Source organism: Capra hircus, chromosome 16, assembly GCF_001704415.2.
Source record: "Capra hircus breed San Clemente chromosome 16, ASM170441v1, whole genome shotgun sequence".
Lineage (NCBI taxonomy): Eukaryota > Metazoa > Chordata > Mammalia > Artiodactyla > Bovidae > Capra > Capra hircus.
Window position 1 is genome coordinate 63,717,057 of NC_030823.1, and position 72,089 is coordinate 63,789,145.

A 72,089-nucleotide genomic window follows, 5' to 3' on the forward strand; every position below is an offset into this window, starting at 1 on the left:
TTCAGGCTGATGGAACTATAAAAGCAAAAGAATGAGAGAACACAGAGCATGAGGAATGGCAATGAGAAGAGCATGACTGGAGGGCAGGGTTGGAAGGGGGAAGAGAGAAAGCTGGATTATTTTATGACTTTCATATAGTTATATATATAACCTTTCACAGAAAAGCTAAAAACTTTGTTAAAATGGAAAAAATGAGCTAAATATCTCATGTATAGTTGGCTTACACAGTGCTTTCAAATGTCATATTGAATGGTTACAACCATATGGCAGAGTTGCAGGCTCCAGGTGATTAAAGTCTCAAAAGCAAAATTTTAGTTTAAATATACAGATTGTCAAGCTCAGTAATTTTTAATGTATATGGTTAAATATCTTATTTTAAACTGATAAAAACCATTCTACTTTATAAACATATAAAAACATATTAAGGGCATATAAAAGCATATATTTCTTCCCAGGTGGCGCTAGTGGTAAAGAACCCACTTGCCTATGCAGGAGACATAAGAGACGTGGGTTTGATCCCTGTGTCGGGAAGATCCCTGGAGGAGGAAATGGCACCCCACTCCAGTATCTGCTTGGAGAGCTCCATGGACAGAGGAGCCTGGTGGGCTACAGTCTGTGGGGTTGCAAAGAGTTGGACACGACTGAGTGACTAACACACACACACACACGTACAACTTAATATCAAAGAAAAAAAACCAACCTGGTTAAAAAATGGGCAGAAGACCTGAATGGACATTTTTCATAAAAAGACATACACATGGCCAACAGGCATAGCAAGGTACCCAACATTGCTAATTATCAGAGAAGTGCAAATCAAAATTGCAAAGAGATATCATCTCATACCTGTCAGCATGGCTATCAAAAAGTCTGCAAATTACAAACACTGGTGAGGATGTGGAGAAAAGGAAGCCCCAGTACATTGTTTGTGGGAATGTAAATTGGTGTAGCCATTGTGGAAAACAGTATGGAGGTTTCTCAAAAAACTAAGAACCACCAGATGATGAAGCAACCTGACTCCAGGGTATATATTTGAAGAAAATGAAAACACGAATTCAAAAACATACATTTACTCCAATGTTCACAGCAGCATTATTTACAATAGCCAAGATATGAAAGCAATATAAGCATGCATCCACAGATGAATGGATAAAGGAGATATGGTATGTATATATACAATGGAATATTACTCAGCCATAGAAGATATATAGAAGATAATAGTTTGCCATTTGCAACAACATGGATGGACCTGGAGAGTATTATGCTTAGTGAAATAAACCAGACAGAGAAAGACAAATATTGTATGTTATCACTTATATGTGGAATATAAATGAACATAACAAAATGGAAACAGACTCACAGATAAAGAAAACTAACTATAGATTACCAATGGGGAGAGGGAAGGGGGGAGTGCAAGATAGGGATATGAGATTAAGAGTTTCAAACTACTATGTATAAAATAAATAAGATACAAGTGTATATTGTACAGAACAAGGAATTATATCCATTATTTTATAATAATTTTAAATAGAGCATAATGTATAAAAATATTGAATCACTATATTGTACATCTGAAACTAATATAAAATTATAAATCAGCTATAATATAAAAAGGGACAAAGAGAAGAAATTAGACTTTATGGTGCAATTAGCGATCCAATTTCTCTTTATACCTACGTGTGTATATGTATACATACATATACATATACACATACTCATTGCCTTAACTCTGCATTACATCTGTAATGTCATCTCTGTCCATATGTGCGTGACTTGCTACTTGATTCCATTGGTTTATTTATCTACCCTTGTAGAAATATCACATACTCTTAATTATAGACATTTATAGTAAGTTCTCTCAGTTTATTCATCAGAAGGGTCTTGGTTATTTTTGGCCCTTTGGGCTGCCATCTTTGGGGTCCCACAGAGTCAGACACGACTGAAGTGACTTAGCAGCAGCAGCAGCAGCATGCTAACATTTCGGAATCAGTTTATCAAGTATTAGGCAAACCCCTATTGAGACTGTGATTGAAATAGCTAGAACTTACAGATCAGTATTGCAAAGTTGGCAATTTCCTCCAAACTGATCTATAAATGTTATCAAAGCTCATTAGAGAAGACCTAAATTAACGGATAGACATACTTCTCTAATGAGCTTCAGTAACATTTATTATGTTCTCCATAAAGGGTTTGGTCATCTTTATTTTAGGTACCTTATTTTTGTTGTTGTTTTGTTCCAAATGTAAGCAGTATTTTTTAAAATTAAATATACTATAGCCTGATTCTTAAAATGGGGAATTTAGATTGCATTCTTAAATTTATGAGAAATGGAGAGAAGATATTTTGATTATTCTAAATTCTTTTCTATATGTATGAGGTTCTTCAAACATATTCATGCATATGAGTAGTAAAATATTATAGCATCCTAAATATTTTACTAAAAGTATAAACATCTTACCTATTCTCTGTGAAACACAGAGAATGGGAAATTACATGCTTTGTGTACAAAAAAGGAACAAGATACATATGAACATTCTTACAAGCAATGAATTAAAGCTGATCCAGAATGCTAGCCTACATTTTTCAGCTTGAGATCACTGTTGTATATAACACTGTGTAAAAATATTTTCTTTTTAACACATTAAACATTCACATCACAATCCAAAGTTCATTTTTTCCTCTGGAGACTCTAACTGAATTAATGTCTTGGCCTGGACTTCATAGACTTTTTTTGTGGGAATAAAATGGTCTGCCTCAGCTATCAAGATGGGAAATCAGTAGAGCAAGTGCCAGATTACATGGAATTTGATATCACCCAGTATACTCAGGAAGAATTTTATTTGTTGTTACTTATCTAGCTTTTCTCCAAACCACTTTGGTTCTCTGATATATTAAACCATGGGAGCATTTATAAAAGGAGAAATTCTTCAGTCTATGAGAAGTTGAAACTCTAACCTGTTCTTGGGTGTATTTTACTCTGGATTACCACACTAGACATTGTTCACTTCAGTTCAGTTCAGTCACTCAGTCGTGTCTGACTCTTTGCAACCCCATCGACTGCAGCACACCAGGCTTCTCTGTCCATCACCAACTCCCAGAGCCTACTCAAACTCATGTCCATCGTGTTGATGATGCCATCCAACCATCTCATTCTCTAGCATCCCCTTCTCCTACCAGGCTGTTTAAGTAGTCCCAAATCTTTTGTTTTCTTTCTTAGCTACTCCAAATCACCAAGATTTACTTATAAATAAGTTTCCATTGCTTAGTATGGAAGCCAAGGGACAATCTATTTTCATTCTTCAACTTTCTGTAATAGACAATGACATTAAAAGTCAGAAACATTTAATATTCATGCTAAATAGATCACATTTTTTCTAGGCAATAGAACTTCACTTATTTGCCAAAGGCTAGCATTAACCTGTTGCTTTTTTTTTTCTTCTTTCAGTTGAAATATCTTTCTGTATACTTTTGGGATTCTCTAACCTCTCTGCCCCATACATCTTTTTTTTCTTCCCCTTAAGTTGGAAATCTTCCCCTGAAGATGTCTGGACCTGTTCACCTAGTACCTATTCCATTGAATCTCCTTATTTATAAAATTTCCCCTTTCCTCATATGAGCAACAGAATGCTCCTAAATGCTTCTAAATTCCATCACCTGAACTAATTGGGATCTTTAGATCTCTAATTACTTGAATTACTGTCAATGAACCTACTGCTGCTGCTGCTAAGTCACGTCAGTTGTGTCCGACTCTGCGCGACCGCATAGACGACAGCTCACCAGGCTCCCCCATCCCTGGGATTCTCCAGGCAAGAACACTGGAGTAGATTGCCATTTCCTTCTCCAATGCAGGAAAGTGAAAAGTGAAAGTGAAGTCGCTCAGTCACTTCGGACTCTTAATGACCCCATGGATTACAGCCTATCAGGCTCCTCTGTCCATGGGATTTTCCAGGCAAGAGTACTGGAGTGGGGTGCCATTGCCTTCTCCCAAGGAACCTACTAATTTCAGAGTTATTTGCTTCTTTAGGGCTTAGCAGCTGTTTGAAGCAGAGAAGGCACCCCACTCCAGTACTCTTGCCTGGAGAATCCCATGGACAGAGGAGCCTGGTAGGCTAGAGTCCATGGGGTTTCAAGAGTTGGACATGACTGAGCAACTTCACTTTCACTTTTCACTTTCCTGCATTGGAGAAGGAAATGGCAACCCACTCCAGTGTTCTTGCCTGGAGACTCTCAGGGATGGGGGAGCCTGGTGGGCTGCCGTCTATGGGGTCGCACAGAGTCAGACACGACTGACGCGACTTAGCAGCAGCAGCAGCAGCAGCAGCTGTTTGAAGAGGTAAAAGTTAATAAGTTCATTCAAATTTAATACATTCTAGGGCAATTTATGAATCTTCATGTGTGGTTTTTACATCACAGGATACATTTCTCTCTATACATAATGCATTTTTTAATTCATTCAAGCTTTTTATCTGGCTTTCAACACTTTGACTTCAGCATGGACTTCACTGTGTCTATTGTACCTGGTATTCATTTAGTATTTTATACCTGTAAATTTCTTTCATCAAACGTGGGGAATTATTAACTTTTTCATTTTTTTCTGTTCCATTCTCTTTCTTTTCTCCTTCTAGTATTTCATTTACATATATGTTGGATTGTCTGATATTATGTAGCAGTTCTCTGAGCTCTGTTTATTTTTTTCTTAAATCATCTTTTCTTTGTTGTTCACTTTGGATGATGTTTTGGATGACTGCTGTACCTTCAATTCATTTATTTTTTCCTCTGTAATTTCCATCTGGCTGTAAGTCCACCCAGTGAATTTTGTCTCTGAAATTTTAATTTTTAGCTTCAGAATTTCTATTTGATCCTTTTTTTCATTTTCTCTGATGAAGTTTGTTTGTTTGTCTCCTGAGAGTTTTATTCACTGAAAACATGTTGTGTTTTACTTCATTGAGGATAGTTATACTAGTTGCTTTAAAGTTTTCCTCTGTCAATCTCAACATCTGATTCATCTCAGGGTCAGATTCCAGAAAATGTGATCCACTTTCTGGATTTTCGTATGTCACTAGTTTTGAATTGTATCTTGGACTTTTATGAATGATGAACTGTGGATGTTCTGGATTGCATTATTTTGCTAAGATGAGTATTATTTTCTTTGCATTAGCAGGTGATTCTCTTGACTACGTTTAAACCATAAACTCTCTTTCTTGGGGGACAACTCTAGTCTCAGTTCAGATCTTTTGTTTTTAACCGAACTGCTGGGATTTTGTTTCAGGTGGTTCAGGAACTGTTCAGAGATGAAAGCAGAGTTTGGGGATCCTCTCTCTCTGGCTCCTACCCTTTGGGGATTTCTTGATCTCTTCAGCTTTCAATGTTTCCTGGCTTCACTTTTTGCTTCTACAGATAAGAAAAACAGAGTTTTCCCACATGTGCCCCTGCTGCTGAAGAGCCTGCCTCCCAGCCTGTGCTGTATTTTTGTTGTTCAGTTGCTAAGTCCTGTTGGACCCTTGGAACCCAGTGGACTGCAGCACACCTGATTTCTCTGTCCTCCACTATCTTCCAGAGTTTGCTCAAACTCATGTCCATTGTGTTGGTGATGCTGTCTAACCAACTCATCCTCTGCAGTCCTCTTCTCCTCTTGCCTTCAATCCTTCCCAGCATCTGGGTCTTTTCCAATAACTTGGCTCTTCTGCATTTAGCTCAAGCTAACTCCAAGAAAAGGGAAACCTTCCTTGTGGTGCTTCATTGCCCTACAAGCAAGCTTGCCCTCCTGACTAGGCTCAGGGTGCTTCTGTTCACATTCCAGGGTATTCTGGAATACCTATTTTTGTATTATGTTCTTTGAGGTATTTGTCCTAATATCTAGTTTCTATTTTTGTATTATGTCCAATTTTTATAGATGTTTTCTTCTGGGGTATAATCTCAGTCTGTCATATTTGGAAGCAGAAGTTCTATCCCTGTCTGGCACTTTGACTCTTGAGAGAGTCATTTCATGCCTTGGTTAACGCAATACCTCCTAAGCAGTCCTTGCTTCCACGCTTGACCCCTAAGATCTAGTCTCAGCATTTCAGGCAGAGGGACACAGAAAACATAACGGGAACTTCTAGCGTCCTCCTATTTCACTCACAGTAAATCCATAAATGCTTAAAATGTCCTACACTGCCTGTCTGAAACTGCTCAGCCTTCTTGACTTCCACGTCACATGCTTATGCTGGTTTCCTCCTACTTTTCTAACCACTCGTGTTTACATTCAACAACTCGTGTTTACTCTTGTTCCTCTAATCCTAAACGGTCGGTTCACCCTAAAAATACGGTTCTTGAAACTCCGGTCTCTCTCCTTTCCGCTTTCTTCTCTGGAGATCTCATCCACTTCCACACTTTAAGCTGACACGTCAGGGCAAAGAGGCCTTAAGGAGCCCCCATTTTCTCAATAGAGTTGTAAACGGCGCGGATGTAAGGAGAATTAAGAGCTTCTGATCCTTCTTCACGCTAGCACCCACCCACATCTGAATAAGCTCAGACGGAGACGGGAGGGCGTTCGCTCAGGTTAAAGTTCTGTTGGTCTGAGGGCGGATCCTCCCAGCACCTGAGCTCTCCCGCGCCGGCGCAACACACGACGCGGAGGCGGAACCCAGACGCGCGAGTCTCTGCTTCTGGCCGGGCGCGGAGAGCACGGCGCGGTGCACCACGGGCGCGCCGCACGGCCGGGCATGGAGGAGCGCGGCGAGTCCCAGCCGACCGCGGGCTGCGGCGATGAGCGCCCGGGCGACAATCGCGGCGGCGGCAGCGCCCACCCGTGGGCCCCCGAGGACGCCTGGATGGGCACGCACCCTAAGGTTAGCAGGCGCGAGAGGAGCAGGGCGCCCTGCCCAGGCCTGTACCCAAGGCGGGACCCCCGGGCCGTGCTCCCCCTTGGGCCCTTGACTCCCCACCCAATGGGATCGCAGTTTTCCCGCGAACCTCACGGAAAGGGGATTCTTTTTGCTCAAGGCCCGCTGCAGGCAACATTGTTTTTGTTTGTTTCAATGAGTTAAACTATTGTTCTGACACCGCCCCCTTTCACCTCGCCTCCCTCGGACCGTTCTTAACTGGAGGGAACATCGCCAGATTACAGCCACACCATTAATCTCAGTTTTGCTGTTTAGCGTCTTTCTTGGGGATGGTCTCATTTAATCCTCATAGTAACCAAGCGGAACCCACGAACTTTTCCCAGTTCGTGGGCCTCGAGTAAGCTGTAGTAGTCTACTATGGTCAAAGTTTTAGGCACAGTCCTCATTTGCCTCTGTTGGCAAATTGCTGCCTTTTACCAGCTATGGCCCAAGCAATGAATGAACAGTGAATGGATATGAGTTTTGCAGAAATCTCAGAGACTACGTACTTTGGTCTAGTTGTTTGAATAGAATTGCAGTCTTCTGCAGGAGAGCAGTATTTCATAGATAATGATCTACAAACATCCCAGAAAAGGAGAAAATGGAAGATCTTTTCATCTTCTCTTGCTTGATTTTATCCTTCTGCTCTGATCCCCTTACACCGTCTCAGGGTGAGAAAAACAAACGATAACATGGAGATATTATTCAGTGCCATCAAAGAACCAAAGTATGGAGAAGGAGCATGGTGGTCAGGAGCATACATTCAGACTGCCTGAGTTTGAATCCTGGTTCTGTCATCAGCTTTGTGATTTTTCTTTTTTTTGGGGGGGGGGTGTCGGAAAAAAAATGTTTTATCTCATTGTTCCTCAGTTTTCTCTTCTGTAAAATGGAGATAAGAATAGTACTAAGTTTATCGGGTTGTTAGAGGATTAAGTCAGTTAATATTAGTAAAGCACTTAACCTATGGTAGCCACTACCTAAATATTTAAAATAAAACACCAATAATAAGTTTTAAAAGCTATTTCTAGATATGATGTTACTATTTAATTTTCATACTTGGAGGTTTTTTTTTTTTTCCTTAAAGTCAAACGCTCTACAGGCTCGAACCATCAAATCTTTTCTTTCGTTTTTTTTTCTTGAAGGATCTAATTGAGCTTAAAAAAAAGAAAAGATATTAGTGGTTTGATTTTCAGTTCTGCATTTGCATTATTCAGTTTGAAAATTACTTCAGTTCAGTTGCTCGCTCGTGTCGGATTCTTTGTGACCCCATGAATCGTAGCTCGCCAGGCCTCCCTGTCCATCACCAACTCCCATAGTTTACCCAAACTCACGTGCATCGAGTCGGTGATGCCATCCAGCCTCATCCTCTGTCGTCCCCTTCTCCTCCTGCCCCCAATCCCTCCCAGCATCAGGCTCTTTTCCAATGAGTCAGCTCTTCGCATGAGGTGGCCAAAGTATTGGAGTTTCAGCTTTAGCATCAGTCCTTCCAATGAACACCTAGGACTGATCTCCTTTAGGATGGACTGGTTGGATCTCCTTGCAGTCCAAGGGACTTGCAAGAGTCTTCTCCAACACCACAGTTCAAAAGCATCAATTCTTCAACGCTCAGCTTTCTTCACAGTCCCAACTCTCACATCCATACATGACCACTGGAAAAAGCATAGCCTTGACTAGACGGACCTTAGTCGGCAAAGTAATGTCTCTGCTTTTGAATATGCTATCTAGGTTGGTCATAACTTTTCTTTCAAGGAGTAAGCGTCTTTTAATTTCATGGCTGCAGTCACCATCTGCAGTGATTTTGGAGCCCCCAAAAATAAAGTCTGACACTGTTTCCACTGTTTCCCCATCTATTTCCCATGAAGTGATGGGACCGGATGCCATGATCTTCGTTTTCTGAATGTTGAGCTTTAAGCCAACTTTTTCACTCTCCTCTTTCACTTTCATCAAGAGGCTTTGTAGTTCCTCTTCACTTTCTGCCATAAGGGTGGTGTCATCCGCATATCTGAGGTTGCTGATATTTCTCCTGGCAATCTTGATCCCAGCTTGTGCTTCTTCCAGCCCAGCATTTCTCATGATGTATTCTGCATATAAGTTAAATAAGCAGGGTGACAATATACAGCCTTGACATACTCCTTTTCCTATTTGGAACCAGTCTGTTGTTCCATGTCCAGTTCTAACTGTTGCTTCCTGACCTGCATATAGGTTTCTCAAGAGGCAGGTCAGGTGGTCTGGTATTCGCATCTCTTTCAGAATTTTCCACAGTTTGTTGTGATGCACACAGTCAAAGGCTTTGGCATAGTCAACTTCAGTTCAGTTCAGTTCAGTCGCTCAGTCATGTCTGACTCTTTGCGAACCCATGAATCGCAGCACGCCAGGCCTCCCTATCCATCACCAACTCCCGGAGTTCACTCAGATTAACGTCCATCGAGTCAGTGATGCCATCCAGCCATCTCATCCTCTGTCGTCCCCTGCTCCTCCTGCCCCCAGTCCCTCCCAGCATCAAAGTCTTTTCCAATGAGTCAACTCTTCGCATGAGGTGGCCAAAGTATTGGAGTTTCAGCTTTAGCATCATTCCTTCCAAAGAAATCCCAGGGCTGATCTCCTTCAGAATGGACTGGTTGGATCTCCTTGCAGTCCAAGGGACTCTCAAGAGTCTTCTCCAACACCACAGTTCCAAAGCATCAATTCTTCAGCGCTCAGCCTTCTTCGCAGTCCAACTCTCACATCCATACGTGACTACTGGAAAAACCATAGCCTTGACTAGACAGACCTTATTCGGCAAAGAAATGTCTCTGCTTTTGAATATGCTATCTAGGTTGGTCATAACTTTTCTTCCAAGGAGTAAGTGTCTTTTAATTTCATGGCTGCAATCACCATCTGCAGTGATTTTGGAGCCCCCAAAAACGTACTCTGACATTGTTTCCACTGTTTCCCCATCTATTTGCCATGAAGTGATGGGACCAGATGCCATGATCTTTGTTTTCTGATGTTGAGCTTTAAGCCAGTTTTTTCACTCTCTTCTTTCACTTTCATCAAGAGGCTTTGTAGTTCCTCTTCACTTTCTGCCATAAGGGTAGTGTCATCTGCATATTTGAGGTTATTGATATTTCTCCCGGCAATCTTGATTCCAGCTTGTGTTTCTTCCAGTCCAGCGTTTCTCATGATGTACTCTGCATATAAGTTAAATAAGCAGGGTGACAATATACAGCCTTGACATACTCCTTTTCCTATTTGGAACCAGTCTGTTTTTCCATGTCCAGTTCTAACTGTTGCTTCCTGACCTGCATATAGGTTTCTCAAGATGCAGGTCAGGTGGTCTGGTATTCCCATCTCTCTCAGAATTTTCCACAATTTATTGTGATCCACACAGTCAATGGCTTAGGTCAATTCAATAACATAGGATTAGATTTATCATCCTTAAGCAGCACTTTTGTTATGTAATTCTCATATTTAGAGAATTTCCTGAAGGGTAAAATTCATACTTTTACCCTGGCCATCAAGACCTCGCCCCCTGGTCTCCAGTTGCTTTTTCGGTGTCATTTCCAAACTCATGTGAGGTTGAGGAGGACAATTAGTAGCACTCCTCTTTTCCTGCGTCTGTACACACTTTGGTGGATGCTGATGGAAACTGTGACTTTAGTACACCCAGGTGGGTCTGCAGATGCCTCCCCTCTGCATTGACCCTGCTCCGCACCCACCTAGTCATTGACAGAGCTGCAATACCCCAGGACTCTCTTGCAGGGGCAGGCCCTGAGGAATGTTCACTCTGTGCTGACCAACGAGTCTGAAAGCCGCAGCAGCTTCCTTGATCCTTTCTTTGAAACTCAACAGTTAACGAATTCCCTACTCTTGAGTGAGCAGGGCTGGGGAGAGGGGCCAGGAATGCTCTTCTAGCACAGCTTCTCCACTAGCAAATGAGACCAGGGAATCAGAGGCTCCCGCTAACCTGCCCCGACAAAAGTCCTATTAAGATGTCTCTACTCCTGGCAGGTAGGTTTCTTTCTAGGCCCTTGAATCCATGTTACTTGTTTCCACTTTCATATGATTACTCACACTGTCACTCTTTCTCTGTTTGCTCAATTCATACATGTCCTTCTGGACCCAGTTTGCATCCCACTTCTGCCAGGAAACATTTACCAGCCAAGCCACCTGAGTGCAGCTCCTTTGACCTCTTGTGTCATTTTTTTTTTTTTCCATTCCCTTGGTTTTTAGCCACTTACTATAACATATTATTTATCTGCAATTGCAAGTGTGTATGTGTTTAACCCTAGCAATCCATAATTTTTTTTAAGAGATAGGGGTTAGGGCTTAATTGCCAAGTAACTCCCACTGTACCTTTAAGAGAGTCTTATACATTATGTATTGACTAGTTGTTAATTGAAAGAAAATGCTAAGAGATTCTTCCTTCTCTCTTTGACAATTGCATTTTGATTTTCAGTATTTAGAAATGATGGAATTAGATATAGGAGATGCCACCCAAGTTTATATAGCGTTCTTGGTTTACCTGGACCTCATGGAGAGTAAGTAATTTGTTTATTATTGTTTGTTATTGGGGCTGTCCTGGGGGAATGAATTGGGTCGGAATATAGCATTTATGCATTTGCTGTTAATTTTGTCAGTGTTGTGATTTCTTTATTCATTAACACTGGGAATTATGAGTAACAGAAAATACTAGAAAGATAAAGGGACATAGTATTATAAGTGATATTTGCTCAGCTGAGTATTAGGTAGATGTTTAGACCTTTTATTATTTTAATAAATATTGTTGTCCATTCGATGATACACTTCCAGGTAAAAGCTGGCATGAAGTAAACTGTGTGGGACTACCAGATCTCCAGCTCATCTGCCTTCTTGGTACTGAGATAGAAGGAGAAGGGTTACAGACTGTGGTACCTACACCCATCAGTGCTTCCCTCAGCCATAACAGGTGGGCAGCTGATTTTGATTTTTGTTTAGCAGGTTAGTTCCTTTCCTGCATAAAGCGCTGCTGCTGCTGCTGCTAAGTCACTTCAGTCGTGTCCAACTCTGTGCGACCCCATAGACGGCAGCCCACCAGGCTCCCCCGTCCCTGGGATTCTTCAGGCAAGAACACTGGAGTGGGTTGCCATTTCCTTCTCCAATGCGTGAAAGTGAAGTCGCTCAGTCGTGTCCGACTCTTCGCAACCCCATGGACTACAGCCTACCAGGCTCCTCTGTCCATAGGATTTTCCAGGCAAGAGTACTGGAGTGGGTTGCCATTGCCTTCTCCAGCATAAAGCACTGCTGCTGCTGCTGCTAAGTAGCTTCTGTCGTGTCCGACTCTTTGCGACCCCATGGGCGGCAGCTGACCAAGCTCCCCCATCTCTGGGATTCTCCAGGCAAGAACACAGGAGTGGGTTGCCATTTCCTTCTCCAGCATAAAACACTAGGAATCCTTAAATTAGAGTTAGTAATATATTTTAAAGGCTTCCCTGGTAGATCAGGGGTAAAGTATCTGCCTGTAGTACAGGAGACACGGGTTCCATCCCTGGGTCAGGAAGATCCTCTGGAGGAAATGGCAACCCCCTCCATTATTCTTGCCTAGAAAATCCCATGGCCAAAGAGAATCCTGGTAGGCTACAGTCCATGGGATCGCAAAGAGTCAGACATGACTTAGTGACTAAACAGCAGCAACAATATATTTTAAAAGGAATTTGGGGTATAGGAATCATGGCTTTATTCTTGGTAATTTGAGAACTAAGTTAAATATGAGTGTTGAACAAGTGTTTATTTACTGTAAAATGTTACTGAATTTTTCATGCTCTTTGGGAGTGGCTTCATTTTAGATATTTTTAACTTTATGAAAAGGCATGTAATCTTTTGAGGCTTGCTTTATATTGTTCAGGTTATATTATGGTGTCTTTTGGCCAGGAGGGTGGGCTGCTGTATAGCATTCCATCATGTGATTATACCATAGTTTTCACATCTCTCCTGAGGATGGAGTGTTGCTCATGTTTGACTTCAGGGGATAGTTTCAAACTATTTTCCAAAGTGGTTGCCTCAGTTTACTTTCCCCTGCACAGTAAATAAGATCTTTGGAAGCTGTATGGTCTCTGACATTTACTGTTCTCTGACTTTTCAGTTGTTGTCAGTTGAATGGCTCGTCTAATTGTGGTCTTAATTTGCAGGTCTCTGATATTGAACATTTATGTATATATGTATTTTTTCCTCTCTTGAAAAATGCATTTTCACATCCTTTACCTATTGGGTTATTTGTAGTTTCCTCATTGACTCCTAGGAGTTCTTTATATATTCTTGATAGTAATCCTTTTGGTTGTGCTTCCCAACTTTAAAAATCTGTCTTTCAGGTATCTTTTGATGAATAACAGTTTTTAATTTGAATATAATCATATTTATTAATTTTAATAATCAATATCTTTATATTTAATGTATAAAGATATCTAATATATAAAGATCTAATATATTCCCTGGTGGCTCAGAGGTTAAAGCATCTGCCTGCAATGCGGGAGACCTTGGTTCGATCCCTGGGTCAGGAAGCTTCCCCTGGAGAAGGAAATGGCAACCCACTCCAGTATTCTTGCCTGGAGAATCCCATGGACGGAGGAGCCTGGTGGGCTACGGGGTCGCAAAGAGTAGGACAAGACTGAGCGACTTCACTTTCACTTTCACTGTATATCTAATATAAGAGCTATTTCCTAAGTAAAGATTTAAAAGAAGTTCACCTGTATTTTCACTAAGAGTTTTGAAGTTGCTCATTTTAATGCTATGAGAGGGAGGCTAGGGACCTTGTTTTCAGTCGGATGACCATTTTTCTCTGCCTCCGGTTACTGAATAGTCCCTCCTTTCCTTATTATCTGACATGCCATCTTTGTGCAGCTATGCTTTGATTTGTTTCTGGCCTCTCTTTATATTCTGTTAGTCAATATATTTATTCTTATGCCAGTACCAGGTTTTCCCAATTGCTTGCTTCGTAAGAAGACCTGGTTTCCAGTTAAAAAGCCTCCTTTTCTGTTTTTCTTCTTTAGAAGCTGTGGCAGGCAGCTTCTAAGATGGCTTCTTGTAATCCAGCCTTCTGATGGTCACACTTGTGTTATTCCCTTCCCTGGAGTGTGGGCTGGAATTAGTGACTTGCCTTTTTGTTGGGGAGTGGGTGTTGTGCACTGAGCAGCTTGTGGGATCTTAGTTCCCCAACCAGTGATCAAACCTGGGTCCTCGGCAGTGAAAGCATAGCGTCCTAACCCTTGGAGCACCAGGGAGTCTCCATTCCATCGTGTGATTATACCATAGTTTTCACTATTTGACTTACTGTTAATACATAAAACTTGGCAAAAGTGATGAGATGTTACTTCTAAGATCAGATTATAGAAGATGTAAGGCTATTTGGGGTCTTTTGTGTTTCCATACAAATGAAAATTTTTTGTTCTAGTTCTGTGAAAAATTGTTGCTCAGTTCCTGAGTCATTATCCAATTTTTTGTGACCCCCGTGAACTACAGCTTGCCAGGCTCCCCTGTCCTTCACTATCCCCCAGAGTTTATTCAAACTCATTTCTCTTGAATTGGTGATGCTATCTAACCATCTCATCTTCTGCCGCCCCCTTCTTCTTTTGCTTTCACTCTTGGCCAGCGTCAGGGTCTTTTCCAATGTAAAAAATGCTCTTGATAATTTGATGGAGACTGCACTAAATCTATAAATTGCCTTGGATCATATGGTCATTTTAACAGTATTGATTTTTCCTGTCCAAGGACATGGTATATTTTTCTTTCTGTCTGTGTCATTTTCGATTTCTTTCATCAGTGTCCTATAGTTTTCAGAGTACAGGTCTTTTGCCTCCTTAGGTAGGTAGGTTTATCCCTTGGTATTCTATTCTTTTTGATGCAATGGTAATCTTGAGAAAGAAAAATGGAGCGATTCTTGAATAAATCTTGTGAAATGGAGTAAATCTTAAAAAAGAAGAATGGAGCTGGAGGAATCATGTTCCATGACTTCAGAATATACTACAAAGCTATAGAAATCAAAACAGTATGGTAGTGGCACAAAAGCAGACGTATAGATTGATGGAACAGAGTAGGGAGTGTAGAAATAAACCCACGCACTTATTAATCTGCCAAAAGAAGGCAAGAATATACAATGGAGGAAAGATAGTCTCTTTAATAAGTAATGTTGGGAAAACTGGACAGCTATATCTATTAATAAAAGAAAGAAATTAGAACATTCTCTAACACTGTATACAAAAATAAATTTAAAATGAATTAAAGACCTATGTGTGAGACAGGGTATTATAAAACTCCCAGAAGAAACTTAGGCAGGCCATAATAAATCACAGCACTATTTTTTGGATCTGTCTCATAGAGCAATGGAAACAAAGGCAAAAATAAGTAAATGGGACCTAATTAAACTTAACTTTTACATAGCAAAGGAAACCATAAACAAAATGAAAAGACAACCTATGGAATAAGAGAAAATATTTGTAAGCATTCAACTGACAAGAGCATATCTATCTATATGTGTGCGTGTGTGTATGTATATATACACACATATATACATGTGTCAGAGAAGGCAATAGCACCCCACTCCAGTACTCTTGCCTGGAAAATCCCATGGGCAGAGGAGCCTGGTGGGCTGTAGTCCATGGGGTTGCAAAGAGTCGGACATGACTGAGCGTCTTCACTTTCACTTTTCACTTTCCTGCATTGGAGAAAGAAATGGCAACCCGCTCCAGTGTTCTTGCCTGGAGAATCCCAGGGACGGCGGAGCCTGGTGGGCTGCTATCTATGGGGTCACACAGAGTCCGACACGACTGAAGGGACTTAGCATACATGTGTGCCCAGTCTCTTCAGTCATGTCTGACTCTTTGCAACCCAAAGACTGTAGCCCGCCAGGCTCATCTGTCCATGGGATTCTCCAGGCAAGAATACTGGAGTGAGTTGCCATGCCCTCGTCCAGGGGATCTTCCTGACCCAGGGACTCACACAAACACACACATACACACACACACACACACGCTGTATACCTGAAACATTGTAAATCAATGATACTTTGGGGAAAAAAAACAGTGGCTTCTGTTGGGCACTCTCTTTCTGACTTGTTTGTTCTGAGATAAGCCAGCTGTGCTGTGAACTGTCCTAGAGAAAGGCTGAACATTGAGGAGTGAAGGTAACGAGTAATGGAGCCAAGTTTCTTGCGAGATGGGGAGGGGAGGATTCAGGAGACTAGTTAAAGAGATTAATCCTGAGCTGGAAGAGGAGCACCTGAACCTCTGAGGCTATGGGGCAGGTAGAAAGGACAGATAAAGACCTAGGTGTATTTGGGTGGGTGTATAAGTAGGGAAGAGGGCTTGGAGCTATTGTTCAGTCACTAAGTCATGTCCGACTCTTTGTGACCCTATGAACTGCAGCATGCCAGGCTCCTCTGTCCTCTAGGATCTCCCAGAGTTTGCTCAGATACATGTCCATTGAGACAGTGATGCTGTCTAACCATCTCATCCTCTGCTGCCCTCTTCTCCTTTGCCTTCAGTTTTTCCCAGTGTCAGGGTCTTTTCTAGTAAGTCAGCTCTTTGCATCAAGTGGCCAAAGTACTGGCGCTTCAGTGTTAGCAGCAGTCCTTCCAATGAATATTCAGGGTTGATTTTCTTTAGGATTAATTGGTTTGATCTCCTTGCAGTCCAAGGGACTCTCAAGAGTCCAGAACCATAATTCAAAAGGGAAGAAGGCAGAGCACCTTAAATTCCAACATGAAGCATTTTGATGAATACCTGCTTTTTTCCTAATTCTCTATGAATGCATAGAGAATTAATACATATTGATTTAGGAGAAAGACCGTGGACTAAAGCCAGAAGGCCTGGATTCTGGTCTTGGTGCAGATTTTTGTTTTATGACTGGAGACACACAATTCTTGAGTTTCACTTTGTCTTTTATTGAAGGTTACAGGTTATCAGTAGATAATATGTGAGATCCCTTCCAAATCAAAGCTACCATAATTGGTTATTTTTTCATTGCGTGTATTCCTTAAAATTACATTAAGCTAATTTTTAGATTTCTATTAAATATTTTTGGTATGTGTGATTTGTTACGAGAATTATCTTTCGATATTTCAGGCTATTTATACTATTCTTTGAGAGGCTTCTTACTGTGAGATTTTTCTGTGTGTTTTGAGAATCAATACACAACAATTTAACTAGCTTTATTTCCAATAATGCTTCTATCTAAGAGACATAATAATTCACTCCTTCAGACTCTCCCTTTGTGTCTTTAAATTGCTGTAACAATGTCATCCTAGCTAGTATTATTGTTATTTATTTGGACAAGGAACTACCATTTAGAATTAACATATTTAATCCTAAAAAACAAAATGAATATAGTCTGTTTGAATCAAAATCATTTCATAAATCTAGAACTATAAATTTGCCCGATTAATTTCTAGTTTTTCCCTAATTGTGATTATTGCTTTTCTAGCTTTTTAAGCTTGTTTTCTTCTTTAAGTAGAATTAGTTGGAAGGTTAACTTAGTAATCCATTTTTGCACTCTTGTATTTAATAAAGCAGAGAGCTTAGTCTGTGTGTCTTATTTTTATATAAATATTCATGATTATATTAGGCAGTGGAATGATAATATAGAAAATAGCACAAATGGGACCCAGTACACATTAGATTTATTATGCTTTCTATGGCATAAAATGTTCTCAACTCAAAGAATGCAAATAACCTTTTAACAAATAAAGATTTGTGTGTTTGATTTCATTCCTCAGGTTCTAACAGGAGTGATATTTTTAGGTAATAGGCAAACTTTAATCTATTTTTACTCCCATGTGTACTCTCTATATAAAATGTTACATATATAACAGTAATGGTACAATTTCAGACATTTGTGTTTAATGTAGGAATTTTCCTTCATTAGTAACACAAAGAAAATTATTGACTTTGAATCTCTGGCCGTCTTGTATCAGGAGGAAGTGCATTAAGACAAGTCCTAAAAGTATTTGGGTAGGAATTTATGAAGGTAACTCACCTTAAAAAAATACATTTTTTTTAAATTTAAGAGAATAAACAGCTCTTTATTTGATAATAAACCATCTATAAACAGAAATCCCTGGGTTCACTTTAAAAATTATTATTGTCAGACAATATTGCTTGGATTTTTTAGTCTTTACCTAGCAAATATTTATTGACTTATGTCAGGAGGTGGTCTGTGTTAGAGATACTGTGCTGATCAAGACAGCCTATTTCTTTCCTGAGGCATAATTGTTATGCAACATTGTGTTAGGTTCAGGGGAACAACATAATGATTTGATATTTGTATATATTGCAAAATAATTACCACAGTAAATCTAGGTACCATTGGTCACTGTATATAATTACAGAGTTTTTTTTTCTTGTGATATGAACCCTTAAGATCTACTTTCTTAGCCACTTTCAAATAATGCAATATGGTATTCTTAACTATAGTCACCATGCTGTACACTATATACCCATGACTTATTTATTTTATAACTGGAAGTTTATACTTTTTAACTCTTTTCACCAGTTTTACCCACTGCCTCTGGCAACCTCCTATCTGTTTTCTGTGTCTATGAACTTTCGTATGGGTGTGCAGTTCCACGTATGCAGGTGACCATATGGTATTTAAGACTTTCTCTTGAAAGTAATGTTCTAGCTCTAATTATTGGCTTGGAAAATAAATTTTATTTCATTTTTTGATAATTGTTAGATGAGATCTAGGAAATAAAGTTGTCCTTTGTTCAGAAATTTAATTAACAGTAATTTGGGACCACCTCCACTTAGTTTACTATTAGGTAATTGAATAACAGGGCTTCCCTATTGGCTCAGTGTTAAAGAATCCACCTGCAATGCAAGAGACTTGGGTTTGATCCCTGGGTCAGCAAGGTTCCCTGGAGAAGGAACTAGCAACCCTCTCCAGTATTCTTGCCTGGGAAATCCCATCGACAGAGGAGCCTGGTGGCCTACAGTCCATGAGGTCATAAAAAAATTGGACACAACTTAGCGACTAAACAGCAACAACAAATTGAATAACAGGAGTAGTGGGGTATACTGACAAGCACTTTACTTAAGGTTGTATCAGGACCCAGAAGGCTGGGAAAAGCCTCCTGAAAGTGCTAAGAAACCATGTGTTAGCAAGACAAGTGGAAGTAGTGACTGCCTACCTATTATGGAATCTGGTTCAGAGTAGGTGCCTAATGGCATGGGCTAAGGCCATTAATGAACAAATGAATAGAACGCATGGGAAAAGAGGGATGGGTGGGAAATGAGGGAGGAAGTGTTACATACATCTTCAAGGACATCACTGTTTATACTTTTTTGCTGTTACAAATTATACTGTAATGAATATCCCATGTAAGTATATCCTTGTTCTCATATATGAGAGTCTCCCTAAGGGAGAAACCTGGAGGTGAAATGGCTGGGACATACAGCATTTACAGCTTCATCTTTACTGCTTATTAGTAATCTGCTCTCCAGAAGGTTATCAGTTCATAGTCCCATTGACAATATAGAAGTTTCCATAGACTAGGAGAAGAGATTTACTGATGTATAGCTGACAAAGATTCAATCAGAATATGTAAATAACTTCTGTGACTTGAGGGAAAAAGCAATCCAGATGAAAAATATGGGCAAAGAAAATGAACAGCAGTTCACAGAAGAAGAATTAACCAGGGAAATACAGACGTAAGATGTGCTTGTTCATGTTTTAGCTTAATGATGCAGAATCTTTTCAGACAGTTTCTGATGTTAAATTTGACAAAAGGTAGATCTGGGAGGATGTTTGAACAGGCCTACAACCAGTCCATTCTGAAGGAGATCAGCCCTGGGAAGGAAGGAAGGATGCTAAAGCTGAAACTCCAGTACTTTGGCCACCTCATGCGAAGAGTTGACTCATTGGAAAACACTCTGATGCTGGGAGGGATTGGGGGCAGGAGGAGAAGGGGATGACAGAGGATGAGACAGCTGGATGGCATCACTGACTCGATGGACGTGAGTCTGAGTGAACTCCGGGAGTTGGTGATGGACAGGGAGGCCTGGCGTGCTGCGATTCATGGGGTCGCAAAGAGTTGGACACGACTGAGCAACTGAACTGAAACTGAACTGAACTGAACAGCTAGTTCATGACTTGCTTTGGAGTGAATTAGAAAAAAGGGACTCCCTTGGACATACAGAAAAAGTCTTCACCAGGATTTAGGTTTGGCAAGCTCCATCAAACAGATTTCAGACACCCTTTTACCTAGCACCTTTGTGCAAGGTCCAATCTGTACAATATACATGATTCCCTACTCCTGAAGCATGTCTGCTGAGTCCTAGGTTTCTAGAAGTAGGTCTTAAAAAGTACTGCTGCGTGGATGGTGTTGTGGAAGGACTTTATGCAGGGGAATGACGCAGTAGCTTATTCCATGTGGTTATAAGAATATTTTGCATTGGTAGAGAATGTTACAGAATTTTAGAGTACCTTCACTTGTTTCATTAGATCTAGAACCCTTAGTGGTATACAGAGTTCTTGTTTTATCCAAATTTCATATATTAAAAAGCTGAGCTTAAAAAGGTGTTTTTATTTATGCTCTACTATTTCCAAAAGATAATAAAGGATTCAATGAATTGTACCAGAATCTCCTTGTAGATAACAAAGTCTCATAGCTATCATTCTTCTTACTTTGCTGGTGACTTTAAAATCTCTTATTGGAGAATAAAACCAGATACAGAAAGCAGCACAGTATAAATGCATAGGCTGCGTTACAAAGAGAACATTTTGAACACTTGTAACCACCACCTAGTCAAGAAATGAAACCTTTCCAGCCATCTCAGAACTCCTTCAGTGTGCCCTGTGCTAAGCATAACCTTTTCCTTTCCCATTATTCTTACTTTTATGATGATAACTTTTATTTTGTTATACTATTGGATGGTATACTCATGGTGCATTTTAATGTTTCCCTGTCCTCTGTATTTTCTGCAAATTGGCAGCTGGAATCAGGGCTTTGATTATTATCATATTAGTAAGACTATAGCTGGTGGTCTGTTCTTTTATCAGGGGACATGTAATGCCCTTTTATTTTTTTATGTACATTTAATAATCAATTTAATTTCTACAAATAAAGCAGTTTCTTATTTGTATCTCATAAATTTTTCCATTAAAAAATATTTGTGGTTATATCCTATAAAACTCTGTTAATCTGCCGTAGAGATCAACAAGCTATCCATAAAGCTCTAGATAGTAAATATTTTGAGATTTGCTGGCTGTTTGTTTGGTCTCTGTTGCAACTCCTTAGCTCTGTCATGTTAGGGGGAAAGCAGCCCTAGACAAATATATAAACAGATGGGTGTGGCTATGTCCCTATAACTTCATTTACAAGAACAGAGGGCATCCAGATTGATCCATAGACTAGTGGTTTACCCACTCCTGATGTGTGGATTCTGCCTCTATCCTTCTCTTTTCCTCACAATTTTTCTGTTAAAGAACCTAGGCCGTTTGACATATATACGCTCCCGTAGTATGGGTTTGTCGATTGCTCACTCATGGTGCATTTCAACATGTTTCCCTGTCCTCTGTATTTTCTGCAAATTGGCAGCTGAAACCAGCAGCTTGGTTAGATGCAATTGGATCACATTCTAGCTGGTAGTCCATTCTTTCATCAGGAGACGTGTAATGTCTGGTTTCCTCTCTGTGTGATCTTAGTAGCTACTGATGCTTAATGCCCAGCTCTGACTGGTGGTTTTAACCTTTATTTTAAGTTTTATTTCACCTTTATTGTTGTCTTGACCCATGATTCTAGTCCACTCTCTTTGAACTGCAATATAGATATACTAGAGCTTTAGTTTGTATATTGTTCCCAGGACCTGTTTGTATTGACTTTCCACTTTGACTCTCACCCAAGAAAGCATAGTAGAATGTGAGTAGGTGAGAATGGTAATATATTATGGGGAATATTAATTTTATGTTAAAATATAGCCTGCCAACTTTGAAGCTTTGTTGTTAGAAGTAAATTACCACACACTTGTACGATCAACCTGAGCACACCAGCTGTAAACCACTATCCTAGACTGTGTTGCTTAGCTGCTTGATTGTGGTGTTTTTCTTTATTGTAAATGTTTTGTGTTCTTCACAAACTTAAAATGACATTTTTATTACTAGGGAATTTGGGTAGTATACAAAGCCCAAGAGCCAGAGGAATTGGCAGTTGCAGTGGGTGCAACTGCATGTTATCCACAAAGGGTACAGTGTACCTAAGGCTTGTTAGTTGTTACCTTTACTGAAGGCCCAAGTTTTAGAATCTTTTGTTTGTAATACTGGACCACACTCTGTCATTTTCATGGTTAATTAAACTTAGTTATGAACTATTTCCCCAGTGATAATAATCTCACCGTAGTCCTTAAAACTATGGTAGTAACTGTCTTGCAGCTTGACTACTGAGTGAGAGAGTGGCATATATATTTGAAAAGCTTATTCTTTCCATTATTTATTTTATGGTGTATATGTTTTGGTTGGCCAAAAAGTTAATTCAGGTTTTTTTCAATAAAATTTAATGGAGAGCCTCCAATGAACTTTTTGGCCAACCCAATTATTTGGTGACTCCTTAAAAGGTAACAGTTCTAGGCAACATTTAATGTTATATCTATGTCAGTTTCTCAGAATGCCCAGACAGTTTTTGTATCCATTTCCTACTCATTTTCCCAGGGTTGGCCCCTGTTGGTTTTATGTATGTAGTTTCTGGCAAGAATACAGACAGATTCCATCACAGACCAAATGTGTGTTTGAATAGTGAAGTCGCTCACTCGTGTCCGACTCTTTGCGACCCCATGGACTGTAGCCTACCAGGCTCCTCTGTCCATGGGATTTTCCAAGCAATAGTACTGGAGTGGATTGCCCTTTCCTTCTCCAGGAGATCTTCCCAAACCAGGGATGGAGCCCGGGTCTCCCACACTGTAGACAGACACTTTACCGTCTGAGCCACCAGGGGAGTCCTGTGTGTTTGAATAGCAGTGAGTTAATGCAGTACTTTGAGCAAAAGTGCAGTCTGTGGTCATTGTTTTCTCTAAAGCACTTTATACATGAAATTAGTGTGTGTGTGTCCTCTGTTGCCTTCCAGGCTCCTCTGTCCATGGAATTTTCCAGGCAAGAATACTGGAGTGGGTTGCCATTTCCTACTCTAGGGGATCTTCCCAACCCAGGGATAGAACATGCTTTTCTCTTTTTTTTTTTTTCAAACTTTAAGCTTTTTATTTTGTATTGGAGTATAGCCGATTAACAATGCTGTGGTAGTTTCAGATGAACAGGTAAGGGACTCAACCATACATATACATGTATCCATCCTCCCCCAGTCATGACTCTCATCCAGGCTGGCACATAACATTAAGTAGAGTTCCATGTGCTGTACAATATTGCCCTTCCCTGGTGGCTCAGATGGTAGAGAATCCGCCTGCAGTGTGGAAGACCTGGGTTCCCTCCTGGGTCAGGAGATCCCCTGAAGGGGGGCATGGCAACCCTCTCCAGTATTCTTGCCATCCTAACATTGATATTTGTTGTCCCTAAATGGATGAAGTCTATTACAACAAAATTAAGGTAGTTTTATAGGCTTCTGTAATAGTACTAGTATTATGGGTAGTTGTATATGGGAAAATACCTTCCTTAAGAAACTTACACAAGGACCCATAGCAAATTGTGAGGGGAAAAAAAATATTTTTGTGTTTTTTAGCTGTCAGTTTTGTTTTATTTTTCCTGGTAGAACTGTGTCATCTTCCAATTTCCATATCAATTTAATTTCCTCAGTAAAACATGAGAGATGTGCTGAAAATTCAAACCCCATTTGCCATATTTTAAGCTTATCTGTTTTTTTATATAATTTTTTTTTAAAAGCCGAGCAGATAATTTTTTTTAAACAGCTGAGCAGAGTATTTTTTACAATTATGAGATCCAGGGACAGTTAAGATACTGTTTTTTTTTAATGCTCAATAAATCTCTTTTGTTACAAAGGGCTATAGTTCCTTGCTGAGTAATACTAATCCATCATTCATCCTTTTAAACCTGACTAAATTATAAATGACTCTCTTCTCTCAGTGCCAGAGAAGGATAGTGAACAGCTTATGTGAGGATGGAACCTCTCCGATGACCGTTTTATCCCTCCACTTCCACAAATTAGTGGCGTTTCTTTTGATGTATGGTGATAACCTCTCTAAAATGGGTACCTTCTACCAGTTTATCTGAAAGGCAGTTTTTCCAAATGTTCTCTTTCTTAGCATCTTCCTGTCTGAACATCACTCTGGAAATTAGGGGAAAAAAAGCCTTTACCATTTCAAATACCAGATTGGTTATCTGCTAGTTCGGCAGCCATAAGGCTAAAAGTCTAATAACTTTTGCCATTTGATTTGCTCAGAACTCTTTTGGTGAGATCTTTATATAATTTATGCTTTAAGAGAAGTGAAAAAATTCATTATACATAAAAATAGTGTCAGAGCCAAAGTTAGACTAGAAATCCTGTGAGTTTTTAATCTGATGCTTAGCTTATTAAACTGCATCAACCTGTTTCCTGCAATGTTGTTGTCAAGGTTTTTAGTGTTTCAAAAGAATGCATTCTTCCTGACTGCAGTTCTTTTTACTTTGTCGGAGTTAATGTAGCTTTTAAATATAGTTGTTAAGGCCCGTAAAGAGTAATTTTTCTTTTTTTAAAGGACATAATTATTTTAAAAATATTTTATTAGCTGTTTATGTGTTCTCATAGCAGTAACCCAAATAATAAAAATGGACCAGTTGTTTATTTTTAAATCCATTGTACCCAGTGGTTTTTTTTTTTTTTGAGGAAAGAGGAAAAAACCCATATTTTAAAACACAGATGTGTAGGAAAAATAAAAATTTTATTTATTCTTCTTATACTAAAATAGTATAACTTTCAGTAAAAAATTTTCTGAATATCCATAATTATACTTTCTCTTGGAGCATTAAATATGAATATAAATGAATATTAATAGAATTATAGACCATCTAGAGTCAAAGAAGCATTTTTTTGTTTGAGGGGAAAGATAAAAAAGTAAATTGCATATTGCTGCCTCATATTTTAGGTTGCTTATTCATTTATTAGGCGTCTGTTGTGTGCCGGGTTGCCTTTTTGGTTTGTTTATGATTTCCTTTGCTATGCAAAAACTTTAGAGAATTAACCTATGGTTACCAGAGGGGAAGTGTTGTGAGGCAGGATGGTCAGGGAGTTTGGGATTGACATGTACATACTGCTATGTACTTAGAATATAGCAATTGGATAACCAACAAGGACCTACTGTAAGCATGGGAAACTCTGCTCAATATTATGTAACAACCTAAATGGAAAAAGAATTTGAAAAAGAATAGATGCATGTTAAAAAAAAAAAAAAAGCTCTTTATTTGCCTTCTTTCATAGATGGCAACACTATGCATTCTGAAGCTCAGGTCAGAAACCTTGCAGATAGTTATCACTTTGTATCTATCTATACTTTATCTTTTAGAACAACTTTAAATTTACAGAAAACTTGAGTGGATAGTACAGAGGCTTCCCACTTAAGTTTCAGTCCAGCACAGTGTTTATTAGTTATTATTGTCTTGCTTTAGTATGGTACATTTGTTGTAATTAATGAACCAATATTGATATAGTATTATTAAGTAAGGTCCATAGTTTTACGTTAAGGTTCACTGTTTTTATTGTACAGGTCTACTGGTTTTAACACATGCATAATGTCACATATCCACCGTTATACACAATGGTTTTATTGTCCTAAAAATCCCGTGTGCTGCATAGAGTCATCCCTTTGCCCCCGCTCTGAACTGCTGGCTGCCACGGAACTTTTACCTCTCTCAGTAGCTTTGCCTTTTTTAGAATGGTGTATAGTTGAGAGTTTTGATTAGGATTGTGCTTAATTTATAGATCACAATGGGAAGAATTGGCGTCTTAATAACATTGAGTCTTCCTATGCAAGGATATGGACTGTTTCTCCATTTATTTAGATCTCCTGTGATTTCTTTCATCAGAGTTTTATAGTCTTCTTTAAACAGATCCTGTGTATATTTTTCTTAGTTTATACCTAAAGTATTTAACTTTTTGGATGCTAACGTAAATGGTGTTGTGTTTTTCATTTGAAATTCCAGTTGTTCATTGCTGGTGTATAGGAAAGCGACTGACTTTCATGTATTAACCTTGCTAGATAATCTCTGATTAGTTTTAATCCACCTGTTCTCAGACCTCCAAATTAATTTGTTAACAAATTCTGTCACTTCTGCCTTAAAAGTATACCTAAAATCTGACCATCTCTCACCTCTTTTGCTATACCATATCATGCTGGTATAAGCTACTATCGTCTCACCCTCTGTACTATTGCAACCTACAAAGTGGCCCTCTTTTATTACCACATTTATTGCTACCCAGTGTATTATATATTATTTACTTTCTTCTTCCTCCCACTTCCTTGATGGAAACAGGAACTCTGTTCTGTTCATTGCTATTAATACTTCCCCTGTGCCTAGCCTAGTACCTGATATCTGGTGTCAAATAGGTATTTGTTGGATGAGTGAGGGAGATGACTCAATTTCTGCAAAAGAAAGTTGCTGAATAATATCTTAAAGAACAGACGGTTGCTCCAAGCAACCTTACAAGAGTTTCTAAAAAACTAGAGTGTCTACAAAATTCATCTGTTTGCAAGATTTTCCCACACTTTACATAGTAACTGAAACTGTCTATATCTGAGGAGAGAACAGTCACAGATCTGGAGAGTCCCTCTGCTGATGCTATGAATAGACTCCTTACCTTTTAGTTAAATTGTTTTTCATCCATATCTTCACCTCTCAACACGCCCTTCTTTTGCCTAAGTGCTTGGAAGAAGGACTTACAGTAATGGTGGAGTAAAGGGTTACTAGAACTGACAGATCCTCCTTTAGAACATTTTTAAAGGTGTTCTTAGTTATAAGATTTAATTCTGAAGTGCTACATATTTTTTGAAGGATACTCCATTATTATTTCCCGGTAAAAAATATTCCTTCTCTCCAAAAGTATATATTCTTTATTACAAATTGATTAAGTGATCATTATTTTATATGAGGCCTGAAGTCTAATAACTCGTGAAGTGACTTCTGGCGTTTGTCTGCCCTGCATATCAGGATGCGTGTCCTCATTCGACCTCTGCTGGAAATCTGCCTCTGGTGAAACCACCCATTCTGGCAGCTTCTTTCAACTAGCATAGCATTTTTTTTTTTTGCTTACCCTCAAGAAAAAAACAAAAAACAAACTTGCAGTGTATTTTAGCAGAATGACTTCCCACTGGGACAAATAGCCACACAGGCACTTAATTGTTGAGTAAACCCCCCTGAGACTGTAGCCGCCTTGATTTTTTATGAGGAAGGCATTGGCATGATCCCTTAGTGGGTGGTCTGTTATTCTTAAAACTTTGAGGGTTGAGCCTGTGGATGAGTAAGGCCCCGTGGGCACCAATTTAATCTTGCATTGTGTTTCAGAGTTGCATTATGGTGTGTCCTTTCAATATATCATAATGAGGCAGATCAGGGAGTTAATGTCTTTTATCAATACTAAAGCATGTATCAATTTGGCCACACTGAAGAGGACAGAAGAACTTATTGCCTTCTGTGGGGTGAAATTAATAATAATTTTAACCCATGATGCATTAAGATTGAAGTTAAAATTAATGTTGTCTTCAACTTTTTTGCCCTTTGTGCAAATTTCCAGAGATTACTTAGTCTCTATTGTAGGGTTCTTACCAAAAAAAATTATATATATATATATATATGCTAAGATTTATCGAAAGAATTTAAATAGCTTGGAGAAATGGCAGTAGCCAAATAATGTTCTCTGTGTGTTTGCCTCAGATACGTTCTCAAGTTAGCTTTGTTAAACTTCAGAATTACTTTTTTCAGTATGCTGAGCTCCTCTCTAAACAGTTATAAGAAAGAAAAACCTGTTATAAACATCAAATTCTGTTACTGTTGATCAACAACTATGATACTGATTTATCTCTTTCTTAGGTGGGATTTTTCCCTTAAAATGTAATGAACTCAAAAATCTGAAGATCTTATTGTTAATACATAGGTTATGTTTTACATATGTGAATTTCTATCAGATATGAACTATAAAGAGTTTTATTATTTAAATTATTATTTTAGATCTGTCTGATGTAACATCTCTACAATATCTTTCCAAAGAACTGAGCTTTTAAAAAATATGCATATAAGGAAACTTCGTTCTGTGGTTTCTAAATTAAGATTTCAAACTATGAGCTTGTTAGAGGTTAAATGAGACTATAGTATCTTAGTGATGCTTCATTATCCTCAGCATCTCTACAATCATGTGTGATTTTAAAAACAGAACTTTGAAACCTGTTGTTGTTGTTATATTGAGAAAGCACAGTCTATTGACTCAAATGCAAAGTAAACATCTTTAGGAGTTTATTAGTACCCCATAAGGGAACAAATAAAACAATTCTCAAATAGACAAAGATGATGGCATTACCTTAAACATGTGTTACAAATTGCCATTGACTATAAGAGATCCTGAACAAGAATCTTTGTGAGACTTCCCAAGAGTGCTTTGAATAACAGAGGCAGAGAAATGATTTAATTCTGTTATTACTGAGAAAATTCATTGGTAATTTCCCACCCCCCCACACACTTCCACGGAGGATAAACAGAGCTGTGAGATGGGAACTTCCATTTCATTTTTGACAGTGATTTCCCTCAACTCTGAAGACAATACCCCCTTTACAACTCTGAGCTAATTTTCAAATGTGAGGGTTTCCCACATGGGTGTTTTGAGTAAGTCTGAAAATGTTTTGCTATTTATATCAAAGAACTCTGGAAACAAATATGAATGAGATGGAAATTTCTATCCTAAATTTCAGTATTTGAGCTAGAATTCCCACGCAGTTTACATTAGGGGAAAAAACCACATTCATGCACACACACATACACATATACATTTCTGATTTAAATCATGTTATATTGGGAGAAAAAGAAAATAGGTAAAAGTTGTCTTGTTTTTTTTCCCCTTCCATCTGTGTCCCACCTTCGTCATACCCTGCCAGTTAGGGATATTTAAAGAAATTTACTTGTAAGTTATGTACATTGCAGTAGCTTCAGAATGTCACTTTCCATTAGTGCTGTGTAATAACACTTCTGATTAATATTTATGGTTGCTTCATCCAAATATCTCTTTATAAAGTAAACCTCTGATATGAGCAGTAAGCTAGCTAATTATCATACCATTCAATATAGGTGGATATTGTTTTTTAAGAGCAAGGTAAGGTAAGGTAAGGTAAGGTGAAGTCGCTCAGTCGTGTCCGACTCTTTGCGACCCTATGGACTGTAACCTACTAGGCTTCTCCGTCCATGGGATTTTCCAGGCAAGAATACTGGAGTGGATTGCCATTTCCTTCTCCAGGGGATCTTCCTGACCCAGGGATCGAATCCCGGTCTCCCGCATTGGAGGCAGACGCTTTAACCTCTGAGCCGTCCCAGTTTTCAAAGAAGGAAATCTGGTTTAGATAGTTGATAAAAATGCTGTATTCAGTGACTGCCAGTCAGTTTGTAAAGCCTTTTCATGTATGCCACCCCACTGATTATTATAGTAATCCTATTTGTACACATCGAAGTATACTATCTTCAGATTATAGCATCATTTGTTAAAAAGACTTTCTTCATTGAATTGCCTTTGTACCTTTGTCAAAAATCAACAGATCAGATTTAGAGCGTATTAAGAAGTAATACAGATGATAATATTAACACAAAGGATGGGGCTGTAAAGAAGCAAGAAATGACAGAGAGTAACTTGAAGAAATATTAATACCAGAAATATTTAATATGTAGGTTAATATATTTTGTATCCTTTTTCCTCTTAACTTTTTAAAAGATACAAGATTATATAAAGTAATAATGTAACACTGTACTGAATTTATAGTATATAGTCATAATATACATGACAATAATAGCACAAAGGAGGGAGAAAGGAATGAAATTATATTGGAGTTTCTCTATTTGTTTTAAAATTGGATTAGAATTATTCTGAGTAAATTGTGATAAATTAAGGTACATATGGTGTGATCTCTAGAACCACCACTAAGAAACTCAAAAAAGTACAGCTGACCCTTGAACAATGCAGGGGTTAGGGATGCCAGTCCTCTACATAGTTGAAAATCTGAGTATGACTTTATAGATGACCCTCTGTGTCTGCACTTCTGTATCCACAGATTCAATAAACCAGGGATCATAGTACTATAGTATTGAATACATATTTATTGAAAAAAAGTCTATAGATAAATAGACCTGCACAGTTCAAATCTGTGTTGTTCAGAGATCAACTGTATAGTTAAAAAAAGCATAAAGTAATCAAAATGGTATTCTAGAAAATATCAATACAAAAGAAGGAGGTAAAGGAGGAACAGAGGGAGAAAAAAAGACATGTGATATACAGAAAGTGGAAGTGAAAATCACTCAGTCGTGTCCAACTCTTTGCGACCCCACAAACTATACAGTCTGTGGAATTCTCCAGGCCAGAATACTGGAGTGGCTAGTTGTTCCTTTCTCCAGGGGATCTTCCCAACCCAGGGATCGAACCCAGGTCTTCGTCACTGCAGGCGGATTCTTTACCAGCTGAGCCACCCAAAACAAATAGCAAAATGGCATACGTAAATCCAACAATATTAATACTATTTTAAATGTGAATGTATTAAACTTTCCAATCAAAGGACAAATTATAAGACTAAATAGAAGAACAAGATCCAACTACATGCTCTCTGTAAGAGAGACACTTTACATTCAGAGACAACAATTTTGGGAAAGTCTGAACTATTTCTTCCACACTGCTGTAGTCTAAATGTGTCCCCTATGTTTCATATGGTGAAATCTTAAGCTCAGAAGATGATGGTAGTAGGAGGTGAGATCTTTGGAGGTGCTTAAGCAATCAATGATGGTAGAACCCTCATAAATGGAATTAGTGCCTTTAAAGAAGACCTCACAGAGGTCTCTTACCCCTTTCACCATGTGAAGATGCAGTAAGAGGGTTCTGGCTGTGAACCAGGAAGAGGACCTCCACTGGAAAGAGACCATGCTGGTGCCTTGATCTTGGACTTTTCAGCTTTCAGAACCCTGAGAAATAGACTTCTGATGTTTATAAGCTGTGGTATTTTGTTATAGCCGCCTGAACAGACTAAGATACACACTATTCTCTCCTCATTTTCTTTCTGTAATTTACATGTATGTTAGACTGATATTGCACTAAAGGCCTCTGATGTTTTATTTAAAGAAAAAAAAAATGTTCTCCTTGTATTATACTTCAATTAAGTTTTTTGTGACCTGTTTTTAGGTTCACTGAATTCTTTCTTCTGTTGTGTCTAATCTGTCATTGAGCCTAGTCAGTAATTTTGAAAATATATTTTTAGATTCTAGAATGTTCATTTTCTTTAGAATTTTCATTCTTTTGCTTACATTTTTCATCTTATCACTCATTTTGTCTGTGTTTTTTATCAATACCATAGTATTTATTGTAGTTATTGTAGAATCTTAACTCCAGCATCTAAGTCTTTCAACAGCCTTAGTTTTCTGATGGTCTTCTTGTACTGATTTTTTGCTGTTGATTAGTAGATATATTTTCCACCTTCTTCACATAGCTTTGAGTTTTTCATGGGATGCTGGCCATTGTGTATGCAGAAGAGACTGAGGTTCATAGACTGATGTGGATGCTACCTATCTGCCCCCGACTCTGCCCCCCAAAGAGCTCATCCTTTCCTCTATTTGGCAGGTAGAGGCAGGGTCTTATTTAGTCATTCAGATCAGAAGTCAAGAGGAATCACGGCTGAGTTGCAGCTTTATAGTGATCAGTTCTGTTCTGGTTTCAAATGTCTTGAGAATGGAATGAGGCCTCTCTCTTCAGCAGGGCCTAGTGATTAGGGCTTGCCTGCCATTTTCTAGTCCCTTCCCCAGCTTTTCATGCTGCTGCTTAAACACAGCAGAAGTCCCATGAGTAAGAATTGGTGAACTGGAGGGACTGATGTCCCTCAAGATTCCAGTCCCCCACACCAGTTCAAGTGTGGCTGTTTTCTCCTGGTCCCAGGGAAGTCACTTTCCTATGACTGGCTCACTCCTCCAGCCACAGTGACCAGACTTAGCAGTTGCCCTTGAGGGTTAGAAGTGGCTGTGTCTTGGTCTCTAGTTTACCCAGGAAGGGCTTATTTCTCATTGGAATTTAGCTGCTTTATACCTCTTTGTGTTTACCTCTCTTTTATGGCATTAAAGAAAAATGGTATATTTTTAAGCAAATGAGGTATTTTCTTTTTATTATCGTAGGAATGGTGGTCTTTTGAGATCTTCTCTATCCTACTTAGAAGTGAAATCTCTGGCTCTGACTTTTGAATATGTAATACTGAAAAAGAGGAACACTGACTTGGTGATCATATCTTACAATTTTTATTCTTAACTTTTTTCATAGTGTAGAGTAGGGGTCAACAAACTTTTCTTAAAGGACCAGGTAGTATGTTGGGCTTCATGGGCAGGGTGGCAAAATCAAGGCTATTTTGTAGGTACTTATATGACCATTCAGAATGTACCATTTGAAGATATAAAGATCATTCTTAGCTCATGGGCTATAGAAAAACAGGTGTGCAGAGTTTGGCAGGTGTAGAGACAAATGATAGAGCAATTTGAATGTTGTGATGACATGTAAGAGATGCAGGTTTGAACCCTGGGTTGGAAAGATCCCCTGGAGGTGGGCATGGCAACCCACTCCAGTATTCTTGCCTGGAGAATCCCATGGACAGAGGAGCTTGACAGGCTACAGTCCATAGGGTCGCAGAGTCAGACACAACTGAAGCAACTTAGCATGCATGCCGGTTAAAGAAAAAGCAAGCAACTGTCAGCTATTTTGAAGAAATTGCTACAGATACTTGGAAGCATTCTACTACATATTATTAACAATTTTTTTTCTTAGAAAGCTTTGACACTCAAAATTAGTACAAGCCAGTGGAAGCAGACACCTAGGTGTGTAAATACAAGGTAGTGATTACAATAATGTAGGTTTGCACAAGGTGTCTCTGTAGGATTGGGGAAAGAAGATGATGCTTTGCTGACTCTTGAAAAGGAATTAAGATTTTTTTTCAGGCAAAAATTTTATTTATCCAATATTCCCATGCTGTTGAATTGACTCTCTCAAGGTCATCTTAGAAATGGTTTGACTATGAGGTTTGACAAACTTAGAAACTCATTCTCTCCTTATGTGATTATATACTTGTGAATATTAAATGACAGGTAGTAGGTAAGCAGCCTTTTGTGACTGTTTTAAGAAACCAGTTATCACTCTGTAACATATTATGCAGTGACTAAATGGTAGTTTAGCAAGAACAATTCAGTTTCAGCTTTCCCAGAGGTTTATTGCTGTTTTAAATCACTTTTTTTTTTTTAGTTTTTTATTTTTTTAATTTTAAAATCTTTAATTCTTACATGTGTTCCCAAACATAAAATCTTGTCTTCTCCACAGGTTTTTAAAAAGGTATTATAATTACTGTAGGAAGACTATTTCAAAGCAGAGACTTCTTTTTAGGTGCTTTATAAATTAAAGAGCTAGTAGGATGGGTGAAGAGTCACCACAAGAATTTTTACTTAGAGTTGGGAGTAGAATTTAAGGGGACAAATCAGGCTTTTGCTAAAGAGAGTATAGTGTTATTGATGTATTCAGTTGTAGCATGTTAATATGCTAGTAAATCTTTTTCCAATTCCAGAAAATTGGTTAGCATAATGAAAAAAGCAGCTGATCATTTTTTATTTCCCTTTTAAGAAGGCTCCCCTGGAGTTTACATTTTCCTCAATTACTGAACACAGGTTTTGTTAGGTAGGTAATAAGGATTTTTAGTTCATGGTAAGCAAAAGCTAACAGTGCTTTGAAGATCTTGATATTGGATTTACTAGATTATTTTCCACAGCAAGCAAACCAAAATCCTTCATAACGTTGATACTTGACATTTAATTTTATAAAAATTTTTTTTCTCTGTATTTTTCTTTTTGCTTTTATTAAGTATCAGAATACATGAGAGCCACAGAAATATCTGTATTCATATCCAATAATTCTGATACTTGGAAAGATCCAGCAGAATTATTTAAAAAGAAACTACTACCTGCAGAAAGATGATTATCACAGTTTATCTTTCTTAGCACCATCCTCCTCACAAAAAAGAAACCCTGAAAGAACATTACAGCAATAGGGGAATGATTGGATAAATTGTGAATCAATAGAATATTATATAACCTTATAAAGACTGTAATTTTGAGCACCATGTAGAAATAAGGGGAAATATTTATTATAGTCTATTGAAAAAAAAAACAAAACCCTGAATACCAATTGTTTTGCTGTAAGATACCAAATTGGAAACTTGGAAGATGAGTAACGGAAATTTTTAGCTAATTTAGATGCACTAAAAACTGTTAGTATTAGTAAATACTATTAGGGAAATAGATGGAGAAACAGTGGAGACAGTGTCAGACTTTATTTTGGGGGGCTCCAAAATCACTGCAGATGGTGACTGCAGCCATGAAATTAAAAGACACTTACTCCTTGGAAGAAAAGTTATGACCAACCTAGATAGCATATTCAAAAGCAGAGACATTACTTTGCTGACTAAGGTCCATCTAGTCAAGGCTATGGTTTTTCCAGTGGTCATGTATGGATGTGAGAGTTGGACTGTGAAGAAAGCTGAGTGCCAAAGAATTGATGCTTTTGAACTGTGGTGTTGGAGAAGACTCTTGAGAGTCCCTTGGACTGCAAGGAGATCCAGCCTGTCCATTCTGAAGGAGATCAACCCTGGGATTTCTTTGGAAGGAATGATGCTAAAGCTGAAACTCCAGTACTTTGGCCACCTCAAGCAAAGAGTTGACTCATTGGAAAAGACTTTGATGCTGGAAGGGACTGGGGGCAGGAGGAGAAGGGGACGACCGAGGATGAGATGTCTGGATGGCATCACTGACTCAATGGACGTGAGTCTGGGTGAACTCCGGGAGATGGTGATGGACAGGGAGGCCTGGCGTGCTGCAATTCATGGCATCGCAAAGAGTCGGACACGGCTGAGCGACTGGACTGAACTGAACTGAAATACTGTTAGTGTCCCTTTCTGAAGGTTCCCTAGATACAGTTTGATTCTCTTAGGTATGATGATCGGGAGAGATGAGTGAATACAAAAAAGGAGGACTGAAAGACAGTAGATAATGCTTATTTGTGGGATTTTCTGTATAAAAAGGTAACTTAAATGTTTATATTTGAGCCTTCAGACATTTCCTGAGCCAGCATTATGGATATAATGTTATTGTGTACCTTGACTCCAAGATTTTACAGTATTTCACCTTGTTATTAACTGAGTGACTGTGAACCCTAAATGTGTTATGACTCTGTTTTCAGGATAAGGGAAATCTTGAAGGCATCGCGAAAATTGCAAGGTGATCCCGACTTGCCCATGTCGTTTACTTTGGCTATAGTGGAGTCTGACTCTACAATAGTCTACTACAAACTCACTGACGGATTTATGCTGCCGGATCCTCAGGTCAGTTTGGAGGTGACTATCGGTAAAACAGTGAAAAAAGAAGAAAATTATGACATGATTTTAAGTGTGAATCAATGCATTCACAGAACCATTGCTTCTTTTGCAATATGAAAATTCAAGGGGAAAAGGAATTGATGTCTCATACCTCAGAAAACTAGCTATGTTCTGTTCAAAGTAACATGTTCCTAGTTGTTTTCACAAAAAATTATTTGACTTCCTCACTCTACAGAAAATTTTGTAGTTTCCAAGAGTCCTTCACCAAGTCATGACGCATTTAATTATTTGATGAGTAACTGGGGTGGAATATAAAGGCTTATAATAGTTTTAACCAAAAGAACATTTAAGGAAATGTTAAATTGGTTGGCATTTTGACAGGAACAATTTAATACATAAATGTGTTTCATATGATTTCTTTACATACATTGTTAGCATAATTGAGATAATCACAATAAATATCTTTCGAGTTTTGCTTTAAATTACATTATCTTTTGGGGAAAAGGTCCATCCTGATCTTTTTCTTTTTTTTCTGTTGCAGAATATTTCGCTTAGAAGATGACACCTATCCTTCCAGATGCTTACTTTGTTCACACAAGACTGGATTAAGAACCATCAGCCTGGTTCATCTTTTATCTCAGAGATAGTCAGGGCTGACTTAGCTGGTCCCATTCCAAAAGTTTTCTTTTTTGAAGAATAAAACTTTCCCATATAGAAGAATTTATTTTGTTAAAAAAAAAATAGTAAGATAGTTGCTCTAGAACTCTCTCACCTGGAGACAGTTTGATTATAGTCATATGCAAGTTTATGCCTATGGTATGTTCAGAAGGATAGGACATTCTTGAGACCACCATCTCTTTCCCTTACTGAACTCTCTCTGTGCCTTTTGGTCACTACAGCTAGTCTGCAGAAATGGAGAATTTACTTTAGTCTGCTTTTTCATCCCCAGTAGAAAGTGTTCTTTTGATTGGTTTTCATGGTACAATTAATGTTACTTCCTTCTTTGGTTAACTTTAAATCAAAATTAAAAATATGCTCATCCAGAGTATAAAATTGCATATCTAGATTAATAGGGACCAGAGAAGTGTTAACCTACAAGAGCACTGGGCCTTTTTTTCCCCCATTCTTACTACTACCACCATACTGTATCATAGTTAGACTATTGTAGGAGAGATATTAATGGTAGCGGACAGTGTGAACCTTAAAAACATCTTTCTTCAGTAGACCTAGTTTTTCTACTTTTTCTTAATTAATTGTTGCAAATAAACGTATTTTAAAAGTTAAAGCAAGAGTCAGAAAAGTTTTTCTGGAAAGTGCCAGAAAGGAACTATTTTAGGTTTTTCAGGCCATATAGATTTTCTCACAACTTCTCAGCTATGCTGTTTGTAGAATAAAGATAATTGTAGACAGTATGTAAATGAATGGATATGCCTGTATTCTAATAAAACTTTATTTACAAACACATGACCATAGTTTGCCAACACCTGGTCTGGGGAAATTGTCAATAAACATACAAAGGTAATGAATGGTGTGTTATGTACCCATTAAAAGTTAGAAATGAGTATACTGTAGAACATGAGAAAATGCTTAGTAAAAAGAAAAAAGCAAGATACAAAAGTGTATGAATGGGTATGATTATGGCTGTAAATAACACACCAAGTGTATAATAAAAAAGAGGACAAAATAAATTCCTAACTGTGGTTATAATAGGAGGGTAGGGCAGTAAATGGACGGCTTTGTCTTTCTTTAAGATTTTAGTTTTTCTTTGTTGCTATTACGTTTATAATAAAAATGTTTTAAAGTAAAAAAATGTATCCTGAGATCTATATTTGTGATTTATTTTTGTATATTAATATTACCAAAAACTTTGCAGCTTAAAAATACAACACGTTTAATATCTCAGCATTGGGTCCTTTGTAAGGCTGTCACGGCTGTAGTCTCATCTGAGGCTGTATTGGGGAAAGGTCTCCTTCCTCACTCCTGTGGTTGGGAGCAGCTTTCTGTTCTCTGCGGGCCCTTGTACTGAGGACCTCGGTTTAGTGGGCTGTCAGCAAGAGGCCGCCCTCTTGGTCGCATAAGCCTTGCCAGAGTAACTGGTGGTTTGCTCAAAGCCAGTGACAGAGAGTCCGCAAGGTGGACCTTGTAATCTTACATAATGTAGTCATGGATCCTGTCACCTTTGCCATTTTCTGTTGGTTAGAAGCAAACCAGGGCTCATTACACTTGAAAACAGCAGTAACAAGAATGGGAACTTGGCCAAAAGAAGGAAAATTGTTTAAAGCATCATTCTTGAGCCACAGTAGTTCCTGACTCCTTTCCTTTGGTGTTATTTGAATTCGACTTTTCTTTTTGATGGAAGGTCTTGGTCTTTCCTTCAGGCTCCTCTGCTTCCCCAGAAGGCCTGAAGATCCGCCAGTTCAGAACAAAGTGTGTTTCTGTGACCCCAGGTAGAAATGTGCAGACTTATCAGTTCGTAGGGTCTTTGCCATTTGACTCCTTTTGAGGCTTTTCATTGCAGTGTTAGAAAACAGTCTGTATTTTCAGAAAGATATGTAAGACTAAATGAACATTAAATTTATGTGTCAGGCCTGGTGACCGGTGGGCCCCTAGGTAACTACAAGATCAGAAGTGCCTTGGGGTTGACTGTGAAAGGAGCTTTCTGTGAGAAAGCTCCAAAACTAGGTTTCAACCTCCCTGTATGTTCTGGAACGTTTGCTCTGTTTTTGCAATGTTCCCTATGTACTTGACAGAAGTCGCCCTGTCCCAGGACAGCCAGATACCTGCTCGAGTGAAGAATGGTTCAGAACAGGTTGAAAATGGAGACAACTCAGCTCTGTTGGTCTCATTTTAGTGATAAATAGGTAAACTGATTTCTATAGTATGATCAAGTAATTAACCTTTTATTAGATAATTGCATTTACATCTACTTCTCTTGTTAGACAATGGGCTCTTTAAGAACAGAACAAAGAACTGTGTCCTTAAAATTTTTTAAATTAAATTGTAGTTGATTTGCAATATTAGTTTCAGATATATAGCATAATGATTCAATACTTTTATAGATTCTACCCCGTTTAAAGTTACTGCAGCATAATGGTGTATTTCCCTTGCTGGGCAGTGTATCCTTGTTGCTTTTTATTTTGCACATAGTAGTTTGTGTCTCTTAATCCCCTACCCCGGTTTTGCCCCTCCCTCCTCCCTCCTCCCTCCTCCCTACTGGTAACCTCTAATTTGTTCTCTGTATTTCTGAGTCTGTTTCTATTTTGTTAATATTCACTAGTTTGTTTTATTTTTAGATTCCACATATAAGTGATAACAAACCATGTCTTTTAAAATACATCTGTGTAGCTCATCACCTTTCACAAACTGGCATATACTGAGCACTCAATAAATATTTCGTGAAGAAATGAATGCTAATTGTAGACTTGTTTAGTTGTATAATGGTTTGCTTTTTGCCCGAAGGCAAACTAAAATGATCAATTTGGACACCAGAGGGCACTGCTAAATAAGCACAAAATTTTCAGACTTTAGAAATGAATTAACTTGAGAAGTGGTACTCCTGAAAATTTATTTTCAATCGATGAAAATAAATAAAAATATAAATAAGTTTTATGTGCTTACCTTCCCCCTCCTTTTTCTTTCTGGCATGACTCCAAAATTACACTCTCTGCTGACATTAAATATGTGACTTGATTCATGCATTACTGGAAATATAAATCTATATTTAAAAATAAAAGCTTGTTTGGGGCAAGAGTGGGTGGGTGACTTTTTTTTTTTCCTCGAATATGGTTTTGTTCATATTCATCTGCCATGATGCATTTCATTTTTTCCATGCAGAAGCCTAATACATTAAATAAAATTTTCAAGAGCAGATCAGGTAGCAAGAGACACCAGCTCTAAAACACTCACTGAAATGGCTAATTCCTGGTGGTGAGAGATGTAAATTGCTACTGTAACACCTATAAACTTGTCCACTAAAGGGACGCCCTCTCTAGATGGGAGCAGGATGGAGGAAAGGGTGTGCGGTGGTTTCCCTCTAGTACTGTCTTTATCTTTGTATTTTGGGGTTCCTCCTCAGTGCTCCTTCTGTGCTGGGACGGCTCAGAACACTGAGTGATCTAGGTCCTGTGACTCCAGACTGAACTTACTTTGCTTCCTTACCTGGGCTGTCTAGGAGAATGCGGTCTTAAACACTGCATATCTCTCATGAAGAACAGAGGGTGGAGGCACTTAGGAATTCTAAGCTACAACTAGAATAGAATAGTCATCCACAAAGTTCATGGAATCTGCAGTTTGAAAAAAAGCTGAAACAGCTTTACACTTTTATATGCCTGGAACCAAGTGGCTTAATCAAAACTTCATGGTGTTTCATCTTCTCTCTCCAAGCGTTTCAGTTCTGAATTCCTCACTGAGGTCACTTTTTCCATTGCAGCCCCAGCAGGAGGGCTTTCACTGCAGCAGCACTGTGGTTCCTGCCAAAGTTTATAGTTCTTCTAGACAGAAGCTCTTTATCCATCTGCAGTATGTTACCTTGACTGTTTACATGTGCGGAATAATGTCGTATTCTCTGAACAATTAGTACAATTTTCCCTCCTTCCAGACCAAGAGCTGTCCGTTCCTTACCACCCCCATTCCTGCAGCTAATCCCCTTAATGATCTTTGAATAAGAGCTTACTCAGGTTCACAAAGGAAAAAGATGGGAAAATCACATGACTTATTGGATGGGTCTACTTTTAAAATGTTTAGATGATTCTGGAAGATAAACCATTTTAACTAAAATCAAACAAAGACTGGCTTTTTAGATTTCAGGATACTAATTGGAGGTAGTATTAGGTATTTAATTAAAGTTTATTAATTTATTAACATTTAATTTATCTTCAGACATTAACTGGACTTCTCTGTGCTTAGATGACTATGGTAGGTGCTGAGGTAACAAAGATTAGTGAGATATGACCTGTGCTCTTAAGGAGCGCAGATAGCATATTACGACTCTCCTGGCCAAAACTCTAAAGAGTGTTGCCGGTATGAGTGAGGAATACCTATCACGCAGCATATGAAGTATGAAGTTTATGCTGTTTACTTAATGGTGAAGGGATTCCACAACTGAACAGTTTTCAGAAAATCATTGCATATTTATTATTTGTCCCAAACGACTGAACGTTGGACAAGATACAGAGAAATATTGCCTAGGGCACCTCTCAAAGACTTTTGTCTGACTTACAAGGAGAAAAATCTCTGTGTACAGGTAATTTGAGAATGTTACAAGCCAGTATTACATATAAATGCTAAACAATAATTGTAGTCTTTTATTCGCTACCAAGAGCTTCAGTACTGTTTATTTTGATTCTCACAGCAGAGCTGATGTTATTTACGTGCTGTGCTGTGCTAAGTCGCTTCAGTCGTGTCTGACTCTTTGAGACCTGACAGACTGTAGCGCTCCAGACTCCGCTGTCCATGAGATTCTCCAGGCAAGAATACTGGAGTGGGTTGCCGTGCCCTCCTCCAGGGGATCTTCCCGACCCAGGGATCGAACCCATGTCTCTTATGTCTCCTGCTTTGGCAGGTGGGTTCTTTACCACTAGTGCCACCTGGGAAGCCCCATTTACTTGCTTTTATTACTTTATGTGTAAAAGTATATGCATGTATATGTATAAAGTGATACATATAAAGCTTTCATTGTTGGATGGTATCACTGACTTGATAAACATGAGTTTGAGCAAGCTCCTGGAGTTGGTGATGGACAGGGAGGCCTGGCATGCTGCAGTCCATGGGGTTGCAAAGAGTTGGACACAACTGAGCCACTGAACTAAACAGATGCATTGGCAATGTATTGATAAAAGTTTTATCCCAAAGAATAAATACATCTATGTCCATGCTTTTATGTAAGCAAACCTAAAACAATATTTAAGGTTAAATGAGAAAGAAATCAGAAAGGTTCTTTGCTTATTGGAGCTAAATTTTGTGCTGGGACAAAGAGTAGACTCAGGGAACTTCTAAATGATGTTTTCACCCTCAATGAGGAAGGGTCTGGCACCCTAGATATCCCCCAGATATGCTTGCTACTGCTTGAAATCCTACCTTAATTCTATTCTTGATCATGAAGCTTTGATCCAATTTGACAAGCATTTTTGCAGGACCCCATGGCAAGGCCCAATGCTAAGATTCTGGGGAACTATAAGCCCAATTATTTTATTATTAGAATCAACAGATAAAGTTAATCAATTGAACTGTTGTATGAATTTCTAAATGTTTAATTTCTATACTTACCTCAATACAGACCAGAGATATTTAGTGGATAGATTCCTGTATTTGGAACACACTTTGAGTAGCATGTGTTAGAGCTCCTGGTGATTCAGCTGGCAAAGAATCTGCCTGCAATGCAGGAGATCCTGGTTTGATTTCTGGGTTGGGAAGAGACCTTGGTGAAGGGGTAGGCTACCCACTCCAGTATTCTTGTCTGGAGAATCCCCATGGCCAGAGGAGTCTGGCAGGCTACAGTCCATCAGGTCACAATGAGTTGAACACGACTGAACGACTAATACTCATTGTAGACCAGAGCTGTTTCGTGAATTGATTTCTGTTTATGGACCACACTTGAGTAGCATGTGTTAGAACTCAGATGAGAAGTGATGAGAGCCAGAAAACCAACAGTAGCCCAGGTATGTCCGGATGGACAAGATTCTGATGCTGCTGATTCACAACCTTGGAAATTTCCCAGGTGAAATATGAAGCTAACTCTTGTAGCGAGGGCAAGGAAAGACTGAGGAAACAAGCAAGCTACTCAGATGGGTAGGTGGCAGTTTCAATAAGCAAGGAAACTGACATACAAGGCTGATCTTGGGCAGCTAGAAGAGAGGCAGATCTCTGCACCCACCCTCCAGAATGTTAAAAGTTTATATTCCAGTCCTTAACTGGATTCAGCCATGTATTCAGTGCAAATGGTCTCAACAACACATTACTATCTCAAGGCTGCATCCTTGAAACTGCCACACTGTGGGAATGGTGGGCAGAACATGCCTTTGAAGGACAGGGAAGGGGTCAGGAGCCTTCAATTGCTCTGGTCCAGCTTGTGGGTCAGCTGGGGGTCACGTGCTCTTGATAACCACTTCCAACAGATTCAGTTACAACCAGTGAGTTAGTTAAACCAATGTTTATTTCTTGCTCACATTACAAGTCTCCTGTATGTAGATGCGGCATCCTCACTCTGGGAATCAGGTCCACAGGGTCTCCCACAGCTGAAATGTTGGTTTCAATGACAGGAAGAAGGAAGCACTATAGTGTCTCGTGTTGCAATGAATACTTCCAGGAGACCTTCCCTGATGGTCCAGCGGTTAAGAATCCTCTTTTCAATGCAAGGGACGCAGGTTCAATCCCTGGTCCAGCAAGATTCCACATGCCAAGGAACTATTTAGCCCATGTGCCCTAGAGCCTGTGCTCCCCAACAAGAGAAGCCAGCGCAGCGAGAAACCAGTGAACCACAACTGGAGAAACCCCGAGTGCAACAACGAAGACAGCGCAGCCAAAAATAAATAAATAAAAATTAAAAAGCAAAAACAAAACTTCCAGGAGTAAACATGTGTCATCCCTGCCCACATTTTATTGGCCAAAGCAAGTCACGTGGTTGACCATGATCAAGCTCAAGAAGGAGAAGGAAGTGCATGTCCACCGTGTTCCTGTGCTGAGGACAGGGGATAATCAGAGAAGAGCACTCCCAGGTGATGAAAAGGAGAGGTGAGATAGCAAGGAGACAAACTTAACAACGGGTTAGCTGTCAGAGCGGAGAAGGAAAAGAAGTTGAGCCTCAAGCTATTCTGAGTCACTTTCCTTGAATGTGACTATTTCAGATTGCAATGGAGAGACAGTGAGAGGACTTTACAAGAGGGACACAGAGGTGGGAAAAGGGCTGATCTACAGGCTTTGGGGGAGAGGAGAGTTTGGAAGACAAATTTTCCCCTACTTTTGTACTCAGGTTCTGGATTTAACATCTGAGCTCAGAAAGGAGATCTTTTATGTAGCAGGAACCCAGGATCGCTGTAGACCTTACTCTTCCGTCATCTGGTGTACTGTGGGCTATTACACAGACTATGTTGTCTGGTCTTTACTTCCTAATGGTGCGGGGGTGAGGGGAAGTGTTTGTGCCTGCAGTTTAGGGGAATGAGTTGAAACCTGCAAGAGGATTTCTGAAGGACACTGGTTAAATATGGATGCCTGGGTAAGGCTGGGTTTGTGAGGAAACTGAGGGCTTTCTTTTGGGGGGTGGATCATTATCTAGTGGGATCACAAACCTAGAGTATTCACGTAGGTCTAGGAAGCTTTCCGAGGGTAGTATTAGCTTGGGCTAGGGAGAGAAAGTTGGGGGTAGACACCAGTCCTCAGGAAGTCCCATCAGTTCCCGCTGGATTGGCTGAGCTGAGCATCACCCTGCAGCGCCCCTGTTCCACCTCAGTCTGTGTCCACCTAACCCCTGGACACGAGATATCTCAGTACTCTCTCAGAACTCTTGGGCACTTGGAAAAATATGTGGTTCTGACCCTGGACTCCATGGCGTGTGGGGACATGTGCAGGCCATGTTGGGTCCCCTCCATCTAGATACACTTTCCTGCTGGACTTTCTTCTCTGCTGCTCAGTAAAATTCTGGAAAATTAGAATACAAAAGTTCTTCAGATTTGTGGTTGCCAAGGGAGACGTGGGGGGTGGGGAATGGATTGGGAGTTTGGGATTAGCAGATGCAAACTACTATACAGAGCATGGATAAATGACTAGGCTGTGCTGTGTAGCACAAGGAGCTCTATCCAATATCCTGTGATAAGCCACAATGGAACAGCATGTGTATGTAGAATGGAATCACATTGCTGTACAGTAGAAATGAACACATTGTAAATCAACTGTATTTCAACAAAATCTTTTGAAAAAAGATAATAAATAAAATGCTGGGTGCATGACCATAAGGGTCTGGGGTCTGTGAGGTTTCACCTGAGCCTGGAGGCAGCAGCAGGTGGTTGGCGGAGGGTTGAGGGGATGCAGCGCTGCTGTCCGCAGATTCTCATTGTGGAGAGAGGACTCCCCCTCGGGTGCCTGTTGTCTCTCCTCTGCAGCAGAATTGTAGCCAGAGGAGCTCAGGGCAGGGGGGCCCATTCAAGCGTCTACCTCTTCTGCTTTGCTCTCACCTCTCCCCATCACCAGTTGTGTTTCCCCTAGTTTTATCTTACTTTAGGCATACTGCTGCTGCTAAGTCACTTCAGTCATGTCCGACTCTGTGCCACCCCAGAGACGGCAGCCCACCAGGCTCCCCCGTCCCTGGGATTCTCCTGGCAAGAACACTGGAGTGGGTTGCCATTTCCTTCTCCAATGCATGCAAGTGAAAAGGGAAAGTGAAGTCGCTCAGTTGTGTCCGACGCCTAGCAACCCCATGGACTGCAGCTTATCAGGCTCCTTTGTCCATGGGATTTTCCAGGCAAGAACACTGGAGTGGGTTGCCATTTCCTTCTCCAATGCATGAAAGTGAAAAGTGAAAGGGAAGTCGCTCAGTCATGTCCGACTCTTCGCGACCCCATGGACTGCAGCCCACCAGGCTCCTTTGTCCATGGGATTTTCCAGGCAAGAGTACTGGAGTGGGGTGCCATCGCCTTCTCCAACTTTAGGCATAGGAAAATACTATCTATTTTTCTTCCAAATATATTGTTTTTGCCAAGATTTCAGGTTTTGAAAAACTCAAAAGGCAAGAAGTTGCCTCCTTTGTTTTGTAGTATAATCCCATCCCCAAGACACTGCGCCAAGAAAGCCTGTTTGGGGAAAGGTTCACAGGTAACAGGAACTACAGAGAAGGGAAGACATTTCACTTAATACATCAAAATATTCTCCTGCTACAAACGTAAACAGAAAGTGTTAATTATCATTAACATGCATATTTATGCTCACAAGAACTATTTGATTTCTTAGTGTATATCATATCTTACCAATCAGACTCTACCCTACCTATTGGTAAAACAGTACTTGACACAGAATAAGAGCTCAGTAAATGCTTTATTTGATTACCTTCAAACGTTCATAAATGGACTACTCCTTACTCAGTCCTGTCCCTGCCGCTCTAAGGGACAAAGCTGCCTCTCTACCCTGTCAGCCCTGTGTGGAAAGGGGAGCCCTATGATCCTTGGGCCACATGAGAGATGCCACATGCTCTTCTAAATGTGCTCATGCTATAACATCCATTACATTTTGATCTTTTGCCTCAGTGGTTTTAAGGAATCAAGACAGAGGTTTCTAAACAAAATTTATCCACTTAATATTTTATTACACATTCTTTTCTATGCTAAACCTGTACATTTTTATTTATCCAACAGTTTTGTGGGGGGATGTAGACATGTAAATATTGCTAAATTTGGAAACTCTACTTAGAAATGGTAATTCCCTACTCAAAATTATTAAATTATGGTGATTATACTTCTGTTGATGATCACAGATGGGACAGTGTGGTTTTATAAATGGGAGAAAAATTGTTCGCCTCTTCTTCCATCTCAAGTAAGACCATTAGAAAACTCGGTTGCTGTAAATGTAACCACATAGGAGTGAGCACTTTTCCTGAACTGTAGGTTCTCACCCCAGTCCTTTAGGTTTAAATGAATGTAATTCACCCACGTTGGTAATTACTGTTCCACTTCTATAAAGTGAAGGAGTTGGTGCAGACAATCTGAGCTCCATTATATCTTAAATGTTGGTCCATCTGTAACTGAGAGATCTTGCTGGGACTTCCCTTGGCAGTCCAGTGGTTAGCACTCTGAGCTTCCACTGCAGGGGGCACAGGTTTGATCCCTGGTCAGGGAACTAAGATCCCACAAGCTGTGTGGTGCAGGAAAAAAGATCTTGCTGTATAGATCTTCCTTCTCAACAAAACTTTCATTTCTTTCTTCCCATGTTCATCGTCATATGAAAGAAAACATTCTTCCAGTCGTGAGTTTTGATAATCAATCTTTTGAAATGCACTCATGTACTCTCTTGAATTTTTGAAGCTCAGGAGGCCTGAAAGACAGAGTTTTGACTTCTGAAGTGACATGGGAGAGGCAGGTAATCTCTTGGAGCCTCAGTTTCACATCTGTAAAATGATGGACTAAATATGTTCTTCTAGGTTGTATTTTCCTTGCAAGATGAAATGATTGTGTGGGGAAAAGCAAAGCCTGGCACATGATAAGCTACCAGTGTCTCCTTCTTTTGCAGCCTGTAAGCCCTTCTCATTGATGTGCAAGTTGCCACCTTGAGAGGGAATACATTATAATAAGCTGAGAGCCAGGCCTCCAAGTGGGCCCTAGATGCACACTCAGGTAGGAAGAGGACACAGGAGGACACTAAAGATAAACTTGGCCCCTTGGCAATTTTATCAGGCCCAACCCTGAGGCTGCTGTTGCTGCTGCTACTGCTGGTGGTGTTGATGATGATAATGATAAAATGTTTTGGTCCCATTTGGAGGAACCCTTTGAACTCAGATAAATTGCACAGGAATGAGACAACTACCAGCCATGTAGTTGGCAGCTCACATGAAGTAAGGGAAATTTCCACTGCAGAGAAGCTGTACTGGGATAATTCACTGGGATTGAAAACAACCCGGTTAAACTTAGCTCAGCACAGCATAAAAGCACATTGAAAAATTCCCTCTAAATAGAAGCTGGAATGTTCAGGGTGGGTTTAAGTCATGGGACCTGGCATGCAGCCTTCTGTTGATGGTAGGGATTGGGCCTCTTCTTGAAAAAATGAATAAGTAAAGAAACATGATATAATGACTAACAAATTGTATTTGCAGAGCCTGCTTGTGGGGGACGTAGGGGACTTTATTTTGTTTTTCTTTGTGTCCCCAGAGCTTAGAACAGTGCCCGAAACATAGTGCGTGTTGCCTAAATATTTGTGAAAGGAGGTAAACAAATGAATACATATAATGTTGAGTGGTGATAAATGTTCTGAAGAAAGTAAAGCAGGGTGCGAGGACAGAGTGCCATAGGGATACAACTCTAGTAAGATAGGTCAGGAATGCTTTTCTCTGCAGATAACATTGGAGCGGAGACCAGAAGACAGTGAGGGAATGAGTCTTGCAAGGATTAGTCATACAAGGATTAGCCTTGTGAACAAAGGAAGCTGCAAGTGCAAATGTCATGAGAACATTATGGGATCTTAGATTCTACATTTTCAACAAGGTTTCAAGCAGTGCTGATGCAACTGGTCCACAGACCACACTTTGAGTAGCAAAGGTTTGGTCTAGAACCTAAACATGGAGTCTGTAGTTGATACGAGGAGGTCAAGGAGCTGAGAGGCAAGATCAATGCATGAGAAAAAGATGAAAAGCTGCCTATGCAAAATAATATTATTATGTAAAGTGGATATTAAAAATATCAGTAGTGTTTTCCTCAGTGACATCCCATTTCAGCTAATTTAAATCCCTTTCTTTTTATTTAGATTGTTCCAAAATTTCCATTGTGTGTATCAGAAAAAAACTTTATTTTAAAAAGTTAATTTTAAAACAGAATATGTTTTTACTTAAGACACTGAGTTCAAAATGTATGAAAACATTTCTAATTAAAAATTTTTTACAGACATATGGAAATCGACTGGGGTTTGTTAGAAAAAGCTTCATAGAGGGGATGGTTTTGAAGTGAATCTTGATGTCTAAGTAGGTGAAATCAAGTTGGAGCTCTTAGCAACTTCTTTTTTATGTTCCTGTCCTCAGGTGGCAGTGGGGAGGCACGGAGGGCATGAGTGGAGTGCTAGTTATCTATTGCTATATAACAGATTATCCCAAAACTCAGTTGCTGAAAACAACAAACATTGTCTCACAGTTTCTGTGGTTCAGAAACTTGGGAGCAGCTCAGCTGGGTGACTCTGACTCATCTTTCTGCTGTATTCTATTTATTTAGTCTCTAAGTGCAGTCCATACTCCAGGAGAGGGGAATTAGAGTCTACCTTTTAAAAGGAGGAGTGTCAATGGATTTGTTCATATATTTTAAAGCTATCATAGGAGGAATGGTGTGTGATAGTTCATGGACATTCTAATTTTCACTTAAAGTGGGCTGTTACCATTATAAAATAAACACAGCTTGCTCTTTAGACACTGAGCATACCTGATGTTTAGCAGAGTGTGAGAGGGAAAAGATGAAGGGTAAGAAGATGTGATAAGTAAAATAGGGACCTTGGGTGGAATCTACAGTGCAAACAGTAAGTCCCATAAAGGATTGAAGCTGAAGGATCATGCCTCTGTTTAAGAAATCACTCTGACTGCCAGTGGTTAGAATCTAGAGGGATAGAGTGGGTAAGACTGCACTTAGAGGGACATCTGGAATAGTCTGTGTAAGAGATTGAACTAGGTTGGTTACACAAATGATGTAGAAGAAGGAATGTGAGGAAGATAACGTTGGGGTATGCTGCACAGGCCTAGACTGTGCAGGCCTGCAAACCTGACGCTTGCCCAGCCTTATGACCAAAGAGAGAACCCAGAGTCAATGACAGAGCCCTCAATGGTGTCATGGATGGGGAGCTTATCTATCTGAAGCCAGGTCCTGGAGCAGCCCCCTCCCCCAGCTCCACAGCAGAGGGTAGGCAGACCATGACACCAGTCTTCACTGATGGTGGGGGAGGGGAGATTACCAGTTAAAGGGGAACTGAGTTCGGTTCTTCATTGTCAGAGAAACCAGAAGAGGGGTGTCCTCCTGACTGCTCCTTCGATAAACTATCAGAGTGGAGATAGCTCTGATCTAAAGATTTGAACAGCTGGGGCCAGGGGCAAGTACTCAGGCATTTACTGATTAGGCTCTGTGATGTAGAGGGAAGGTCAGTCAGGTGAGTATGGTGTAGGGGAGGCAGGGACTGGTTGGGCAGGGGATGTACAAAGAGCAGCCATCTTGGAAACAGCCATTGAGCCGCTTCATCTTACACACGGTGAGGAGGTGGTTTGTTCTTGGTTCAGTAATTGCTTGGATGTGGAAAAGCAGTCAGAAGAGATGAGATCAGAAGAGAGGGAAGCTAGAATGAGTTCAGGGTTTCTGGCTTAGGTGATTGAAAGGATATAGAAAGGAAATACTGGACACAGAACATATTTTATCCCGGGAGGATGGTAAGGGAAGATTACAGGTGTAGATTTGGAGAAGCTTTGACTGAGGTGATTGTGGAGACAGAGGTGCAGAGAGCTGTGGACGGGTGGATGGGTGGATCTGGAGCTTAGCAGAGAAAACCAACAGCAAGCAGAATCGTCACAGAGCTTCTTCCATGTAACACCACTGGGAAACACTGTGGAAAGTTCCAGGCTTCTCGGTTGCTTACTCTGGAAGCATAATAAGCTGAAGAGGAAGGAGCAGAGAGCCTCTTCAGAAACATGCCTGGGGGTGCCTGCCTTCCTGGCTCAATGACCCGGTCACTTGAGAACAAGAGAGATGCTACAGGAGCCACACCGAGTGGGCATCTTAGAGGGGCAGGAACCCCTCAGCCTGAATATTGTACTGTCTCTTTGAGGGGGAGGAGGAGAAGGAAAGTGTTGGATAAGATATCAAGGTAACAGTCCCTGTCTGGAGTGTGGCGGCTATCTCGGACATCGTCTCCACCTCTGACGGCACGTATTCTGACAGTGCACTGTGTCCAGCCGCTTCTTTCCATCACTAGATGTGATGCCTTGATGCCAGGGTTGAAACACGAAACACTTACAAGGTAGCCAATGAGCGGGAGCCAAGCCAGTGCAGAGAGTGATACATTTGGCCAAAGGAAGCGGTTGCCTCTCAGCTCCCGGACTTTTTTGTGAGGTGGCAATGTGGGCCTGGTTGCCAGATATTCTTATTTTGTGTGTGTGTGTGTGTGTGTGTGTGTGTGTGTGTGTGTGAATTTTTTGGTGAGGTTTTCACACTTTTAAATGTTGGGTAAATTATATTTAAAAACCAAACACCAAATAAAACATGTCTGCAGACTTTACCCAACTCCTAGTCCGCCAGCACTTGTCATTCGTCTGAATGCCTTATCTGTGTCCTTCTATAGCATGCTTAATTGTTCTTTCTATTTATCTTTCCTACTGTGACCACTAGCTTTGTGTGAGTAGCTTTTATGTGTTTGCTTTTTTGTTTTTATTTTCTAAGAAAAGGATAACGGGTCAGACCCTATATATTTATGAATCTTATTTCTGGAAACTGAACAGAATGGTGTGAGGTACTGAAACGCTTCAGGCTTTCAGGGGCCTAAAACAACAGACCACACAGAAAAGAGCATATTCCTCTGGCAGATTCGGGCCTCACAGTTGAGGTGGGAGAGAAATAGCCAAAATGCAGTTGGCCACATCTTGGTGATGACTCTTCTAATAACCTCACAGATTATTTAAAGTAGACCCTGTATTAACAGCAGAATAAAACATCAAAGTCATTTCGTGAAGGTAGTAATTCTCATGATGAAAAAACACTCTTTCCAGTGCTCAAGGCTCTAAATATATATAAGTTTAAATTGAATGAGGAATGAGGTAAGAGAAAATACAGGAAGAAAACTAATGAGGGAAAATAGAGAAATACATGGGATAAAATGAGTGTAATATGCATTACCCATGGATATTATGGAGCCATATGTGTTAGATTTATAGAAGAGAAGCACAGTTTCTCTCATCATATTCTGCATTCCCCTTCTTTCTTTCTTATCCCGTGGGGCAGGGTTGCTACAGATTCTAGGACACTGGACCATGTTTGCCAGTAGGTGCATTAAAAGATCATGGACTGTTCATTAAAGGATTATGGACAAGGTCCACATGAGGAATTGCATATAAATGTTCATAGCAGCTTTATTCATAATAGCCAAAACTGGAAACAGTTTAAAATGTCCATCAGTAGGTGATTGGATGGATACTCAGCATCAAAAAGGCATAAACTGCTGATATACATATATACATGTAGGCTTCCCTGGTGGCTCAAATGGTACCGATTTTGTCTGCCAATTCAGGAGACCCAGATTCAATCCTTGCGTCAGGAAGGTCGCCTGGAGAAGGGCATGGAAACCCACTCCAGTATTCTTTCCTGGAGCCTGATGGGTTATGGTTCATGGGATCGCAAAAGAATCAGATATGACTGAGCAACTAACACTTTCATGATTCATAAAACATTCTGTTAAACAAGAGAAGTCAGAGTCCAAAGAGTTCATACTATATGATTCAATTCCTGTGAAACTCTAGAGGAGGCGAATCTAATGTATAGGGACAGAAACCAACCGGTGCTTGCTTGCGGCTTCTGGTAGTGAAAAGTGAAAGTGAAAGTCGCTCAGTCATGTCGGACTCTGCAACTCCATGAACTGTAGACTGCCAGGCACCTCTGTCCGTGGAATTCTCCAGGCCATAATACTGGAGTGGGTAGCCGTTCCCTTCTCCAGGGGATCTTCCCAACCCAGGGACCAAACCCAGGTCTCCTGTATTGCAGGTAGATTCTTTACCTTCTGAGCCACCAGGGAAGCCCGGTGCTTCTGATAGGGGGCATGGAATGCAAAAGAGCATGAAGGAATTTTCAGGAGGGATGGATTATATCTTGATATTTGCAGTGGTTACCTGTATGATTATAATTTCAAAACTCACCACACTTACACTTCAAATAGGTATGTATTATTTTATGTAAATTACACCTCCATACAGTTGACTTGAAGCAAAGGTCTTGAATAATGATTGCATCTCTGGTGCTCTCCTGTACCTCTTCACCTGTGCTGCGGAAGCGGTTGTTAAATCTAGCTCTCCTTTCTGCTTCCGTGTGGCCTGAAGGAGGGGAAACTCAGGGCCTTCCAGCTTAGGACACATCCAGCTAACCTTTTGCTCATAACCTGCATCATGAAGCTCCATCTGTTTGGGTTTTTGTCTTTATTTATGGCAGGTGCGTGCCTGCATGTTCAGTTGCTTCAATCATGTCTGACTTTACGACCCCATGTACTGTAGCCTGCCAGGCTCCTCTGTCCAAGGAATTTTCCAGGCAAGAATACTGGACTGAGTTGCCATTTTTCTCCTCCAGAAGATCTTCCTGACTCAGGGGTTGAACCCACATCCCTTGCATCTCCTGCATTGGCAGGTGGGTTCTTTACCACTAGCACCTCCTGGGAAGCCGTTATGACAGGTGAGGTGTGGTGAAATCTTGAAGTTGACTTTGGACTTTGGGCAAGAAAAAGCGTTCCCTTTCTAAGCCTTCAGACTCACGCAGGTGCCCCAGCCCAGCTTACAGAGGCCCTGCATTGGGGTAAGAGCCTAGATTTAGCTGAGACTAGAACCCTTACTTTGCTTTCTTTTACCATTGTTCGGTAGGTACACAGCTCCTTCAGGGATGTTTTGGAGAAAGACAGCTGAGGTTTAGGACTTGATTTTGGTAATCCTAAAACTCTTGGATAAATACTATCTAAACATCATAATTATTTCTAAAATAAGTCTTTCTTAGGCTTCCTGTGCTCATTCAGGCCTCAATGCCTTTGTACATATCATTGCTACAAGCAGGAACATCATTCTCCAGCCTGAATACATCTCTGACTTGTCAGATACTTATTTTTCAAGAATATAGTTTGAGTCATTGTCCCTAATCTTTCCCACCCACCAGTCCGAAAGCAGGTTATTTTTTGCTCCATGGTACAAAAGAGAAAGCAGCTTGAGTGTCATACAAATCTGAGCTCAAATCTTGACCTGCCACTTAGGTTAAAGTTATTTAACATCTCTGAGTCCCAGTATGTGTGTACATACATATACATATATATATATATTTACATATATGTAGCCACTGAGGTTTAGAGAATGGTATACACATTTATGGTTTCAGTGTGTCTGCCCTCTGATGCCCTCTTGCAACACCTACCGTCTTTCTTGGGTTTCTTTTATCTTGGACGAGGGGTATCTCCTCACGGTCACCCCTCCTGACCTTGAACGTGGAATAGCTCCTCTCGGCCCTCCTGCACCCTCGCAGCCACTGCTCCTTGGACGTGAGGTTGCTCCTCTCGGCCTTTGACTGTGTGGGTCACAATAAACTGTGGAAAATTCTGAAGGAGATGGAATGCCAGACCACCTTACCTGCCTCTTGGGAAACCTGTATGCAGGTCAGGAAGCAACAGTTAGAACTGGACATGGAACAACAGACTGGTTCCAAATAGAAAAAGGAGTGCGTCAAGGCTGTATATTGTCACCCTGTTTATTTGACTTATATGCAGAGTACGTCATGAGAAATGCTGGGCTGGAAGAAGCACAAGCTGGGATCAAGCTTGCCAGGAGAAATATCAGTAACCTCAGATATGCAGATGACACCACCCTTATGGCAGAAAGTGAAGAGGAACTCAAAAGCCTCTTGATGAAAGTGAAAGAGGAGAGTGAAAAAGTTGGCTTAAAGCTCAACATTCAGAAAACGAAGATCATGGCATCTTGTCCCATCACTTCATGGGAAATAGATGGGGAAACAGTGGAAACAGTGTCAGACTTTATTTTTGGGGGCTCCAAAATCACTGCAGATGGTGACTGCAGCCATGAAATTAAAAGACGCTTACTCCTTGAAAGAAAAGTTATGACCAACCTAGATAGCATATTCAAAAGCAGAGACATTACTTTGCCGACTAAGGTCCGTGTAGTCAAGGCTATGGTTTTTCCAGTGGTCATGTATGGATGTGAGAGTTGGACTGTGAAGAAGGCTGAGTGCTGAAGAATTGATGCTTTTGAACTGTGGTGTTGGAGAAGACTCTTGAGAGTCCCTTGGACTGCAAGGAGATCCAGCCAGTCCATTCTAAAGGAGATCGGTCCTGGGTGTTCTTTGGAAGGAATGATGCTAAAGCTAAAACTCCAGTGCTTTGGCCACCTCATGCGAAGAGTTGACTCATTGGAAAAGACTGATGCTGGGAGGGATTGAGGGCAGGAGGAACAGGGGATGACAGAGGATGAGATGGCTGGATGGCATCACCGACTTGATGGACGTGAGTCTGAGTGAACTCCGGGAGTTGATGATAGACAGGGAGGCCTGATGTGCTGCGATTCGTGGGGTCACAAAGAGTCAGACATGACTGAGCGTCTGAAATGAACTCAACTGATACATATTTATGTGTTTTTTTCAATTCTAAAATGGCAATAATTCCTACATTTTAGGCTGTTGTTTAGATCAATAAATTGATTGATAGATTAGATAGATGAAATGAAATAAAGTACATGATTTGCCAAATGAAGATGCATAAAGAAAAACACCAATACAGTATACTAACACATATATATGGAATTTAGGAAGATGGCAATGACGACCCTGTATGCAAGACAGGAAAAAAGACACAGATGTGTATAACGGACTTTTGGACTCAGAGGGAGAGGGAGAGGGAGAGGGTGGGATGATTTGGGAGAATGGCATTGAAACATGTATACTATCATGTAAGAATTGAATCGCCAGTCTATGTCTGACGCAGGATACAGCATGCTTGGGGCTGGTGCATGGGGATGACCCAGAGAGATGTTATGGGGAGGGAGGTGGGAGGGGGGTTCATGTTTGGGAACGCATGTAAGAATTAAAGATTTTAAAATTTAAAAAATAAAAAACTAAAAATAAAATAAAATAAAATAAAAACACACATATGCTTAAAAAAAAAAAATCTAGCTATTATTATTAGACAACGGTGGCAGAAACACCAGGCTGTTCCTGCATCTGGGTGTGGACATATGGCCTGGAAACAATGAAATGTGTTGCTGTGTCACTCCTGGGACAAGAATTTTAGAAGAGCACATCTCTTCTCCATCTCTTTTTCCCCTTCCACTGGCTGGAGGCAGAAGATAAAGGGACTCTAGGAGATGGTGGGACCACAAGCTAGATGGAGCCACAAATCCTTAAATCACTACCTGGAGGAAAGCCATCTCTCACTCAGCAACATCTGCATTGGATTATATAAGGAAGAAACAAGCTTAATGTGTACTGGGTCCCTCAGACTCTGGGGATTATATATTATGGCAGCGTGTGTTAATTACTCTTGTGAATTTAGGAATGGGCACTTTGAAGTGAAGCTGAATGTAAGAAAAAACTAAAATATGTTGCATCAACTCAGCAGTTGGAGGGTGGGTGGCACAGGCACTGGTGTGGAAGTCTGGGAAGCTGGATACCAGGGAGGTGATGGCAAAGCATTTGGTAAATCTGCTGCTACTAATGATTTAAAAGGCAGGCCAACTGCCTGATAAGCCTTTGTCTCCAAGTGAGAGGTTGGTTATCACTTACTGCATTTAACAAGGTATAACAAGAGAGATCTCAGATAAGAACTGGTTTGTGTATGGGAGCAGAAATGAAAGGGAGCAGATGGGGTCCAGAAATCTGTTGCTTAATAGGGCTGGAAGAGAGAAAGCTACACTTTGGCTCCAATGAGTAGAAGATACGACTGAAAAAAGACTTTGAGCAAGAGATGCATTTAAAAATCTCAATTTAATAGATGCCATGCTAGCTTCTATCAGTTCAGTTCAGTCGCTCAGTAGTGCCCAACTCTGCGACCCCATGAACCGCAGCACACCAGGCCTCCCTGCCCATCACCTACACCCGAAGTCCACCCAAACCCGTATCCATTGAGTTGGTGATGCCATCCAACCATCTCATCCTCTGTCGTCGCCTGCTCCTCCTGCCCTCAATCTTTCCAAGCATCAGGGTCTTTTCAAATGAGTCAGCTCTTCGCATCAGGTGGCCAAAGTATTGGAGTTTCAACTTCAACATCAGTCCTTCCAATGAACTGATCTCCTTTAGGATGGACTGGTTGGATCTCCTTGCAGTCCAAGGGACTCTCAAGAGTCTTCTCCAACACCACAGTTCCAAAGCATCAATTCTTTGGCACTCAGCTTTCTTTATAGTCCAACTCTCACATCTCATACATGACCACTGGAAAAACCATAGCCTTGACTACACAGACCTTAGTCGGCAAAGTAATGTCTCTGCTTTTGAATATGCTGTCTAGGAGGATCATAACTTTCCTTCCAGAGTAAGTGTCTTTTAATTTCATGGCTGCAGTCACCACCTGCAGTGATTTTGGAGCCCCCAAAAATAAAGTCTGACACTGTTTCCACTGTTTCCCCATCTATTTCCCATGAAGTGATGGGACAAGATGCCATGATCTTCGTTTTCTGAATGTTGAGCTTTAAGCCAACTTTTTCACTCTCCTCTTTCACTTTCATCAAGAGGCTTTTTAGTTCCTCTTCACTTTCTGCCATAAGGGTGGTGTCATCTGCATATCTGAGGTTATTGAAATTTCTCCCAGCAATCTTGATTCCAGCTTGTGCTTCCTCCAGCCCAGCGTTTCTCATGATGTATTCTGCATATAAGTTAAAAAGCAGGGTGACAATATACAGCCTTGATGTACTCCTTTTCCTATTTGGAACCAGTCTGTTGTTCCATGTCCAGTTCTAACTGTTGCTTCCTGACCTGCATACAGGTTTCTCAAGAGGCAGGTCAGGAGGTCTGGTATTCCCATCTCCTTCAGAATTTTCCAGTTTATTGTGGTCCACACAGTCAAGGCTTTGATATAATCAATAAAGCAGAAATAGATGTTTTTCTGGAACTCTCTTGCTTTTTCCATGATCCAGTGCGTGTTGGCAATTTGATCTCTGGTTCCTCTGCTTTTTCTAAAACCATCCTGAACATCTGGAAGTTCATGGTTCACATATTGTTGAAGCCTGGCTTGGAGAATTTTGAGCATTACTTTACTCAAGTGTGAGATGAGTGCAATTGTGTGGTAGTTGGAGCACTCTTTTGCATTTCTTTTCTTTGGGATTGGAATGAAAACTGACCTTTTCCAGTCCTGTGGCCACTGCTGAGTTTTCCAAATTTGCTGACATATTGAATGCAGCACTTTCACAGCATCGTCTTTTAGGATTTGAAATAGCTCCACTGGAATTCCATCACCTCCACTAGTTTTGTTCGTAGTGATGCTTTCTAAGGCCCACTTGACTTCACATTCCATGATGTCTGGCTCCAGGTGAGTGAATCACACCATCGTGATCTTTTTTGTACACTTCTTTTGTGTATTCTTGTGTATTCTTGTCACCTCTTCTTAATATCTTCTGCTTCTGTTAGGTCCCTACCATTTCTGTCCTTTATTGAGCCCATCTTTGCATGAAATGTTCCCTTGGTATCTCTCATTTTCTTGAAGAGATCGCTAGTCTTTCCCATTCTATTGTTTTCCTCTATTTCTTTGTATTAATCACTGATGAAGGCTTTCTTATCTCTCCTTGCTTTTCTTTGGAACTCTGCATTCAATTGGGTATATCTTTCCTTTTCTCCTTTGCTTTTTGCTTCTCTTCTTTTCACAGCTATTTGTAAGGCCTCCCCAGACAGCCATTTTGCTTTTTTGCATTTCTTTTTCTTGGGGATGGTCTTGATCATTGTCTCCTGTACAATGTCACATACCTCCATCCATAGTTCATCAGGCACTCTGTCTATCAGATCTAGGCCCTTAAATCTATTTGTCACTACCACTGTATAGTCATAAGGGATTTGATTTAGGTCATACCTGAATGGTCTAGTGGTTTTCCCCACTTTCTTCAATTTCAGTCTTAATTTGATAATATGGAGTTCATGTTCCGAGCCACAGTCAGCTCCTGGTCTTGTTTTCGCTGACTGTTTAGAGCTTCTCCATCTTTGACTGCAAAGAATATAATCAATCTGATTTATAGATTTATAGATGGTATCAACCATCTGGTGATGTCCATGTGTAGTCTTCTCTTGTGTTGTTGGAAGAGGGTGTTTGCTATGACCAATGTGTTCTCTTGGCAGAACTCTATTAGCCTTTGTCCTGCTTTATTCTGTACTCCAAGGCCAAATTTGCCTGTTACTCCAGGTGTTTCTTGACTTCCTACTTTTGCATTCCAGTCTCCTATAATGAAAAGGACATCTTTTTGGGGTGTTAGTTCTAGAAGGTCTTGTAGGTCTTCATAGAACTGTTCAACTTCAGCTTCTTCAGTGTTACTGGTCAGGGCATAGACTTGGATCACTGTGATATTGAATGGTTTGGCCTTGGAAACGAACAGAGATCATTCTGTTGTTTTTGAGATGGCATCCAAGTACTGCATTTCAGACTGTTTTGTTGACCATGATGGCTACTCCATTTCTTCTAAGGGATTCCTGCCCATAGCAGTAGATATATTGGTCATATGATTCACCCATTCCAGTCCATCTTAGTTCACTGATCCTAGAATGTCGACATTCACTCTTGCCATCTCCTTTTTGACCGCTTCCAATTTGCCTTGATTCATGGATCTAAGATTCCAGGTTCCTATGCAATATTGCTCTTTACAGCATCATACCTTGTTTCTATCACCAGTCCAATTCACAGCTGGGTGTTGTTTATACTTTGGCTCCATCCCTTCATTCTTTCTGGAGTTATTTCTCCACTGATCTCCAGTAGCATACTGGGCACGTACCGACCTGGGGAGTTCCTCTTTCAGTATCCTATCATTTTGCCTTTTCATACTGTTCATGGGGTTCTCAAGGCAAGAATACTGAAGTGGTTTACCATTCCCTTCTCCAGTGGACCACACTCTGTCAGACCTCTCCACCATGCTCGCTTCTATAGAGGCTACAAAATAACTGCTGCTAAGTCGCTTCAGTCGTGTCCAACTCTGTGCGACCCCATAGATGGCAGCCCACCAGGCTTCCCCGTCCCTGGGATTCTCCAGGCAAGAACACTGGAGTGGGTTGCCATTTCCTTCTCCAACAAAATAACTAGGAACTCTTATTTACCCTCAAAGAGTGTGCAGTTTACTAAAAAGGATAAAGCATACATAAATAACTATAGTAGACACAGTTAATCATGGGAATATCTGTGGCTATGAATAATGGGGCTTCCCACATGATGCTAGTGATAAAGAACCTGCCTGCCAATGCAGGAAACATGAGAGATGTGGGTTCGATCCATGGATTGGGAAGATTCCTTGGAGAAGAGTATGGCAGACCACTCCATTGTTCTGGCCTGGAGATTGCCATGGACAGAGAAGCCTGGTGGGCTACACCATCCGTGGCCTTGTAAAGAGACATGACTGAAGCAATTTAGCATGCATGCGTAAATAATGGAGGAATTACAACCTTCTGGGGGAAGGGGTTCTCTGAGAGAAGGGGCTCTCAAGGGGGCTGGGAAGCTTGGACCTTGTTTACCCTTCAAGCCCTCAGACCCATTAATGAATGAACTTCAGTCATCTTATTTCCCTTTTTGAAATACCGGAGTTCAGGTTTGGTCTGTGGAGTTGCAGCTGATAGCCCTGAGGGACCCGCCGCCCCCCACCACCCCCATCCAGCCCATGACTTCCCTATTGAATTTTTCCCTGACTTCATAAGTAGTTCAGGCTGAGACCTGCTGAGGTTCTCTCCTTAGGGACTCAGTTCTGTAAGAGAGATGAAGACCCTGCTTACCCTCCTGAGTCCTCAACTGCCCTGGGTCCATGAGGCATTCCAGACTGTAAAGCACTCTGTGTTTGCAGAGGTTGCTTGTTTTTATTGTCTCTTTTTTTTTTAAAATAATCATCTTTGGGCAAAGAATAAGACCTTGCAAGTTCTCAGCGTTTCCTGGCATGAGCCTAGCACCCTTTTAACTTGTTTTTCTTGCCTCTTTGGCTGCCTGCGCAGAGCACTTATCTAAATATAGAGTGGTACAGTGCTATGGACAGGACTGGAATAAGATAACATTTTCTTTCCAATCAATTCCCTTACATCTTCTAGTGAATGCTGGGTACTGTTCTCTGCTCAGAGTGGCAAGAGTGGGCAGCAGAAAAGAAATGATATTGAGTCGTGGAGCTTTCCAAAGTAGAAGTTACTCGCTGCAAGGCCTTCTGAAGTAGCAAGGTCATGGTAATTGGTGCTCTGGGCTATCTCTCCTGACCTTGGGCGAACCATACAATGCTGGTGGGCGGCACCCCCCTGTCCTTTGGCAGCAGGGTGGTGTAGTGGAAGGGCCGCAGGCCACAGCAGACCCAGAGTGGATCTGCTGCTAGCTCCTTATTTTAGGGTGACCTTGGGTAAGTTACTTAATCTCATCTACAGAATAGGTGGTACTCATAAAATCTGTCTCTCAGGGCTCTTATAGGGGTTAAATGAGATGAATATATGTAAACTACCCCATACATTTTCAAGAAATGGCAGCTATTATTTTTTGTAGGCTGCTATTTTATAGCATCATTGTTTCAAATGTGACCATATTTTCAATTTTGTTTCTGGAGAAATTATGTAAATTTATTTTTTATGATAACAAAAAGCAGCTCTCACCCACCATATCTGTATATGAATCAGATACAAGCCTCTTACTCCCTTCATTCTTTCTGGTGAGAGGGTTTCATTGCTGGGGCAGAACTGTGTAGTGGTTAGAGCAGAGGCTTTGGCATGAGTGTTGGGGCTCACATCCTGGGCTGTGATCTTGAGCAAGTTGCTTGATTTCTCTGGGATGCAATCCTTTATCTGCAGTTCCAAAATGAGGCTTTTTATGAACTTTATCCCACTTAGTATAAATCTTCCTAATTTTGATGTAGAAATATTGTGACTGAGTCCAGGAGACTCCCCCAGGTCCTGAGAGGGGTTCTAAGATATATGTTCATATGCTGAATTCTGAATATCAAAGCTTATCTGGCTCCAAGAGTTTTGGTAAGGGAGCCTTGACACCCTCTCATAAGGCTATTTTGAGCCACATTAAAGCTGAAACTCTGGCCACCAACTTTGGCAGTACTTTGGCCACCTCATGTGAAGAGTTGACTCATTGGAAAAGACCCTGATGCTGGGAGGGATTGGGGGCAGGAGGAAAAGGGGATGACAGAGGATGAGATGGCTGGATGGCATCACCGACTCGATGGACGTGAGTTTGAGTGAACTCCGGGAGTTGGTGATGGACAGGGAGGCCTGGCATGCTGTGATTCATGGGGTCACAAAGAGTCGGACACAACTGAGCGACTGAACTGAACTGAACTAACTTCATGTAAGCCTCTTAGCCAGATCAAACCAGTCAATCCTAAAGGAAATCAACCCTGAATATTCACTGGAAGGATTGATGCTGAAGCTCTAATACTTTGACCACCTGATGCGAAGAGCTGACTCATTGGAAAAGACCCTGGTGCTGGGAAAGATTGAGGCCAGGAGGAGAAGGGGATGACAGAGGGTGAGGTGTTTGGATGGCATCACTGACTTGATAGATAAAGTTTGAGCAAGCTCTGGGAGATGGTGAAGGACAAGGAAGCCTGGTGTGCTGCCATCCATGGGGTCTCAAAGAGTCAGACACAACTTAGCTACTGAACAATAAGCCTCTTGGAATGCTATCGGCTATTATTGTCATCTTTGGAAACAATACTTTGAGATACTTTATTATCTCATTTATAGATGAGGAAAATAGGGCACAAAAACATTAAGTAGCTAGCTAGCTCACACGTGGTAGACTTAGAATCAATCCAGATAAGACATTTCCAACATCAGATCCCATGCATCCTTCTGAAACAGATTTATTCCCAGTGTCTTGGGCTTCCCTGATAGCTCAGTTGCTAAAGAATCTGCCTGTAATGCAAGAGACCTGGGTTTGATTCCTGGGTTGGGAAGATCCTCTGGAGAAGGGAAAGGCTACCCACTCCAGGATTCTGGCCTGGAGAATTCCATGAACTGTATAAGTTCATGGGGTTGCAAAGAGTTGGACATGACTGAGTGACTTTCACTTTCACTTCACTTTCTTGTACTGGCCTTGGCAGAATTATTTCCAAATAAGATTCTACTCAGAGAAGTTAGAAAACACCATCAGCTGGGGCTACCCTTTACAAACATCTCCCCAGGGAGACTGGCTCTGATATGGGCTCCCCAACCTCTTCCCATGGCCGTGCAGAGGAGGGAAGAGTGGGGTGCTGGCAAGGTTCCCTACACTTCAGTTCAGTCGCTCAGTCGTGTCCGACTCTTTGAGACCCCACGAATTGCAGCGCGCCAGCCCTCCCTGTCCATCACCAACTCCCAGAGTTCACTCAGACTCACGTCCATCGAGTCAGTGATGCCATCCAGCCATCTCATCCTCTGTCGTCCCCTTCTCCTCCTGCCCCCAATCCCTCCCAGCATCAGAGTCTTTTCCAATGAGTCAACTCTTCACATGAGGTGGCCAAAGTACTGGAGTTTCAGCTTTAGCATCATTCCTTCCAAAGAAATCCCAGGACTGCTCTCCTTCAGAATGGACTGGTTGGATCTCCTTGCAGTCCAAGGGACTCTCAAGAGTCTTCTCCAACACCACAGTTCCAAAGCATCAATTCTTCAGTGCTCAGCCCTCTTCACAGTCCAACTCTCACATCCATACACGACCACAGGAAAAACCATAGCCTTGACCAGACGGACCTTTGTTGGCAAAGTAATGTCTCTGCTATCTAGGTTGGTCATAACTTTCCTTCCAAGGAGTAAGCGTCCTTTAATTTCATGGCTGCAGTCACCATCTGCAGTGATTTTGGAGCCCCCAAAAATAAAGTCAGCCACTGTTTCCACTGTTTCCCCATCTATTTCCCATGAAGTGATGGGACCAGCTGCCATGATCTTCATTTTCTGAATGTTGAGTTTTAAGCCAACTTTTTCACTCGCCTCTTTCACTTTCATCAAGAGGCTTTTTAGTTCCTCTTCACTTTCTGCCCTTAGGGTGGTGTCATCTGCATATCTGAGGTTATTGATATTTCTCCCGGCAATCTTGATTCCAGTTTGTGTTTCTTCCAGTCCAGCGTTTCTCATGATGTACTCTGCATATAAGTTAAATGAGCAGGGTGACAATATACAGCCTTGACATACTCCTTTTCCTATTTGGAACCAGTCTGTTGTTCCATGTCCAGTTCTAACTGTTGCTTCCTGACCTGCATACAGGTTTCTCAAGAGGCAGATCAGGTGGTCTGGTATTCCCATCTCTTTCAGAATTTTCCACAGTTTATTGTGATCTACACAGTCAAAGGCTTTGGCATAGTCAATAAAGCAGAAATAGATGTTTTTCTGGAACTCTCTTGCTTTTTCCATGATCCAGTGGGTGTTGGCATTTTGAGCTCTGGTTCCTCTGCCTTTTCTAAAACCAGTTTGAGCATCTGGAAGTTCATGGTTCACGTATTGTTGAAGCCTGGCTTGGAGAATTTTGAGCATTACTTTACTAGCATGTGAGATGAATGCAATTGTGCAGTAGTTAGAGCATTCTTGGGCATTTCCTTTCTTTGGGATTGGAATAAAAACTGACCTTTTCCAGTCTTGTGGCCACTGCTGAGTTTTCCAAACTTGCTGGCATATTGAGTGCAGCACTTTCACAGCATCATCTTTCAGGATTTGAAATAGCTCCACTGGAATTCCATCACCTCCACTAGCTTTGTTCATAGTGATGCTTTCTAAGGCCCACTTGACTTTACATTCCAGGATGTCTGGCTCTCCGTGAGTGATCACACCATCATGATTATCTTGGTCGTGAAGCTCTTTTTTGTACAGTTCTTCTGTGTATTCTTGCCATTTCTTCTTAATATCTTCTGCTTCTGTTAGGTCCATACAATTTCTGTCCTTTATCAAGCCCATCTTTGCATGAAATGTTCCCTTGGTAGCTCTAATTTTCTTGAAGAGATCTCTAGTCTTTCCCATTCTGTTCTTCTCCTCTATTTCTTTGCATTGATCGCTGAAGAAGGCTTTCTTATCTCTTCTTGCTATTCTTTGGAACTCTGCATTCAGATGCTTTTATCTTTCTTTTTCTCCTTTGCTTTTCGCTTCTCTTCTTTTCACAGCTATTTGTAAGGCCTCCCCAGACAGCCATTTTGCTTTTTTGCATTTCTTTTCCATGGGGATGGTCTTGATCCCTGTCTCCTGTACAATATCATGAACCTCATTCCATAGTTCATCAGGCACTCTGTCTATCGGATCTAGGCCCTTAAATCTATTTCTCACTTCCACTGTATAATCATAAGGGATTTGATTTAGGTCATACCTGAATGGTCTAGCAGTTTTCCCTACTTTCTTCAATTTAAGTCTGAATTTGGCAATAAGGAGTTCGTAATCTGAGCCACAGTCAGCTCCTGGTCTTGTTTTTGCTGACTTTATAGAGCTTCTCCATCTTTGGCTGCAAAGAATATAATCCATCTGATTTTGGTGTTGACCATCTGGTGATGTCCATGTGTAGAGTCTTCTCTTGTGTTGTTGGAAGAGGGTGTTTGCTATGACCAGTGCATTTAAAGACGTGGCATGATCAGAGAGTGCAGCCCACATGCTGTCCGGCCATTTCATGATGGGACACCCTGTCTCCTTTTGGGTCCTCCAGAAGCTGACACTGAGAAAAGGATTTCAGTGCAAGTGGTTGATTTGTGAAGCACAGGAAACATCATTTGCCATTTGGTAGTGAAGAAGGGAAGTGGAAGCAGCCAATAAGAGGTACATTATTATCCATTTTCCACTGTGAGTCACTGAAAATCCACATGGAAATGTGAGGTCACAGGATAAAACCCATGCGTCAGACTGATCCTGCCGAAGGGCTGAGGGAGCTGAGGTATTTATACTCCATCCCTGGAGAGTCATTGGTGGAGGGTGACTCCCAGGGATGTCCTTGGCCCGCAGCCAGAAGCAGCATGGCCTTCCGCATTCTGGAACATGAGGTCCAGGAGATAGGAGTAGAGCACTGACAGGGGCTGGCACACACCCTTTCGCCCAGTTCTACATAGGAGCAGGAATAGCCTCATTTGTGAAAAGCCCAGGATGGATGATGTCTTACTCACTGTGAGTCTGATATCCATTGACAGACTCACCCAACCTCATGAACATTCCCACCATACTGCCTGCTGCAGTGCCTGAAATCTGTGCCATAGTCACCAGTCTCCAGAGACCACCAATAATATGTCAGGACATTACTCAGGAGAAGGAAAAAATGCACTATGACCTTTCCTTTCCTAGCCAGAACCCAAGGGAAAGGGATTCGGAACAGAGATGTTTTAATGGAAGAAATATCAAGAAATTTCTGGATTAGGGGAGGATCAGGGAAGAATAATGATGGGTGAGTCACCACCACTGAAGACCCTGGAAATTCTGGGGTGCCAGCTGCTGGAATGGAGATGGACATGGAGGAGGCGGACATGGAGGAGGCAGCCTCTGGGGAGAGAGGCACCAATGGGGACTCACAAGGGTGTCTTAGAGAAGAAAAGGGTCCAGTGTTTAAGACTTCACCTTCCAATGCAGGGGGTATAGGTTTGATCCCTGGTCAGGGAACCAAGATCCCAAGGCCTCATGGCAAAAAAAAACAAAAACAAAAACAAACAAACAAACAAACAAAAAACCATAAAATAACAAAAGCAATATTGTAACTAATTCAATAAAGACTTTAAAAATGGTCCTCACACACACAAAAAATCTTTTTTTATTTAAAAATAAGAAAAGAGAAAGGATTCGACCCAAAGAGACATTTCCTGTTTCTCAGTTTTATCCAGATCAAGGTTGGGAAAAGAAGACTTCCTTCACTGCTGCTGGACTCTGAGCTCTTGGATGATAGCGATCACGTCTTCTGGTCTTTATATTCAGAGCTCAGCACAACGACCAGTGGCTCATCTAAATGAACTCATCTTTCTTTTTTTAAGAAATGTTTTATTTTGAAATATATTTTCTTCTTATCCTCTCTGTACCTGGACCTATGACACCCCCATGAGTGGAGGGGAAAGCAGTGCTTTGGAGTATACCCCAGTGTGGACTCTCCGGGTCTTTTGTGTTCATGTAGTTGAACCACCAGACTTTTCACGTACTTTATATTCTCCTTTCAGGTGGCAATCTGCTGGACACAAAACTCTAACCTCTTCTTCAGGCTCTGCAGCACAGAAGGGCATGTCTGGTCTTTCCTTTGGCCTAGCTTCTTGCTCTCCCTATATTCAGTGAATTCAATGCTCTTGTTGCCAGCTGCCAGTTCCTCTCTGACCTTTCTACTAGCTACCCTACATTCATACCCACGAGCTCCCTGTGTTTCCACTTCTCCTTCTATTAAAATAGCAATACCAACAACTTGCTGGCAGTGAAATTTTGGGCAAATTATTTTACCCTCAGTTTATTCAGCAGCAAAATGTAGAGACTGCCCTGAACTTGTGGTGGCAACTCAGGGAGGTTGCTATGAACTGAATTGTGTTCTAGCAAAGTTCACGTGTTGAAGCTCTAGTCCCCAGTGTGTCTGTATTTGGAGTTGAAGGCCCCATAAAGAAGTAATCAGGTTAAAGTGAGGTCATGGGGGAGGCCTTAATTCAATAGGGCTAATGTCCTTATCAGAGGAGGAGGGGACACCAGAGATCTTTCACTCTCTCTCTCTCATCTTGCATGCCTGGAAGAAAAGGTATGCGAGAACACAGTGAAAAAGTACCCTCTGCGAGCCAGGAGGAGAGGCCTCAGCAAAAGCCAGATTTTCTGGCACCTTGATCTTGGGCTTCTAGCTTTCAGAACTGTGAGAAGATTAATTTCTGTTGTGTAAGCTCCCCAGTCTTTAGATTTTGTTATGAATGCTCTAGAAAACAAATACAGACGTGATTCGTATCAAGGGCTTTGCTACAGTAGCTGACACAAGGTGGAGATTCATTAAGTGTCGCAATTGCTATTATTATTGCTTGTAATAAAACACCCACCTTTCTAGTAGAGAAAGATAATTCTAGAAACCCTGTACCAAACAGTCGCAAATTCACTTTAAGCTTCTGATGAGAGATTGAGGACATCAGAAAGAAGGCAAACCATGCTCGCTGAAATTTTCCAATCCTATTTTTGTGTCTCAGTCATAATGATTTGTGTCAAATAACATGACTGCGTCTTTCCTCTGAGGAACTTAATGTGCTGATGCCAACTACTTATCCATCAGGCCAATGTTTGCATCGAGGATGAGCGTGTAGGATGTCTTAGATGGCTGGGCGCCTGAGGCCAGGACTGTGCGCAGGGGAGCCCTAATAAAATATGATAATCGCATTTGTTCCCCTTTATCTGTAGTCTAGATTGTGCAGTCTGGGAGCGGGCCAGAGTGGCCCATTTTAGGAACTGCAAGATTGAGCTTACAGTACAAGACAGATTTGCCCTTCCATTGGCCTTGACTAATGGCTGTTCCAGCTCTTTTAGAAGAAGTACAGTTAACTCTGACTCATGGACACATCAGGGAGAGGGACCTCCCAAAACTCCATTCTCTCCCCAGATTCCGAGGTTCTGGTTTCATGAAGCTGCTTACATTCCTCAGGACACCTCCGTCAGACCCTTGCAGGTAGACTTCTGGGCTTCGGACCTCCACTGGACAGAATGCTGAGGGGGCAGAAGAGGCCTCTTGCGTGCGTGTGTGCTAACTCGCTTCAGTCATGTCCAACTCTGCGACCCTGTGGACTGCAGCCCACCAGGCTCCTCTCTCCTTGGGATTCTCCAGGCAAGAATACCAGAGTGGGTTGCCATGACCTCCTCCAGGGGATCTTCCATACCCAGGGATCAAACCTGCATCTCCTGCATTGTCAGGCAGGTTCTTTACCACTAACACCCCCTGGGAATCCCCTAAGAAGTTTCTTAAGAAACTGCAGTTCTTTTTGTCTTCATTTTTAACCCAAATGAATGCATTAGAGATGGTACTAAAATCTATGTGGGAAAAAAGAACCATCTGCGATCAGAGTCATTGGTCAGAGTTCTAAGTGGTGTGGAAAGAGAAGAAAATGTGCTGAGTCCTGATAAATGGGAAGGGGATTACACTGGCTTAACTGAAACCAGTTAAAGAAGTTCTTTTTTTCTGTTCCTTTCTAAAATTTGTTTTTACAGAATTTCCCAGTGTTCCCCAAGCCTACATAAGGCACAGCTCAAATTTCTATTCTTTCCTGTTGCTGCCTCTCCACTGATCCTGGCTTCACAGGGAAGGATGCTGTAGCCTCTAGGATCCCTTTATTCCTCTGTCACAGATGGATGAAATGTTTCAACATGAATCACTAAGCTTATCTCTTTTTGTATCTCCCATATGCTAAGGATTTGTTCTCTGATTCAATATCACTAAATACAAACATTTACTCAATACTCACTCATGCACCAGGCCCTCTTGAAATCATTGGGGATGCTAAGGCAAATGAGATATAGACCCTGCCTTCAAAGGGCTCCAGTTTAGTGGGAGAGCAGAGAAATAGTCACTAACACATGGCTGCGGAGGAGGACAGAGCATGGAGAAAGGCTTTGAAGGGAGAACCAAGGGATACAGAGGAGACCTTCCAGGAGGGAAAAAAGAAGAGAAGCCCCTTAGCAAAAAGGAAAATGTAATGGGGAAAAAGAAGCAGCCAGCTGATTGTTTTTGAAAGAATCAGTCTTTTTGATGTATGGCCAAAGGCAGCTAAAGATGTTGGTGTAGGTTGCAGACAGCTTAAGCTTGGGTACCAGGAAGTAGCCTCACTTGGTGAAAGCCTGAGTGGAGGAAACTTTCTCACACGGAGCAGCACTGTGTAATCATCTGGCACTGAATGGAAGGAAGGAAAGAAGGGAGGGAGGACAGGAATCACCTTATATACTTGGGAAAATATTATATATAAATGGATCTATCTGTCTCTATTCAATAATCCCAACTCCTCTTCCCAGGAGAAGCTGAGATTGGTCCATCAGAATCTTTGTTTAGATTTCATAAGATACAGTGAATAACCACCCAATTCATTGATTCCCTTATTTCTCAGAATATGAAGGAATGAATTTGCTCTGTACAAAACCTGTGAAATTTTGTTGATTTTAAGAAAAGCAATTATAATATGATGTCTTTTACTACATAGGGTGGTATTAAGATGGATAAAATTAAGTATGAATTATTATACAGTTAGAACACGATAGTTAATTAAACATGTTGGTGGCCAAAATCTGTTATGCGCTGTGCTTAGTTGCCCAGTTGTATCGGACTGTTTGCGACCCTGTGGACCGTAGCCCATCAGGCTCCACTGTCTATGGGAATTCTCCAGGCAAGAATACTGGAGTGAGTTGCCATGCCCTCCTCCAGGGGATCTTCCCAACCCAGGGAGTGAACCCATGTCTCCCGCATTGCAGGCAGATTCTTTACCATTTGAGCCACCAGGGAAGCCCCCAAATCTGTTATGAATGAGTTGGAATTCTATTCAGGTTGTATCGTTCTAAAGAAAGGTATCCAGAAAGGTGCCCTAGTATATACCTGTACGCAAGTCTAAAGCACAATTTAAGGACTGCTGGAAGCTTTTCACATGAACTGAGGCCAGTGGCGAAACCTGTACAGTGGCCATTTGGAGCAGGAGAGGCAGGGGAAGCAGGAGGTCTTCCTGAGAACACCCACAACCCCTCTGGAGTTTTCTAGCTACATTCTCTTATTTTCTAGCTACATCCCCTAATTTTCTCCCATTAACTCATTGGGCTTAACTAATAACATTTGATTTTGACTCTATCTGCTTACCTTTTTTAAAAACACATCTATAGACCTAGATTGTGGCGGTAAGGAAATTGACTCAAACTCGCTCAGACCAGACATCAGATGACTGAAGTCATGTCTTACTCATCTCTGAACCCTGAGTACCCAGAGTAGATGCTCAGTATGTTCATTGTATACATTATCAGGCTTCCTTGATCCACCTATCTTTACCACTAGGAAGCCTAGGTCTTCAACAAATATGTATTAATTACCTACTCCTTGCCAGGTGATGCGTCAGGCACTAGATTTATAAGAGTGAGCAAGAGGGATATGACCCTGAATTCGTGGAGCTTGTGGCCCTTAAAGAGAGACAGCAGTTAAATCAAGAATTACAAGAAATTAAGATAACATCACAGTATGGGAAGTTGGGTGCTAAACGGGTCAATACCAGTGGGACCACATCTGTTGGGGAGGTGGATCAGACGATGTTTCCTGGTAAAAGTGACTCAGAGCAAGTTAGTCAGAGTTCTCAGCTCTCCTAGGATTTATAATCTATTTAGAGAAAGAAAACTGTCATGCGTACAAAAGTAAGAAACAGAATGATGTAAGATACTCTAGACTCAGTATTAGATCATGGATTATAGATGATAGAAAGGATGAGATCAGGGGGCAAAAGTAGGCATGAATATATTCAGGAGAAAGGTGCTCTTGCCTGTCCTTGAAAGAGGGGTAGCACAGTAGACAGGAATTAGGGGCGAAAAGGCTGAGATGAGAATTGCCCACAATTGGGCAGGTGAGGCCTAGATGAAAAAGAGGCTGAATTAGGCAAGGCCTGGAAAGTCAGGAAGAAACAGAAGTACGGTAAGCACAGTTGTATTGTAGTTAGGATTTTTCATAACGTGATAAAAGCTTCTGTCAAGTCCTAGTCTGGGTTAGGTGCTAGGATGGAAATGTTTAACAATAGGCCTACAAACCATCCACTTTCTTTACGAGGGAGAAGCACATGGGAAAGGTAACTTAATCAAATCTTCATGTGAACACGTTAATGATAGACATCTGAGTAAACAAAGTTAATCATATTTGCTAGCTGCGGGGTCCTTGTCTACCACATGCTCTTATAAGGAGAAACCTGATCTGTCTGGGTTGCTCATTTGTTACAAATCTAGAATCTAAGGATGCTTTGAGCATGGCTTCTGGGAAAAAGTAAGTTAGGTAACTATCTGAGTATAAATATGAAGGTACTTCCCAATGACTCTTTTCTGTATAGGTAATGTGGCCACACATATAGCTCAAAGGTCTTCTGTGTTCATCTGGGTAAGAGAATATCTTGATGTGTCAAAAAAGGGCCCGGAGGACTACTTTAGCCTTCAGATTACTCACTGCTTTACCTGAATCTTGCAATGACTCGTTTCACCGATGTTATTAGGAAAGCTTGGGATGCGGTAAGATCTATTTTTTACGAGTCTGTTTTAACAACCTGATCCTTTGTGTTTTCTTAGGTACTTAACATATATTGGCTCACATCAACCCTCTAAAGTAGACGCTCAGAGAAATTAATGTGTCCAGTATCACACAGTGAGGGAGCAGCAGGCTTAAAATTTAATCACAGATCTGACTCCTTGAACCATACTCTTCCCACTGCTCTGTATTTTTCTACCTTTTAAACTTGAATAAAACAGACCAGGTTGTAGGGGCAGAAGTGGGGCAGTCAGGCCCTAGAGGACCACTGGGAAGTCCCACAAGCCCTTTGAGAGCCTCTTCCACAAATGAGTATCGTCTTAATGAGAAAAGTCTTTCTGGTATAAAACCTGATTCATCTGAGACCCTAAAGGTAGCGTTGGTGTCACATTTTCCATGGACATTCATTTTCACCAGAGGCAAAACGCTTACATCTCCGATGGGACTCATGGAGAGCTTATGTGCTATCAGGGGACTAATACCACATTCTTTGAATGCTGAGAGAATAGCCCAAAGACTCTGCCCGTGATCACAATCAGATGACATGGGTTGGAGTTTCTAATTCCATTTTTAGCCCTAAAGCAAGCTGGGCCTTGTGGGAAAGCTTGCTAATCCCTGATGTGTTAGATCAGCCATACTTCACATGGGCTGCAGTTTTATGAGGACATTTGTGGTATTCGTTCGCAGCTCTGAGTTTTTTTTTTTTGTGTGTGTGTGTGTGTAACAAAGTCCTTTGTAAACATTATGTTCAGCTTCCTTTCAGGGAACTCAAGTTCCTCTTTTTAAAAAAACTAGTGTGTGAACAATGGGAAAGGAAGTAGCCCATATGAAAGAATTCACTTTTCTGGAGAAGTAAGCGATTTAATTCTAGTTGCCTCAGGTCGAGGAGTCTTATTCTTAGGGGAAAACTGTCCAGTGCAGCAGCTTGCTGTTGTTGCTGTTCAGCGGCTAAGTTGTGTCCAGTTCTTTGCAACCCTATGGACTGCACCACACTATT

General features: G+C 40.8%; 1 protein-coding gene across 1 annotated transcript; it reads left to right on the forward strand.

Moving 5' to 3' along the window:
* Positions 6,620 to 37,178, forward strand: TSEN15 (tRNA splicing endonuclease subunit 15). Its single transcript, XM_005690969.3, has 5 exons — positions 6,620 to 6,827; positions 11,299 to 11,380; positions 11,652 to 11,787; positions 35,233 to 35,374; positions 35,910 to 37,178. The coding sequence occupies exons 1-5, from the start codon at positions 6,702 to 6,704 to the stop codon at positions 35,928 to 35,930; spliced, it is 507 nt and encodes a 168-aa protein (XP_005691026.3). The 5' UTR covers positions 6,620 to 6,701; the 3' UTR covers positions 35,931 to 37,178.

Excerpts from the sequence above, each read along its gene's own strand:
- TSEN15 (XM_005690969.3), top strand. The coding sequence starts at position 6,702 with ATGGAGGAGCGCGGCGAGTCCCAGCCGACCGCGGGCTGCGGCGATGAG. Across the intron at positions 6,828-11,298 it reads GGATGGGCACGCACCCTAAG|TATTTAGAAATGATGGAATT; the intron begins GTTAGCAGGCGC and ends TTTGATTTTCAG. Across the intron at positions 11,381-11,651 it reads TTACCTGGACCTCATGGAGA|GTAAAAGCTGGCATGAAGTA; the intron begins GTAAGTAATTTG and ends ATACACTTCCAG.